Source organism: Lycium barbarum, chromosome 4 (genome assembly GCF_019175385.1).
Source record: "Lycium barbarum isolate Lr01 chromosome 4, ASM1917538v2, whole genome shotgun sequence".
NCBI lineage: Eukaryota > Viridiplantae > Streptophyta > Magnoliopsida > Solanales > Solanaceae > Lycium > Lycium barbarum.
In genome coordinates this window covers 120,065,453-120,137,541 of record NC_083340.1, presented here as the reverse complement: position 1 = coordinate 120,137,541, position 72,089 = coordinate 120,065,453, and the positions used below count along the sequence as shown (strand labels likewise).

The following is a 72,089-nucleotide window of genomic DNA, read 5'->3' as shown; positions in this document are numbered from 1 at the left end:
AGTGAGTTGAACACTTACGTGGATTTTTGAAACCAAAACCCCTTTTTATAAGGGGACTTTTTGCCAATTTTTTCTGAAAATTATGATATGAAAAAGAATGATATTTTGCGGAAATATGAACAACTCTTAAGCAAATAATTACAAATCACACATTGAAGCTCGTAGGTCAACCGTATTCTACGGATCCTTAATACTAGGGTGCTTAACACCTTTCCTAGGGGATCACCAGAATCTTACCTCGAACTCTGGTCCAAAAGACTTTTTCTCGTGCTTGAAAAAAATTTTAAACCCGGGTTTCCTAGTTTTCCTTAAATAAATTAGGTGGCGACTCTAAAATTAAATATTCAATTTAGAGCACCAACAACCTCGTAGTAACTTTTATGCCTTAACCCGCATAAAAGCGGACCATAACACTTATGCTTCGTTTTCTTTTACAACGGTCCTCGTGGATGTAGACCATATGCCCAGTCTCTTCAGTTGGGTGATAAACCTCCTGCGTTTCTCTATTGGCATTGAAAGGACCTGAAGGAGTATATCTACTGATCGGTGGAGGGGAAAAAGTCACGGTGAGTTTTTAACAAAGACTTTTCCTTCCCGTTATCATTTTCCGCTTATCCCAGTATTCGGGGACCGCTCCTCATGTGAATTTTACGCAGGCATTCCTACTCGAGGATTATCGTACCGAAGGGCCTTTCTCATGAAGAAAAGCACACACCAATCTCTCTCTAGTTGTTGCCAGCCAGAAACAAAAACTTCTGGGGGATGCAGGCCCGTCTACTTCTGCAGGGATTGGCTCCCGGGTGCTATCTCATCGCCAACTATTACAGCATTGGAATGAAGCAATGTCGGGAGTGGTGAATTTAGAAGAAGACGAGTAGGATAGGGCTGCTGACGGAGGAGATGAAGGGCCTTCCGAGCCTATTGCTGAAAACCTTGGAGGGACCACGGGGAATGCAGGCGTTGGTCCCTCCGCTCCGCCCCCTCAGGAGGAGAAAGAAAAGACAGATCTAGAGGCTCTTCTCTCTTACCTAGAGCGACTACTTATCTAGGTGCGTTTATTTAATCAAGGTTGTCACTTTGTTCCTTCTAAATTTCTCATCCTTCCGCCCGTCTTTCTTCGTAGGGCCATGCTTCCATTACTATTTTTCTCGAGACGGTTAGGAGATCGCCTTCTTCATCCGGAGAAGTGAGGAGGCTGCGATCTGAGAACTCCTGTCTGAGGGTTGATCTGTCCGAGTTGATGACCCATAGATCTTTTTTGGACTCCGAAATGAGAGAAGCTAATGAAGTTTTGTCTGCCCGAGAGAGAGCCCTTTGGGATCTGACAACTGCCCATCGAGAACTTCAGGAGGGGGCAGTCGGGTGGAGGCAGAGTGGTTGGCTGCCCAAGGGCGAGTGCAAGCGCTGGAGGCTTTCCAGACACAACTTAAAGCCTGTAATGTTCAACTGCAGCAGTGTCGAGCTGCCGATCAGCACTTCTTTAATATTTTAAGGGACTATGCCATGCTGAAGACCCGTCGCAATATTGTTCTGGACATAGAGAGGGCCGCATTCAAGATATTGATTCTACTCTGACGGATGCAGAGGTGGATGTGGGGGCTGCCAATATTGCTACGGACGACCTCCGTGACCGGACCCCTTCCTCCTCTGATTCTTTCTCTAGTTCTTTGGATGATGAAGAAGTTTCCCCTCCTGCTTAGCCCATGCTTACTGCTTTGTGGGCCTTTGTGTTTGGTAAAAACTGCTCCAGCCGTCGTGCTTTTTGATTATGTTTTTTTTTGTGTGTTTTATTGAAGTTTGGGTCTATGTACCCTTAATTTGCTTTTTTTCGAGCCTGCGTGCTCGTAATTATGTCCTTTTCTGAATTTTCCTCGTTAGATATCGGGCCTTATGTGCCCTTATAATGTTTGTCTGAGCCTGGGTGTTTGAAGGAAAAGATGTTTCCCGCAGTAATACATGTGATTGCGTTCATTTGATTTCTTTTGCGCTTTGACATGCGCTTTGTTGGCAACAGTAGCAATTGCAAATAATCTTGTTGGCTTTTATTTTTTAACACATAGTCGTCGGGGTGTGATCGCTATACCCGTCTGCCGGAACTATGCTTATATTCGAGTGTTGGTGTTTAAGCTTAAAAATTAATGACCGGTGCACGCATTTTTTCACTTTAGTGTTTTGTGTTTAAGGTCATCATTTTTAACTCAATCCGGGTATGTCACTTCTGGAAACACTTTTTTGCGGTCAGGAATTATTTATCTAATTAGCAACAAGATAGGGGGGCCCGAAATTTCGGTGCTGATAAGGAAGGCATCTCAACCTCTTTTAATGGCACAAAGGTTCGCGGAACCTGCACGCTCGGAGGCTCCAAAGGTTGTGTCGTGTGTTTGAAGCAGTTTCATGGGGTCGTATGGCTTTCGAGTTTGGTTTTGCCCCGAACGTTTTTTGTTTTTAAGAGATACCCCATTGGTGAATGCTCTGAAAAATAAGTGGGGATTCTTATTTCACTTTCCCTGGATTTTATACGTAGAGACTGTTTGATTAAAGTGCAAAAAATCTTAGTAAGATACATGAGGGTGAGGAAGGATAGGTAACAATTAACGTTCATTTTCTCCCGGCAATCCCAGTCCTTGTGCCTTTGTTCAATTTTGCTCGATTCCCCTTCCCTCCCCCCGGTACTCGTTTGTGAGGATCCGAGTATCAGGTTTGATAACATCTAGTAGAGCTCTCTCCAGGTTTTCTGATTTCTGATCGAATGTGACATATTTTTGTGTTATTGCCTCGTTAAAAACCTTGCCAGTAAAACCTCTTTGGGACAAAACCTAGGTCAAGGAAAAGAGTGCAACACGTGTCCTCGGTGCTCCTTCCAGCAGTCAGAAGGTGGAGAAGCAGGTAGTTCCTCCCAGGGTGATTCCTGTCGTGGAGAGGAATCAAGTTAGGATAAAATAAAAAATGCATTTGCTCAATCATACCTGTCATCCTTATCAAAGGTAGTACCTCTTGAGATGGCTGACGTTCCAGCTATTCTTTAATTATTTTCCGTTCTCATCCATGATCTGGTAAGATCCTTTGTCGGCAATCCCTGCGATTAGGTATGGGCCTTCCCAATTAGGCCTGAGTTTGCCTACATTGACGTCCCTTGTTGCGAGAGTGACCTTGCGGAGGACGTAGCCACCGATTTTGAAATACCTTAAGTTTGTTTTTCTGTTGAAATATCTTTCAACCTTCTGCTTCTACGATATCATACGCACAAAAGCCATTTCTCTCCATTGTTTGAGCAGTTCCAACCCTACGACCATCGCCTCGTTATTACAATCTTCTGTGGTTTAGGTGTACCGGATGCTTGGTTCCCCGATCTCCACAGGTATCAAGGCCTCGGCCTCGGCCTTGTATAAAAAGGAAAATGGGGTTTCGTCCGTGCTAGTTTTAGGAGTAGTTATGTATGCCCATAACACCCCGATAATTCTTCCGGCCATCTCCCCTTAGCGTCCTCCAGCTTCTTTTTGATATTCTGAATCAGGATCTTATTGGTTGATTCTGCCTGCCCATTTGCACACGGATATTATGGGGAAGAGGCTATTCATTTGATTTTCAACCCTTCTAGGAATTCGGTGTTATTTGCCCCCACAAACTGAGGACCGTTGTAGTAGGTTATTTCTTTTGGCACCCCCAATCTGCATATGATGTAATCCAGATGAAGTCAATCACTTCTCTCCCGAATTTTTGCGAAGGCTTTTGCCTCTACCCATTTCGTGAAATAATCCGTCAACACCAGCAAGAATCTCACATTTCCCACGGCCCCTGGCAGCGGGCCTACGATGTCCATCCCCCATTTTAAGAAGGGCTATGAGGCCACTACCGACTGAAGTAGTTCGGCGTGTTGATGAATCATTGGAGAATGACGCTGGCATCTGTTGCATTTTTTAGCAAAGGCTCTAGCATCCTTCTCCATCCGGGACCAGTAATATCCGGCCCTCGCTATTTTTTTGACCAGCGATTCATAACCGGTATGGTTTCCGCAGCTACCTTTGTGTATTTCTCTCATCATGTACTCTATCTTTGTGGGCCCTAGGCATTTGGCTAGGGGGGCCAGGTAAGACCTGCGGTATAAGTCTTCTTCATGCATGTTATATCGTGTTGCCTTGACTCTTAGAGCTCTTACGGCTTTAGTGTCTTCCGGGAGAGTCCCATTCTGCAGATAATTCATTATTTCGCTCCGCCAATCCCACGTTAGGCTTGATTCAGTATGGAGTATAAGAGGTGCACCATGGAGTCTGATTCCGCTTCTATTATGCTGGTCGAAGAGTCGAGGCATGCCAAGGCATCAACTTTGATGTTCATTTCTCGAGGGATTTGGGTGACTTTCCACCGTCGGAAGTGTGCCAGCAATGTTTTGACTTTTCCCAGGTACTCCCGCATTCGATCGTCCCTACCCTCGTCTTTTTTGAGGATTTGGTTTATGATTAGTTGAGAATCACTTTTCAGCTCGACTACTTCAGCTTTGAGTCCCGGGGCCAGTTCCAAACCTGCAATTGCGGCCTTATATTCCGCCTCATTATTAGTCAAAGGCAAGCATTTTATGGCCTGCCTGATCGCGACCCTTAACGGGGTCATCAGGACGATTCCCAATCCCGTACTTTTACATTGGATGCCCCGCCCGTATACAGGATCCACTCTCCTAAAGGGGCCTTGAATTCTCGGGCCTCTTCCTTTTGAGCACAGGGCATCGAACCCGGGTTGTAATCTGCCACAAACTCCTCTAGGGATTGTGACTTGATAGTAGTCTGGGGTCGATAGGTGACATCGTAACCACATATCTCAATTATCCAACTCTCAAGCCTGCCTAAAATCACGGGTTTGTGCAAGGTGTTTCTTAAATGAAACGTTGTTACCACGTAAATGGGATGGCATTGAAAGTAAGGTTTCAGTTTTCGAGTCGTGACTACGAGAGCCAGGGCCAGTTTTTCAAGATGCGGATAACGAACTTCAGCCTTGGTCAAGGCTTTGCTAATATAATAGATGGGTGATTGCGTACCTTTCATTTCACGGACCAGCACAACACTTACCACGGTATCAGAGACAGCTAGTTAGATCAGCAAGAGCTCACCTTCTTCGGGGCTCACGAGTAACGGTGGATGCAACAGGTACTTTTTCAAGTCTTTCAACACTTGCTAACATTCTGGGGTCCATTTGAAATCTTTCTTCTTTTTTAACATGCCAAAAAACTTCTAACAGCGCTCAGATGATCAGGATATAAACCTCTCTAATGTTGTTACTCTCCCAACCAGTTGTTGTACCTCTTGGGTACCACTAAGCGTGTTCGAGATCTGCTCTATTGCTCGGATATGCTTTGGGTTATCTTTTATTCCCCTGCTCGTCACAATAAACCCCAGGAATTTGCCAGAGTTTACTCCAAAAGCACATTTCTCCAGGTTCAGCTTCAAATTATGCTTGCATAGAATATCGAATACTTCCAGCACATGCTTTATATGTTCCTCTATTCCCAGGGATTTAAAAATTATGTCATCTAAATAAACCTCCATATTTTGACCCAGCTGGTGTTCAAACATTCGGCTGGCTAATTGATGGAAGGTGGTGCCTGCGTTTTTTAAGCCAAATGGCATGACGGTATAACAATAGGTACCGTGCTCCGTTATGAACGAAGTCTTTTCTTGATCCGCTGGGTCCAATCGGATCTGGTCGAACCCTGAGAAAACGTCCAAGAAGCTGAGCAGTTCGTACCCGGCCACCGACTCAACAATTTTGTCAAGACGGGGCAGGGCGTACGAGCTACTTATGCATGCCTTATTCAGATCTTTTAAATCTAGATACATTTGAAAGCCATTAGGAATTTTAGGGAGTACCACCACATTGGCCAGCCAGTTGGGTATTTTACCTCGCGGATTGTCATTAGCTAAATGAGTCGAGCCACTGCTTCCTTAACGAACTAGCTATGTTCCGCTGATACCAGCCGCCTCTTTTGCTTAACAGGCTGACTGTCCGGCTGCATGATTAATTTAGGAATGGCTAACTCCGCCGGGACACCTCCACCCCCGACCAAGTGAAGCTACATGAATTATCTACTAAGAAATTAAGTATCTTCCCCGGGACTCGGGAATTAAGCCCGAGCCCAGGTATACCTGCTCCTCAGGGGTATCTGGTAGGGAAGCAATCAACTCTAGCTCCTCCACTGTGAATCTGCCTGCATCCGTTTCCTCTGGTGCCACGAACCATCTTGGTATTCTGTCTATTGCGTCCTTAGATGGGTGGTTTTTAGCTGCGGCTCGTTGAGCTTGATCGGGGATTGGAATTCGGGGTCAGGGTTCTGTAATTGCTAACGACCGCTATCTCCAGGTTCACCTTCGATGGTCGTCAGTGTCATATCTTCTTGATTAGGTTCTGAATCTCCCGAGATCTTAGCAATTCCTCACGAAGTGGGAAACTTCAAGATATGATGGTAAGTTGAAGGGACTGTCCTCATGGCATGTAGCCAGGGTGTGCCTAGGACCAAATTGTAGGAAATCTCTCCTTCGAGGACGTCGAACAGAGCTTCCGAAGGATTCCTCCCACACGAGTGACCAGCCTGATCTGTCCTCGGGTGGTCTCGCTTGACATGTTAAATCTGGTTAGAATTTTTATTATTGAGATTACCTGTTCCGCCACCTGCATCTCTTTGAGCATTCGAAGGAGCACTATATTCACGGAGCTACCTAGGTCGATAAGCATACGTTTAATATTAAAATTTAAGATCTGTAAGGATATTACCAGTGGGTTAGCAGCTTTTTCCTCTGCTTCATCGAAGGTATTGACGTCTTCCGGATGATTGCTTCCCCTTTATTGGGTGGGAGATGGGTCCTATTGCTGCAACTACTGAGATACCGCCCCGACTATTTTTCCTTAGAAGATTAAGTTGATCTTTTCCTGGGGTGATGGCCTGTTACGGGAAGTCCTGGCCTCTTTTTCCCTATTACGCTTGTTTCGGTTGTCTAAGAACTCCTTCAGATGCCCCCTACGGAGCAGGTCCATGACCTCGTAACGGAGATGTTTGCAATCCTCAGTCGAATGCCCCGGAATAGCATGATACTCACACCACAAATCTACGTCCCGCCGGTTAGAGTTGGACCATACGACCGTTAGAAATCTGGCCTCTGCTATATCTTTCATTGCCATGACTAATTCTCCGACTTCCACGTTGAAGTTTTAGGATGCCACACTCGGCGGACCCGAGTCTTTTGGCGGCCCATAACGTGGTGCGTCCCTGTCCCTCCTGGGCTGACCCTAGTCATACTGTGACCTGTTACTTCGAGCCTCACTCCTTGGAGGGGACGAACCGCATACGGATCATACCAATCTTTCAGGCCCCGATGCTTAAATGAGAGGGTAGTTTTAAGCTTTTCCTGGGGCCTCCCTCTGATTTCGACTCGGGCTTATGTTCTGAGATCATCTTCAATCCTCATCTTAGCTGTGTATTGGTTGTTTACTTCATTCCTAGACTTGGCCGGGAATTCCCTCAGGCTTTCCTTTAGCTTTTTTAATTCATCTGAACTATCGGTGTTTAACCCATCAGCGAATGCCGAGGTGGCCCAGTCCTCCGGAATGGCAGGTAAAGTCATCCTTTCTTGTTGCAATCTTTCTACGTAACTGCGAAGCGATTCATATTTCCTTTGCTTAATAATGAAGATCTCCTTTTTGTGTGTTTCCACTTTTCGTGCCGCCGCGTGAGCTTGCACAAAGGCGTCTGCAAGAGCATTAAAAAAACCAATAGAGTTTTCGGGTAAAAGGGTATACCATGAGAGTGCTCCCTTTATGAGCGTTTGATTAAATTTTTTCAGCATGACTGATTCAATCTCGTGTTGTTTGAGATCATGCCCAGTGATTGCTGCTTCGAAGGTCATGATGTGCTCTTCGGGATTAGTGGTCCCATCATATTTGGGTATTTCTCACATTTTGAACTTTCTAGAGATGGGTGCGGGAGTCGCGCTTGATTTGTAAGGTATCCTTCCAAACTTTCTCGCCCTTGCTCCTTTCAAGACAGGGGGAGCCGCCCCCGGTATCTGACTCATCAGATCATAAAGCTTTTTCTCCAGCCTGGAAAGCCTCGCCAGGTCAGTCTTTTGCTCGGCTAATCCTGGCCCGCCTGCTCTATGCCTTCTGCGGAGTTCTCCGGTGCTTTGGTGTTCACTGGGTCATATGACAGGCTCTCTCCCGGGGTCGTGCCAAACAAAAAGTTTAAGATTTTTTCCATGCGCTCCATCCTTGCTCTATTGGGCGCTATGACCACGGCCAGGGTCGCGTCCGAGAAGGGTTCCCCTTCCCTATACATCCCTTCTACTACAGGATGAAGGCGTATTTTCTTTTTGCTGGAATAACGCCCTCTAAGGGGTGTCTCCCTGCTTTCTGCTGAGTGGTCGAGATGGTCCTCCCCGACAAGGGCTTTGCCGTGGTCTCTTGCTAAAGGTGGTGTTACCTCCTCTCTTTCTTCTCGGTCGCTCGGCGCTAGGTCATGTTCCCTCGGTCGCGAGCCCTGCGGACCTCTCCTTTCGTCTGGAATACTGCCTTTTGATGAACTACTTCCCGACTTAGGCATGACTGAGCGTAACATTTTTGTTAAAAATTTCGGAACGAGCGCGTGTCTTGTCTCTTCGAGAATTTCTGTTGTAAATCAGGACGACTCCACAGTAGGCTATCCCCACAGACGGCGCCAAAGTGTTTTTCGGTGCAAACGGATAATCAGTTAGAGATTTGTATTTAATGGGTTTAAAGACAAGTAGGTTGTATCCAATCCCGAAAACTCTCCTTTCTGAGTCAAGGTTAGTGATTGTAAGGGTTAGATTGAACGAACTGAGCTTAAAAAATGGTAAAAACAAGCAAGATAAAAATATGTTCAAAGGTAAATGATGAGTCCGGATATGTATTGCTTCAGAGAGAAAAATAGGAGATAGGTTACAAGAGATGGAGTGAAGATGTCTTTAGCTTACATGATAAGCTATCTATATAGAAACCAAAGCAAGACTTTTCAACCTTGACAGGCAACTGATGTGACCCGACTATACACCCACGTGTTGTTCTGCCACGGCACTCTGATCGAGATTCATTGATATGAACCGAATAGGTGGAAGTGGGTGCCAGCTGTGGAGGCCTTCCCGGCCTCTCCGAGCTCCCGGTTGCGGAAACTAGCCTGGACACGGATTTTACCCAACAAAGCGTTGGTCTTTAATTTTTCCCCTCAAATTGATGGTCTTTAATTTTTTTTCCCTTCGCATAAAAATATGGCTGAACATATCCCGAGGTTTTAGGTTCAAACTCTAGCTTAGTAACAAAAATATATATCGCAAGGCAAGGTTTCACGATATATAAGGCCTAACTTAGTTATGTTGTAGTTCCAAGTTAGGCCTTATAAGGCATAACTTTTGTAGTTCTAAGTTATGTCGGACAAGGGGTAAAGTTACGCCTTAAGGTATAACTTCTATTTTATTTTTATTTTTACTCTGATGTGGTTCTACAGATTGCCCGAATAGGCCTAATTTGCTATGAAATTTTGTCTTGCAAATTTTTTTTTATACTCTGCTGGGTTTCGAACCCAAAATCTCAAAGGTATTTTCAGCAACTTAATGTGCTGAAGGAAAAAAATTAAAGACCAGCAATTTGAGGGGCAAAAACTAAAGACCACCTCCGAATAAGGATATTTGTGTGAATGAGCCAAGATGTTACTCTAGCGTATCTGGCACTATATTAGAGTACTGGTTTGTATATTTTTCTTTTCTTTTATTAGGTAAATGAATTTTAAAATATGCATGAATTATCATCATTGAAGTTAAGTAGGTATAGACTTATAAAATTTACTAATTAATAAAGTAGAGATTATCATAACTGTAGGACTAGTCTTCCAACTGGTAATCTAATTTTACAACATCTATCTCAGGAATCAAGGGTAGGAGCACGAACATTTATTTATTTAAAGATTACATGTAGATTATATAAATTCTCAAGTTAATTTTAATAATTTGTAATCTTCCACCTCCTCTTCTAAATTTTGTTCCGAGTGTAAACTTCTGTCACTATTTTGCTACAGAGAAAATTAATACAACAACACCATATCTAGTGAAATTTCACAAAATGGGAAGAAAAATTAATGCATGCTCACATAAACAAATCACATGGTATATAAATAATAACTTATATATACGACCTACACATCTAGTTTGCAGCCGATGTAATCCACTGTATCATCGATATATAGATAACGTGTATGTTATGTATAGCTATACAGCCCAAGCATCTAGTTTGCAGCTCACATAGCCCACTATATCACTGGTGTATAAATAATGTATCTATTCTGTATAATTTTAAAAATATTGTTACTTATTTAGCTATTCTAACTAAGCACCTCACGCCCTCCCCCCTGTACATATGTATAAGCATTAATATTCAGTGTATAATCATGTATTATTGCCCATATATACATATTTACACATGAATATACAAAATACATATATGTCTATTCATGAATAGACACAGCAACATACCACCACATTTTCACACATCCTCCATCGCACCACCACCGCAAAATCACCATAACAGCCGCTTATTCCAGTATAATAATCCAAACACCGTATGAATAAAAACAAGAAGAGGTAATAAAAAGAAAAAAAGTCCCCCAACATAGTGATTAATATCGAATTTTCAAATTAACAACACTAAAATTCAATTTCTCAACAACATTAACCGCTGTTCTTGAAATCCATGTCGTGGATTTAGAATTTCAAATTCAAAGTTTACAATTCCATGTGTGTATCTCAATCAATTCTTTAAGTTCTAACCCGCCAAAGTAAAGACATAATATCAGAAAAACACTAATGTCACACTTTAGACTGGATTTTCTAGCTCAACCATTATTAGGAAGCTCGATTTTCAGATCCAAATTTTGTATGCACAAATGGGTCTTCCAAAAATATAGGAAAGGACAAGAAAAGGGCTAATTTCAGAGACCTTTCTTCAGGTTCTGCTATATCACACTAACCTCCCTTGTGGTTTACGATATTACGCCTACCTCCCTTATTTTGACTTTTTTTAGACCATTCTTTAAACCTATTAAAAATAAATATAAAGGAAATACGATTTGACAAATTTTCCCTTCTTAATATTAATCTCTTCCAATTAATGAACATCATCATATAACTTACTTAACAAATACTTTAAAAATAAATCTACACAAATAAATTATTATTAAAAGAAGCTTTCACTTAATACTATTTTATTAAAACAGCATACGCATTAATCTTGTACTCCAAATTGCTTTTCATTTTGGGACACAACACACAAGGATGATCATCTTTGACAACTGCTGTTGAAGTAATGAATTTATGGTTAGATAGATTCCAAAAGTTTTATAGAAACAGAATGATGGAACAAGTGACCATTGCAAAGTTATTGCTGATAGCTAATCACAATTCACAAGCTTAAGGTAGATATTGTTGTCGGCTGCTTCTTGAATACTTGGCTCCTAGTTTTTCAACTCTGTTGTTTTCTTTATTTTATTTGTGTAAATCGGTGCCTGGAAAAGTGAGAGGGAATGTCGTGTATCTATATTTTAATACTAATTTATTTGAGTAGGTTTATTTTTAAAGTATTTATTAAGTAAGTCATCGCGATAATGTTCACTCATTGGAAGAGATTAATATTAAGAAGGGCAAATCTGTCAAATCGTATTTAATTTATATTTATTTTTAATAGGTTTAAATAATGGTTTTAAAAAAATCAAATTAAGGGAGGTAGACGTGATATTATAAACCACAAGAGAGGTTAGTGTAATAGAGTGAAACCTGAAGGAAGGTCTCTGAAATTAGCCCAAAAGAAAAAGGAACGTGAACAAATGAGATGAGAAAGAATGAAGAAGGAAAAATGAAAATTAAGAAGTGAAAATGGTAATGAATTTGATATTAAGAGAAAGAGAAACAATGTGGGAAAGAAAAGAATCGGGTCAAGAAAAGAAAATGCATCGAGAAGGAAAACAGGTGGGAAGAAAAAAAGCTGTCAAATAGGCTAAAGTGTAAGAACAAGGTTAAATCGGGTAAGAAAATGAAAGTTAAGCCAAAATTAGTAAAAAACCACGGGTATGTGCAGGTAATTACCTCTTCAAATTCAAGCGAGTTAATGATATTTCGGTCTCAGATGGATTAGATCAAGTCCATGCAAGAATGAAGCATTATATTAGCCATCTGGAACATAAAATGATAAGAAGAGATGGCCTAAAACACATTGAACAACTCTCCAAGTCAGTTGTGGATGTAATTTACTAATTAGCTTATAGCAATAATTTTTACATGAAACATGGACATATATATGTAAAATATCATTTACACTCTGAATCCATAAGTTCAAAAATACATTATGATCAACGCTAAGAACTTTAAAGATTAATGAGATGATGGTAAAAACTCACTTTTTTCGTGAGTTTCTTACCTGAACTATCACCCACAATTTATAAAAACACACCTCAACTATCAATTGTTCCGTTTTCTCGCCTCAACTATTCAAGTACGAAAAGTGAACAACTAACGATTGAGGTGCGTCTTGATAAATAATTGGTGATATTTGGGATAGGAAACTTGCATACCTAATAGTTCATGTAGGAAACTCACGAAAAAGTGATCAAGGTGTATTTTTGACCAGTAACGCAAGATTAATCTATATTTTGGAGCTCATCTTTGTCAAAAGCTGACAAAGATTGAGCTCTACCAATCAAGACAAACAGATGATTTCCTAATTGGCTGAAGAGGAAGAGAAAAAGGAAGAGGAAGAGGAGGAATAAGAAGAGGCAGAGGAAGAAGAAGAGGAAGACGAAGAAGAGGAAGAAGAAGAGAGAAGCAGTAGAAGATGAAGAGGAAGAGGAGGAGGAGGAAGATGAAGATGCAGGGGAAGAAGAAGAGGAAGAGGCAGAAGAAGAAGATGAAGAGGAGGAAGAAGAAGAAGATTGAAACCATTCCCGGCAAGTGTTAAAACAAATTCATGAGCCATAAAACCACAGTAGAGAAAGAAAAAAAAGAACATAAATATCTATTTCAACTGCAACATAGTTGCTTACAAAATACAGCTTAAAACGTAGAGCTTATACAATCTGTAACCAGAATAGAAACAGAAAATTCAGTACTTATTTATGGTGGATCCTAGGTTTGTTTCACACTAGTAAATCAAAAAGGATGTTGAATACAATCTGAGAGAAAAACACATCCCAGACAAAAAAAACCACTAGAACAAACAATAGCAGCTTTGCCAGTCACTAAACCGGACAAAAAGTTTTAAGAAAAAACTCTACCTCTCGACATAGTCCAATACTCGCTTTGTTGTGGATGCACAACACATCAACTGCAATGGACAGTGTCAAGTATAATCGGATATACATCTTGATTAAATGCTGAGAAAGGAGCCTAAATTGCTTTCGAAAAATTGAAACCTCAAAGCATAACACAAAATCCCTTTAAAAACTGCTCTCTCCGAATATGTAATACTTTTTTAGATAGGCCCCTCGTTAGCTCTATATGATCAGCTATAGTTGAAATGCATATTATGTGGAATATGTATTAACATTCACAGCCCACTTAATTTTCTCAGGGCACTTCTAAGAGTCTTCAGATATTCAAATAAAGAAATCTCCTATGCCGCGATCCCTGGAAACAAAAAGATTGAACAGTCTCAGTATCTGGACAAGAGTAACATATAACATCGATTCAAGAAATCAGGTAATGTTGGAGAAATATAATGTACAAAAGGCTGTATCTGTACGTTTTGACGCAAGACATGGAAGCAAAATAACATCATTTATATATGACAAATTCTCTTCATTGTATACTAGAACACTGCATTTATGAGCAAAACAGGTTTGTCTACTCCCCCTCATTTGAATAAGGGCATCCTTTGGTATTAAACTGTTACCAGGAGCCTACAACTTAAATTTTCAGAGTTCATTCCCCTGGGTCCAAAAGGCATGATTGTTATTTTCTTAAGGCAAACACAGAGTAATGTTTTAGACAGATTTTAGACAATGTTTTCTAATCTGGTGTACACAGTCCTTTTACATGCACTACAGATTCATCATTGATCAATAAGGGCTGAAAAAACAGAGCTCAGACAAGCGATAATCCTTCTTCAGTCCCTCAATATAGACCTCCTGTAGCTCTCCAAGACCCTAGGGAAGGTAGGAAATAAAAAATTTGAACCATTTTTTCTGGGGAAGCAGGGGGCACTCTAGCTCGCCAGAGACTAATCTTTACTTGCCCTTCCCTTTTTAGCATGCAATTGATTTCAATTACAAAATAAACAAAATTTAGCTGAGAAAAGTCATGATCATAACGTCACAGGCATCAAGCAGCTATGGCAGTGAATGGGCACAGGGAGAAAGGACCTAATTCATCTCCCATCTAACCACCATTCCTATTCCCCTGGGTACTATCTCATGCTAAATGAAGGAACTTTTTGCTCATTGTTGCATATATAGTGATGTATATGCTTCTTGGCCATGTTAACTTGAAAACAAAATTGTGCTGCAAAGTCATAATTACAGATGTAATTTGAAAAATTTAACATTCAACACTGTATGAAATTATAACAAATAGGATAGCTCTTTTTGAAAGTTGTCAAACCTTATAAGGTACATGATTAAATCCTGCATTAGCTATCAGGAGGAAAAAAAATTACCACATTCCCCATTCAAAAACCCCAACTCCCACACCATTAGGGGCGGGCTTACACAGATCCCTAGTTCCTTCACCCTCATTCCCATAACAGCAAGGCTTTACTATCTTATGGAAACCGTTTCTGGTTTACTGAAGTGATTAAACTAATGCTTATGTAACTCGAAGAACTTTTTAGTAAAAATTATGGTTACAAGCTTCACCATTATAATCTTAACTTAAGAACAATTTCCAAGAACTTAACTGCTAATGACTATTTATTTTTGTATTTGGTTAAGACAAGAAAGGAAGTTTCACTTTTAGGCACACATTGCAGACTTCGAAAAAAAAAATACAAGATTGCCAAGGACCTTAGGGAAAGCTACATGCCCACAGTTCTACAATATTTCAACTACAATTGCCTGAACAGTGTGTCCTATTTTGCCTAGGAGAAAAAGGTCAGCAAAGGTATCCCCAAGTTTTTTTCTAATAAGGTATCTTCAAGTTTCAGATGAGGCATAATAAGGGTGTTTCAACCACTACTGCTATTCTGGAGAAAGAAGACTAGTTCACCCCTCTATAAATTAATTCAAATGAGCATACCACATCAATGTGATAAACAGAAAATTAGGGGTGTAAAACAATATCTTTTGAATCCTTTTAACGTATCTCACACCAAATATAGAATGTCAACTCAAATTGAAACTTAGAACAACTACTAACTAAAATGAGATCAAATCTTCATGCGCCATTTTGCAAATGTCTTTTAGTGATCTTTCAAGTTAAGAGTCTACTAATCACAAACTCCTTGCAAATGAAAAACCAAGCTCCTATAAGAAGAAGCATACTAAATCCAAGCCACTTATTATCTACTTGACCAATATGACAGATATGTGTCAAGAATCAAGAAAAATAGTTCAAAAGGAAAGGCAGAATATGAAGCCTAGTTTAGAAGAATATTATCAAAATTATACAATTGGAAGAGTATTCATACCTCTATTTGATTGTCTATTTGCAATACTATAATTTCCAATATAATTCTCGGCCGAAACATCTGCTGGATTTTCAAGTCCATATCCCAATGTACTAGAGCCATCCATATCAGAAGAGACAGCTTGCCAAGTCGGATCACCATACATTGAGCCACTGCGATATACATCTCCGTAAGACCCCTCATTTGATGCAGCAAATGAAGTTGGGACAGCATTGCTCCTTGCAACTCCTCCAGATCCCAGCCCATGACTCCGGAACCCAACAACATTCCGACCACCATATCCAGAAGCACTACCAACTGGAGCAGACGAGCCCCAATTGGGCCCATTATTCCCAAAGACCCCATAACTACCAGTTCCGGAGCCCATAAATGAACCGGAGCTACCAGGACCTGGAGAACTGTTAAGACCACCATTTGACCATACATTCCTGGTTGGTGAGCTAAGCAAAGAATCACCTCTACTGCTGCCTGTATTATATCCAATGGGTGTAGTGTATCTGCTTGAGTTGCCAGTGAAATATGGGTTCAGAACTCGCCCATAACCAAGATTGTTACTAAAATTGGAAGCTCCTGCAAAGGCAGGGCTCAATGTTGGGTCCAAATTGATACCCATTCCATAAGGAGGAGGAGAAAACTGAGTACGTCCGCTGGCAACTGGACTAAATCTACCATCCATCCTGACCCCATATCCTCCAACCGAACCTAAACTATACCCTTGAGCATAGTTGTTGAGAAAGTTATTTACTCTACCAAGTCCTCCATATGTCAAAGGGGGGCTCCGGTCTTTGGGAACGGCGCGCTTCACCTCAATCATTTTACCATTTAGGTCATGAAAGGTCTTATACAAGGCCCTATCCACTGCCTCCTCTGAATCATAAGTTATAAACCCAAAGCCTCTTGGCCTCTGAGTGTTGTGGTCATACATCACTACAACATCTGTAATTGTACCAAACTGATCAAAGTATGTCTTGAAGTCGCTTTCAGTAACAGTAGATGCTAAACCTCCTACAAATATCTTTTTTGTCCGTCCAGGACCTGGAGATCCTGGAATGCTTCTATTTATTATTATGTGTTGTTGGTCATCCCTAGGAACAGCCTTCTTTGCCTCAACCTGAAGAATTTGCAGAGACAGAGATGATTATTCATCTATCCTAATCAGCACAATCCAGCATGGACTGAAACTTTTTCGGAAACGTTTCAGGCAATTATTTCATCAGTTATGTGTAGTATATTGTGAACAGAAAACTTGCTGAATTTGTCCCTAAAGAATTACAATTTCACTGATTCACCTTAACGGAAAACAGTAAGTGAATTGTAGCAAAAAAATCACATAGGCGATACCAACTAGTTGAGTTTCATGATGATACACTGAGAACCTCCAGCGTTAGAGATTTCCAAATTATTCAATATTGGAAGAAGCAGGTCCGAATGGAGTGAATAAATAGTGAGAATTCATATAATCGACCCAACTAGCACGTAATTGTTGATGTGCTGAACTAAATGTTGTATTCTAATCAGAGGGAAAAAAAGAAGAACTGACTGACCGTTCTGCCATCGATGATGTGCTTGTCGTTAACGACTCTTTCAGCAATGGTAGGATTAGCAAAGACAACAAAACCAAAACCACGAGCACGACCAGTGTTGCGATCTCTCATGATCACAGCTTCTACCACTTCTCCATATGAACTGAAATATTCTTTAAGACGTTCCTCATCTGTGTCCCAAGATATCCCACCTATAAATAGCTTACCGAGATCTGTCTCCATCATTTCTGCATCAAAAAATTCACAGTTACATCCAGAGACAGATCTAGGATTTCCACAACATGGGTGCACAACTACAAAAGGAGAAAAAGAAAGTTTTTTAGTGGGAATTGATCCCTATTCGTCTAGGTAAATAACTTAGCATTCAACGAAGTGCACTATTTAGCCTTTTTTGAGCATGGGAGCCAGCACGTAATATTAGACCAATTCTAGGAAACATGTACATAAAATATCTAGTTTGGCGGAGAGAACATGAGCTCACGTGCACCATTAATTAGGCTATAAAATCCGCCCCTGGTTACATTCAAATTGATCACAAGATGCAAAATCGATAAGAACTATGCAGTACACAACTAGTGAGTTATTATCAACTCTAGGAAATAACTTAGTATTCAACCAAGTGCACCATTAAGCCTTTTTTGAGCACCAGTGCCAACATGTAATATTAGATCAATTCTAGAAAATATGTAAATAAAATATCTAGTTTGGCGGAGAGAACATGAGTTCACGTGCACCATTAATTAAGCTATAAATCCGCCCCTGGTTACATTTAAATTGATCACAAGAAATGCAAAATCAATAAGAACTATGCAGTACACAACTAATGAGATATTATCAACTGTAGGAAATAACTTAGTATTCAACCAAGTACACCATTAAGCCTTTTTTGAGCACGGGTGCCAAATAGATCAATTCTAGAAAATATGTAAATAAAATATCTAGTTTGGCGGAGAGGCCATGAGTTCACGTGCAACATAAATTAAGCTATAAATCCGCCCCTGGTTACGTCTAGATTGATAACAAGAAAAGCAAAATCGATAAGAACTATGCAGTACACAACTAATGAGATATTATCAACTCTAGGAAATAACTTAGCATTAAACCAAATGCACCATTTAGCCTTTTTTGAGCATGGTTGCCAGCAGGTACTATCGGATCAATTCTAGAAAATACTTATGTGCATAAAATATCTAGTTTGGCGGAGAGACCATGAGTTCACGTGCACCATTAAGTAGGCTATAAATCCACCCCCGGTTACGTCTAGATTGATCACAAGAATAGCAAAATCAATAAGAACTATACAGTAACACAACTAATGAGATACTATCACCTCCTGGAAATAACAAAGACCCATCATCAAGATTCAAAACTAAGCACATAGATCCAGATGTGGATAAGAAAAGTAATCATTTTTACCTTTATCAAGAAAATCAGGCAGACCCCAGTTTGCAAATACTGATTACACAGTAAAAAAGCAAGTCTTGGATTCAATCTGAAAATCCACAATTCAGATAGATCAGAAACTTATAACAAAAGGGTATGTATAAAACATAGATATTAAAAAGAAAATGCAACATTTCGGAATTTATGAGTACAAACCAGAGAGAGAGATCTATGAAAAAGCATATAATAAAATGAAAACAGAGGATGTTGTTGTGGTCATCATCCTCTTGTTTCTTCTTTTCTTTTCATTTGCTCTTTGGTTATTCCAAAGCTTTTTCTTTTATATAAAAATGGAAATGGCAATGCCAAACAAATAATTTAGGTATAAAAAAAAACTATATACAAGAAAGAAGGAAAAGAGGGATGTGTGTGTATGGGTGGTGAGGCAGCAAATCCCTTTGTGCAAAGAATATTTGGAGTGCACAACATGGCACAATAGGACGACTACCCTTTTGTTTAACCCAAAGGCCTATTACTACCATATCTTACATATTTCTTTTTCTTATTTTGTTTATTTTTGCCTTTTCATTTTCGTTATTTTACAACTACTAGCTATTACAATAATTTTCTTGTGTTGAGAGTCTATCGGAAGCAGCCTCTTTGTCTCCAAGGTAGGGGTAAGGGTCTGCACACTCTACTCTCTTCAGACTTTCACTTTGTGAGATTTCACTGAGTATGTTGTTGTTGTTGTTGTTATAGCTATTACAATAATGAAAATTGTTAAAATTAACTAAAATCTCTCTATAACACCATTGTTGGTTTCGAGATCTCTTGGCTGCTATAGTGATCGACTATTATACACCTATAAGAACATTTGACATTTAAATAACTTTGGTTGTTATAATCAGAAAAGATGTCAAATCCTAGGCTTAATCACACTTTGTATAAGAAAAAAAATCTTTTAATGATGAAAATATATATTCATATACTATTATTTGTCATAAATAGTATATTATAAGTATCAAAAATATTTGGTGAAAATCTCTAAACTTATTATTGGTAATCTTAGAGATTCTAGTCATTATAAAGGGTAATTTTACACAAAGCGTACTGTTATAAACAACGTTATGGGTAAAAAGTTGTTATAAAGAGAAAAAATATAGCATAAAAAAGTTAAAAAAGACTTGATTGTTATTGTTATGTGCTATTATTTTAGGATGTTAAAGGGAAGTATGAAAGTAGAAGTACCTAATATAATAATGGAAATGAACGGTTAAAATTATGTACTTATGCAAGTAACATTTTCATCAAGAAAGAGAAAAGACGAAGACTACAAGTAACAGGTATTTTTGCTATATAACTAATTATAAGAAATTCTGTCTCATTGAAACTCAAAAAAATGTTTTGTTCGTACACTGCTTTCCAATTAAGGCCCCCTTTTGTCCGTAGATACAAAAAAAAAAAAAAAAAAAAAATTGGAATTGGAGTTGTATTTGGCTATAGTTTTTGAAATTGTAGTTTTTTATGAAATGTAATTGTAAAAAAAGTGAAAAAAATTGAAAAATAAATTTTTTGAGTTTTTGATATTCCGGAATACAACTTCAAATTGTATTTGGAATTCTCATAACCAAACGATGATTCCGGAAAAAAATCGGAATAAAGTGAATAATTCTTATGGCCAAACGGGAGCTTAATATGATGAAAAATAAATACTTTTGTTTTACCAACTTTTGTCTCTACGAATGGCAGTCGTTACGTCAGATAATATTTACTTGATTAGTACTATGTGCTTTCTTTGGCAATTTCAAATGACAGTGTGTATACTAATAAATACATTCTGCGAGTAAATCAACCACTTAATAAGAGTAATTTAGTTGACAATCTAATTGGGGTGTCAATGGTTAAAAAATGTTTTGTTCGTACATTGCTTTCCTATTAATATGATGAGAAATAAATACTTTTGTTTTACCAATTTTTTTTGTCTCTTCGAATGGCAGTAGTAACGTCAAATAATATTACTTGATTAGTACTATGTGCTTTCTTGGCAATTTCAAATGACGGTGTGTCTACTAATAAATGCATTCTGCGGGTAAACCAACCACTTAATAAGAGTAATTTGGTTGACAATCTAAATAGGGGTGTCAATGGTTTTTAAAAAATTGATTTAACCGATCAAATCGTATTGTACCGTATCGAACTTATTTTTAGGTTTCTTTTAATAAAACCGACGATTTTTATATAAATGTATAACCTTACCAGATAATTAGGTTGGTTTTTTATTTTATAAAAATAAACGAAAAAAATACCAAACCGAACCGAATTAGTATATATATGTAAAATATATTTTATATATTTAATTTACATACAATATGTAGGGGGGCTGGGGCTTTTCCCCCACGACCCCTTTTAAAGGAGAACCAGAAGAACAACAATGAACTCAAAGCTAATGAAGGAGATCCGCAACAAACAAGGTAAAATATTAAAATTTTCGCCTTGGGTTTGGGATGATGAAAATGACTACAAGCCGATAACATAATTAACACCTAAAGTTTCAACTCTGAAACCTATTATATTACTCCTATTGAATTTAAATTAGTTCTAACATCTCGAGTAGTAACTAGTAAGCTACAAGGTATTCTAACGATCTTGGATAGAAAGCTACAAAGTATTAAATATCTTTCCTTCCGTATGATTTTAAATTCTTTTAGTGGATACTCAATCTTAGGGTCCGGAACCAAAATAACTCCAAAAAAAGGGTATGAACCAAAATACCCAAGGAAAAAAAGAGGTACAAAAATACCTTTAACGCATGATTTTCATGCGTTATTGGATTGTCTTATTTTTTTTTTATTTCTTTCTTTCTTTCTTTCTTCCTTTCTTTCACACTTTTTTACATACTTTAGCCATAAATTAATCATGCTTCGAGACTCTAAAACTTGAATATTTTATATAGAACCCTATTTATTTTTGTGCGATTAATAAGGTAGGCTCAACACATCGAGGATACACAAAACTTCGGATTGTCATTTTAGTGGTTAAAAAGTGCTTGAAGTCTATTTTTGTTTGAATACTTATCGTCATTAGCTTTAAGTTATTTATGTTTTAGGGTTTCGTGTTATTTTTATATTAATGCGTAATTTTATTTTGACAATTTCACAAATAAATAAATTAACAATAAATAAAAAATTAACAAATTAATAATCCATAATCAATTAACAAAATATTAATTCATAATCAATTATTTCTGTGTAATTCTTTTTTTTTTTGTTATACCCTTCAATGCCCAACTAATTGGAGTCCGCAACTTAAATAACTTCAAAAGTGGGTTTAGGTACCAAAATAATCCATTAACGAATAACGAACAATAAACTAAATCTCGAATAACGAATAATAAACTAAATCCTGAATAACGAACGATAAACTAAATCCTGAATAACAAGCGATAAGCTAAATCCTTAGTTTTGGATTGAACATCATTAACAAAATTTCCGAAAAGGATTAGTTAGTTAACATAATTTTTTGCCGAGAATTAGTTAGTTAATATAAAATTTTGTTCGTTATTACTTTAACTACATGAGTTAAGTAAATTATAATCAACAATACAATATCATGGATTATTCAAAATAACTAATTAAATCCTCCATAACTTATCCTAGTTAAGTAAGTTCTAATTAGAGAATTTTTTTTAGTTAATTTCAAGAATAATGAATAATTTAGTATTTACAAATACGACACCTCCAAGGATCCCCGTTAATTATTTGTTAATTATGGCATTGTTAATATATTTATTTCTGAAATTGTTTTCCCATGTTAATTACTTGTTTATCCCATGTTAATCGTTAAATAAATTACTTCGTTTTTTTACTAATAATATCTTCTCAACGCTCCCGCCGAGGTTTGATCCCTGGTGGATGAGATAAAAAAAAGTCAAAAGCCAAAGGCTTTACCACCGAGCCAAGTTGGTTAAAGTAACAATGTAGACACTGCTTATTATTTTGTATGTTCACTAATGCTATCTAACTTGTTTTCTTAAGTTGAATTTGGAACCTTGAAATTGACATTGAAAACATCATTATCACGGGATTATGGAATTGAAATATATTTTTCGCCATTAGATTTAAAAACGAATTAAATGAAAATTGCGCACGAATTTGGGGGAAAATTGAAATTGAATGGGATAACGGACGTTTTTGGAAAATTCGGGGCTGGCGAACAGCCTTGCGGCAGTTCAGACGCATAGATCTCAAAAAAATACCCAAAATCAAAAAACAAATCGCATCAAATGGACATCCGAGCGCAAAGTTATGATCATTTAAAATTTCACCAACTTACAAATAAATTAGTGCGCAAAAGGTTTTTTAATGGGTTATTTTGGTACCCAAATCCACTTTTTGGGTTATTTAAGTTGCGGACTCCAATTAGTTGGGGGTTGAAGGGTATAACGCAAAAAAAAAACACATAAATAATTGATCATGAATTGATATTTTGTTAATTGATTGTAAAAATAAAGTTATAATCACTAAAAATAAAGTTACACATTAATATAAAAATAACGTGAAACCCTAAAACATAAATAACTTAAAGCTAATGACAACAAGTCTTCAAACAAAAATGGATTTCGAGCACTTTTCAACCACTAAAACGACAATCCGAAGTTTTGTGTATCCTTGATGTGTTGAGCCTACCTTATTAATCGCACAAAAATAAATAGGGTTTTATATAAAATATTCAAATTTTGGAGTCTCGAAGCATGATTAATCTATGGCTAAAGTATGTAAAAAAGTGTGAAAGAAAGAAAGAAAAGAAAGAAAGAAAGAAAGAAAGAAAAAAAATAAGACAATCCAATAACGCATGATTTTCATGCGTTAAAGGTACTTTTGTACCTCTTTTTTTTTCTGGGGTATGTTGGTTCATACCCTTTTTTTTTTGTTATTTTGGTTCCGGACTCCTCAATCTTAGTGGTCTCAATTCTTGAGTCTCATCTTCATTGATTTTTCCCCCTCCTGTGATCTAAAATATAGTATTTGTGTTTGCTTAACATTATTCTACACTACCGTAAAATAGTGGGATTAATTTCTATTCTTGTCGTCTTTCATGTTTTCTTGATTCATCACCTTTTAATCAGTAAAAATATCTGGAGAGTTTTTGTCTTAGTCCTATAGAAGTATGTATGATATTGTGTCTTTAACTTTTACTAGTGATTATAACATGATGTTCTTTTTTTAAAAAAAAAAAAACGAAACTTAACCGAACCGTATCGATACCGAAGAGAAACCAACATGATGGGATGGTTTCGAAAAGTCTAATTTTGGTTCTACAAAATGAAATAACCGAAAAATTGATACGGTATAAATTTTATAAAATAATCCCCGAATCATACCATTGACACCCCTACTAATTATACGGTAGTTATAATGTATAGGTTTTTTGCACGGATTGGCCTTCAAAAGCGCTGGTTTTTTTTATTTTTGTACCTCAAATTGCTGGTCTTTAATTTTTGCCCTTCGTCTAAAAAATGGCCGAACATATCCCGAGATTCTGGGTTCGAACCTCAGCTCAGTCAAAACAAAAAAAAAATCGCAAAGTAATGTTTCGAGAAAGTTCTACCTTATAAGACAGAGTTTAGTTATTCTTTATGGCATAACTTTTTACGAAACCTTTGCCTTGCGATTTTTTTTTTAAATTTTTTTACCAAGCTGGGATTCGAACCCAGAATTTCGAAATATTTTCGGCTAGTTTCTTAGACGAAGGGAAAAAAAAAAAAAAAAAAAGACAAGCAATTTGAGAGGCAGAAATTAAAGACCACCCCAAAATAGGGGCAATCGTGCGAATTGCCCGGTAATAATCTATGTTGATTTACAACCCATAAATATACATTGCAATAGAATGACCCAGTTACAACTTTGCAAATTTATAGTCCAAAAATAATAGGCTTAGGTCCGAAATGAAGCATTTTTTCTGTTTTCTTTTAATTTGCAAATCCTCAAGCGCGAAAATCGGGTGATTATCCATTCTTCTTCCCCAAGTTCGTATACATTCTTATTCCGGCTACAAAAAACACAAATCTATGCGTAATCCAACTCGAAAATCTTAAATTTTCTTTTTCCCAAGTTCAAATAGTAGAAATCAAAAACAAAAATAGAAAAAAATTGCCGCAAGTTCGTGATTTGGCAGAGAAATCAACAAGAAAAGTCGATTTATAAGGTATATTGTTCGAGAAAAAGTAATAAAACACAAAAATAGTTTTTTTAACTTCACATTTGCAATACATGTATATTTATATATAGCTGTATAAACTTGTATATAAAATGTGTAATAATATATACCAGAAAAATAAGAAAAAGAAGACGAGAAGAGAAATCAATGATGTGTAACAGTGTTTACACATGCAGTATACAACATTATACACTTAATAGAATTTTGTATAATAATGTATAATATTGTATACAGAAACTGGATTTCACCTTCAACTTCCTTTTGCAACTGGTATGATTGTCAAGACCACCATTAATCAAACCCAATCAACTCAGCATTCTAGATTCAAGTTACTACAAGTTTTTCCAACGGGTTTTAATTTCACTCAATTGTTTTAGAGTAAAAATTTTTTAGATCTGAGTTAAACTTCGAGCTCCGAAGCTCTTTCAATGGAGTCTGAGTTAAACTTCGAGCTCCGAAGCTCTTTCAATGGAGTCTGAGTTAAACTTCGAGCTCCGAAACTCTTTCAATGGAGTCCGAGCTCCAAAGCTTCTTCGATGAATTCCGAGCTCCGAAGCTCCTTAAACGAATTCCAAGCTTCAAAGCTCCTTCAATAAATTCCGAGCTCCAAAGCTTCTTCAATGGAGGCAGAGGGGCAAAAGGGGTTTGGTTCAGAAAAGAGAAGTTGGAATAACAGCAGAAAGAAAGAAGTATAAAATTTGCAGAAGAAAACAAAGAATGAGCGTTTTTTAAGTTACATAGTGGGTCAAATAGTGTAAAGACCTTTCACTTGCCGACTGATGCAATTTTTTTCTTGCGACTAAAAGAAACTATTTGAATTTATTAATATTAAGAAAAGTACATGAAAAGATATGGTATTTGATATCTGGTATAAGATAAGAAAAGTATATGAAAATATACCTAAAAAGTATAAGGTATAAATATCTAGTATAAGATAAGAAAAGTACATAAAAATATACTAAAAAAGTATAAGGTATATAACAAATCATATTATATGGATAGTATATAAATGTGCAATATACGTAATATATAAGTACAATAATATATATTTGTTCAAAAAATTATAGCATAATATATATCATATGAATAATAATATACTTGTCTATTGATTAGAATGCTAGTTGATTGTGTTGGAGATATTTAGAAAAACTAGTTATGTGAGGCCCGGGATATAAAAGTAGATATTTTAACTAAAAAAATATAATCTGTGTTAGTACAAGTGTACAACAACAACAACCATATACCCATTGTAGTCCCACAATTGGGTAATTATATAAAAGCAAAATTTTCATTCCACTGCTTTAATATTTTAACTTCCATTTTGATAAAATTATTTACTTCAAATCAAATGCGGAGCCAGAATTTGACATTTATAACTTATGTATCCTAATTTTCTGAAGTTATTTAGTTCTAAATAAATAATCTATACATAGTTAATGAACTTTTAAGACAAATACATAATTTAACTTGTGCAGCGGATGGAGCTGCTCCTCTCTTAATTAGGTATTAGGGGTTCGAATATGGATATGGAAAAAATCTTTGGAGGAAGCGCTCCCTCCGAATAGGCGTGATACAATGCTAATTATCTAGATAAATTGGGCTTAAATGCGGATATCGAGCACGAACCAGAAAATCAAAGAACATGAAAAATGAGGTAGAAGGTTCGATAGCTTTTGAAAAGTAGACCTTAAAAATAAAAAATAAAAAAATTGACTTAAATAAATAAGATTAGGACCTAAAAGTAATTAATTAATTTTTTTTAAAAGAATTAGAAATTATTGTGAGGACTACAAAAGTCCCCAAGTTCGATAGCTTTTGAAAAGTAGACCTTAAAAATAAAAATCAAAAAATTTACTTAAATAAATAAAATTAGGACATAAAAGTAATTAATTAAAAAGTTTTTAAAAATTTGGGAAACTCTTGTGAGGACTACAAAAGTCCTCACATTCCCTCTTATATTATATAGTAATATTCAATGTGTTTTGATATACATTTAATTTCGTTATCACCATCTTGAAACTCCTTAAACTTAGCCTTTTATTAATAGCAACATTCTTCATTTATGGTATAATATTATATGGTTTGAGATAATGATAGGTAGGACAATTAAGGAAAAAAGTAACGTGTATAAATTTATTACCATATTTATACGAAATTGACCATATCTAAAAAAAAATTCCTTTTAAAATTTATGGGGTACATTTTGTAGATTCTGTAAATTTAAAAATAGTTATAAGTTCTGTAAATAGTTGTATATTTTCTGGTATTTGTGTAAGTTCTCCAATTTTTAATATGTTAACCGCTCCATCCAATTATTTTTGGCCCAATCTAATTTCATTCAAAAGCATGGTCCAAGATTACAAAAACATACTCCCTCTGTCCCATTTTAAGTGTCTTAATTTGATAGCGCACAAAGTTTAAAAAATAAAAAAGACTTTTTGAATATTGTGGTCTTAAATTAAAGATGTATATAATGTCTTTTAATATTGTGGTTATAAACTTGCCATTTAAGATGTTTGAATTGTCAACTTACTAAAAAAAAAAAAACTTTTTTTGGCACATACCAAAAAAAAAAAAAGTAATATACTTAAATTGAGACGGAGGGAATAATATACATTGTAACTTTACTTTTTTTTGCGCGGATTGTCCTTCATTCGGGGTGGTCTTTAATTTTTACCCTTCAAATTGGTGGTCTTTAAGTTTTGGCCTTCGCCTAATACCCCAAGGCTGTGTGTTCGAACTCCAGCTCAATTAAAAAAAAAAATCTGCCTCAGGCAGAATTTTGCAAATCTGGCCATGTAAATTCTGCCTGAAGGCAAAATTTAAAGACCACCATTTTGAGGGCTAAAAATTAAAGACCACCCCCAGCGAAGGACAATCCTGCAAATTGCCCGTAAATTTTTCATAAAAAATAAAATTACGCACACATTTTTTTTTTTAAAAAATATGTATATATGAAGTTGGTGTGGTTTGATTTTGTTGGACTTGAAATCAAATAAAATCGATTTTTAAAATTAAAAATCAAACGAAATAAAGTTATCCATATGGTTGTGTTTTTCGTGTTCACCCCTACTCGGGCCTTGTTCATCTAACCCCATCCATGCCCCACCCCTACCCCACACAAACTATATCCCCTATCTCTCTCTGCTTTTGACTGTGTCTTCTCCAACAAACTCTTTCTGAAATCCGTCAATGGAAGACTCTCAGTCACACTCAGAGTACCAAAATAGCAACTCATATTCCTCACAAGTCAAATTTGGAAGCTCAGGTGTTGGATCCAACAACAGCAACAGTGGTGCTAAGTATAAGCTGATGTCACCTGCTAAGCTCCCCATCTCTCGTTCCTCAACTGCCACGTGTATCACTATCCCACCTGGTCTCAGTCCTTCATCCTTTCTCGATTCTCCCGTTCTTCTTTCTAACCTCAAAGTTAGTCCTTAACACACCTTTTATTATGCTTTCCAACCATTTTTACCTTTCGCATTTTGGGCCAAAAATTAGATATCTTAACTACTGCTCCTTCCCTCTCAATTTATGTGTCTTACTTAGTTACTACATTTATTATGCTTTCTCACATTTTTACTTTTTGATTGGGGATCTGATACCCTATTTAGATGCGTTTCGCTTGTTAAGAAAATGAAAATTGGATATCTTACCTTACTACAGTACAATTTATGTAACACTCTTTTCATTTTTACTCTGTCCCGAAAAGAATGTCACTTTTATATATTTATAGACAATTTTACTTTAAAATTCCCATTTTATCCTTAATGAAATGATTTATAGCCATACAAATATCTATTAACTTGTTTTAGATCACAAGTTAATTTATGTGATGGTGTTTGACTGAGCATAGAGAATACAAGAAATTTATGCTTTCTGAGAATTTCACTTTCAGATTGGGGGATCCAATACCCTAATTACATGCCTTTTTGCTTCTTAAGAAAAATGAAAGTTGGATATCTTAACTATTACTCCCTCTGTCACACTTTATGTGGCACTTTTCGGATTTCGAGAGTTAAAATAAGTTTTTCTTTGACCGTGATTTTTCATATGCTTTTCAAATTGTTAATTAATGTGACTTATAGTACTAAATTTCCAAATATAAGAAGTTTAAAAATCTTAAAGATTTTATGTCCGAATTTGCGGTTAAAATTAAGACATTTGAGTTTTGAAATCTGAATTGTGATACATAAATTGGGATAAAGGGAGTACTTGGGGATCCGATACCCTAATTAGGTGCTTTTTGCTTGTTAAGAATATGAGATTGGATATCCTAACTACTCCGTACTATTTTGATTGCTAATCTGGATTAGTTTAAGTGTTGTTAAGAGGAAGGTAATATAGTTATGATGTCTTCAATTTGAGTGAAATGCTAATCTAAAATTTTTTATCCTTATTTAATTAAGATTAGATAGTGTGCTTTATTCACGTAATAATACTCTGAGTGGAGGACTCGGACGAATTTATTGATGCGATCGCTGCTTTCATAAAGTGCATTTTGAACTATTAATTAGATGTTTGGTTGCTTTCATTATATTGCAATTTGTTAGCTTGATTCTTTTTTCCCACCTTAATGCTATTTTGGGGAATACATATTAATATATGCTTACTTATGGATTCCTGTGCAATTTGCAACCGTTGGTTATGATGCTCTTACATTAGGAAAGCTGATATAATTATTCGTCTAGATTTTGGTGGAATTATATTCTCTCTTTCTCTGCATATTTAGCCGTCAGTGTGTTTCTTCACATGTTGAATCTTTCTTTTGACAAGGTGCTCAACTTACCACTAAGTTGTTCCCTAAAGAAAAAGATACTGGTGTTATGAATGTGACCATAATAATGGCATCAGAGAGTTGTATGCTTTTTTGTTATTCTAACCAGTATGATTATTATAAGCATATGTGCTGTATGTGTCATTTAAGTCTTATATTGAAAGGTTCCAACTTCAGTGGCCGGTGATGAATAACCTTTGAAACTACTATAAGTGGCATCTTCTTGAAGCATATTTGTCCACCACCGAGATGGAATGATAATTGATAAAGAAACATAGCCAAAAAAAAAAAAGGGGTTTCTTCCCCCATGAAAAAGCAGGAAGCAGAGAAAAAAGAGTAAATTTGTATCACCTTGGTTATCCTATGTTCAGATGCTATTTCTATTTGGAAAGAAAATTGTGATCAGTGAATAGTATTTCACTTATAACCTGCAGGCTGAGCCGTCTCCAACAACAGGTTCCTTCTCCAAGTTTCAACTAATGCAAGGCTCTAGTGGGAGTGCTTCTTTTTCGTTGATGAGAAGCTGTTCCAGTGGAAATTTATACGGTGAAACGACGGGCGAATTTGAGTTTAAATTTGCTGTTGGATCTAGTTCTACATCAGGATCACTGGCGAAGGAAGCTGCGGTAATGCCTTTGCTTGTTATCCTTGGCATTATTGGAAATACATTACCGAAGTTTTGTTCAAAACCCATATGCTTGAATTAGGTTAGAAACAAGGAAATACAACAAGAGCACTATTGAATATTAGTTATTTTCTCTTCCCCCTTTAAAACTTCTCAATGGGCTAATCCACTCCTTAAATTGAACAGTGCTTGATTCAGAAATTTGTTTGAAAATCTGACTTTGGTGTTCCTGAATTCTCTCTCTCTCACACTCTCACTCACTTGTAGCATCTCAGTGGTAAAAGGATTGAGACACAATTCTTACCAATTAAAAAAAAAAGGATCAAGACACAATTCTTTGCACTTGATGCCTGTTGTATGCTTGTAATTATAACATGATATGTCAGTCACAGAAATTCTGTTGATCTTCTTGCATATGAATTTAATCACATATGATTACAAACATACACAAGGCATTTAGTTCAAATAACTTTGTCTCAGTTCTTTCACCAGTGAGGCGCGGCAAGTGAGAGCATACAAATTCTTGCATATGAATTTTATCACATAATTTCTTTGTAACCAAGGTTGTGGGAACAGGTGGGTTTTTGGTTAATTCTCTCTTTAACATTAGCATAAAGCAGTACAATGATTGCATCTCTTTTGTTCTGTTTGTGTGTTTTTAGTTTTTGTAATACGGTGATTACATCTCTTTTGTCACTTGTTCAAGACCCTTAAATGAATTAATTTTAAAGATACTTTATGAAAAATGAAAAGAATGGAGTGTAGCTGTTAACAGTACAGTCAAAAGGTGTTAACTCATTGCCAGGAAAATGATGATTGGTTTGCACTGTGTATTTGGTTTCCATATATGTCGCCAATTTCTTCCTCTTGGTTTTATTTGTTTTCTTCTAGTTCTACTGTTGAGTGGATGTGTGGTTCTGATGAATTACTCATTTCACTTGACTGATACTTTGGGGTTTGGAAGCATTTCCTTTCTTTCTACATGGATTTAATGACAGAAGATCCAACAAGAATAGAAAGGCCCTGCAGACCTTTGGTTTCTTTTGCCCTTTCTAGTTAGTTTTTTTATTATCTTTAGTACCTAAAGAGTAACACGTGAACTTCATTATTATTTCAACCGACTTGAATCGAGTTAGTTCCTAATACACTGTTGTAATGAAGTTTTCAGCAGGTTTCAATCAACAGCAAAGTGAACCACTGAATCAAGTTCAAGATCGATGTCTTTCTCAATCATTAGCACCTTCAGCTCTTGTTAAAAGCGAGATGCCTAATTCAAAGGAGCTGAATCTACCTTCACCTGTTAGTTTAGATGCCTCGTCAATTAATACTGCTGCTGCAACTGAAAATGAGGAAATAAATCAGAGAGGTCAGTCAAATCCAAGCTCGCAAGGGTCACATTCTGATAATAAAGATGTATCATCGGTAACAGCTGACAGATCATCAGAAGATGGGTATAACTGGAGAAAGTATGGCCAGAAACTTGTTAAAGGAAGTGAATTCCCAAGGAGTTACTACAAATGTACATACCCAAACTGTGAAGTTAAAAAGATATTTGAGCGCTCTCCTGATGGACACATAACAGAGATTGTTTATAAAGGTTCCCATGATCATCCTAAACCCCAACCCAGCCGTAGGTTTACTCCTGGTGCTCTTACGTCCATCCAAGAAGACAGAGGTGAGAGAGAAGCATGCCTCACTGGTCAAGAAGGTAAACTGAATTGCTCTTTAAGGGTTGTTTCCCCCTCAAAAAATGCATGACATGGTAGTCTTTATTGAAGCTTCTTTGATCTTATATGGAGTTATTCCTCTCTCTGGTTTATCTTTGCTTGAAGACAAATTCAACACTAATGCCCAGACTAGTAACACTGAGCCCAGTGGTACTCCACTATCACCTCGACAAGCAGATGATGATGGTCTTGAAGGTACAGTATCTCAGTTGCACAGCGCTAATGATCAGATGGACGAGGATGATCCATTTGCAAAGAGAAGGTAAAAACTAAGGGCACTAAATTTATTCCTGTGACGTAGTTCGATTTAACAATGGAGTCTTTAAACAGGAAAATGGATGGTTGCATGGATATTACACCAGTTGTTAAGCCCATCCGCGAACCGCGCGTTGTTGTTCAAACTGTGAGTGAAGTTGATATATTGGATGATGGATACAGGTGGCGGAAATACGGTCAAAAGGTGGTCCGCGGTAATCCTAATCCCAGGTATGTAAAGCATTGTCAAATGTTACCTTATTCAAAAAAAAAAAAAAAAAAGGGTATGTAAAGCATTGTGTGGCATCTAATGCTAAGTGTCTGAAGTTCATGGTGGTTAAGAGGTTGTTTTATGGTCCAAATTAAATCAACATTTTTAGGGGGAGTTCCCCATAATGTTCTAAGCCATCTTTCTGGTTGACTCAATAGATTCCCCTCTCAATAACAATTTTACTTAACAAAGTGAAGACATAGATAGTCAACCTCTTGTTTTGGGTGAGATGAGATGTAGTGGTGATGTCTAATTAAGCTGTGAAACTTATTGACAATTCCATACAACCATAACTGGAAAAATTGGGAAGTCATGTGTTATAGCAGAAAGCCTTGGGTGTGTGGCATAGTCAGCTTAGAATGTAAGCACTTTCAAGTTATAACTAATTAGACTTTCTCTCAATGAGGTCGAATCTGTACAGGCTGTTGAGAAATGATTTGAAATCATTTATATGTCAATTCTATTTGCTTGGTAGCCATGTACATAAATCAAACAAAATTTATTATGTGAAATAAACATATTTAGCTCTCCAACCCTCCCTCTCCCCCATTTAGCAGTGACTCTTCTGACCCCCTTTTCCACCTAAATTCCTTGGTTCTGAATCCACTGCTATTTTTGTGTATCGTAGTATTAATAATATGTATAAACCAGTGTTAATAATGATTAATGGCAGCAGTGCCATTATTTAATTATTGATACTTCAAACCCTCAGGGGTTGGCCTGGTGGCAATTGACTTGAGCCTTGGGGTGCTCCCCTTCAAGGTCTCAAGTTCGAAACCCGCTGGGTGCAAACAATTTCTGGGGGCCATCGGACTGGGGAAACCCTGAATTAACCGTGGTGCACTTGCGGGAAACTCCTTGCCGAGGGCCTGTGCACCCCCGGGATTAGTCGGGGCTCAAAGAGACTCGGACACCCGGTGCTAGTCAAAAAAAAAAAATTATTGATACTTCAACAAATTCTTTGGGCTAAAATTTCATTGAGAGATTAATTACCACTTTTTTTTTTTTATGACATGGGAACCCGCAGCCGCTACTCTTCGGGTGCGCACAGGGTAAACCCAGCTCTTGTGCAATAGCTCGCAAACCACACGGGAGAGATAACCCGCACTAGGCAAGCCCTGTGCGACGAGCTCGACCCAGAAGGCAAATCCCCTGCTGTCGTAGGCAGGGGGTTTCGAACCTGAGACCTCCATTATGAAAGCCCCATGCTCAACCAACTGAGCCACCCTTGCGGGTAGATTAATTACCACTTTACTTTTACGTTATTAAAAAAAGGTTAATTACCACTTGACTGCCTGTAGATCAAGTTACAGCTACATCATTTGAAGCTTCTGTTAGAGAAAGTATCACTTCAGTGATCATTTATATCCAATATGTGCTTTTCTCTGCTCATTTAATTGTTGGTACTTTTGAGAGCTCCTTAATAGCATAATGGCCTAAAGTATTCGGAGGTCCTAGATTCAACTCTCCCATACCCTTGTAATGCTGAGGTAAAGCAAGGTTTAATGTGGACCTGCATGATTGCGTGTGAACCTTCTGGCTTTAAAATATAGAAAGTTGGACCACTCAGTATTTCATTTATTTGCCAAAGGCCTGATTGTAATGCCATTGTTTCAGCAGTAGACCATAGAGTTCTATATGCCAGCTTGTCAAACAAACATTTCAGAATGAGCTGAATCTACTTCTCGTGAGACCATCTAAGTAGAGGGTGAATGTTTTTCTGGCTTGATTGATTATCTTCAGGTACATGTTTAATTAGGAATCTAGGACAAGTGAATAAAAACCTTACACGTGTTAAAATATCAAGTTAGTAGGTGAATAGATTCATACACACCTAGATTCATTGTACTTGAATAAAGAAAATCATATAGAATATCTTTTATAGGATACCTCAGGATATTCTGTATTTAATTATAAATATTTAATTATTTTATTAGCATAGGGATTGATTACCTACCATATTATACATAGCCTAAGACTCCTATATAAGAAGCACCTCTTCCACATTGTTAAGTAAGTCAATGTGAAATTCTTCTATTTTCAGAGTATGATTATCTAGGGTGTGTTTGGTAAGTGTTTTTCAATTTTCTCATGTTTGGTTGGTTAAAATTTTTGGAAACATTTTCTCTAGGAAAACAAGTTCCTTAAAAATGAGGAAAATGACTTCCCTAGTAGAAGTAGGGAAAACAAGTTCCACAAGTGACATTGCACATTGGTTATGTCCTCCCCACCCTCCAACACAACTCATCTTCACCCCCACCGCCCACCCCCATCTCCCATAGTATTTGTCTAGATTATATACAAATGCTTTGAGGGTAATATTTTTGCTTACATACCGAACACAAGAAAATATTTTCCATGAAAAACATTTTCCTTCATACCAAACACACCCCTAATCTCCTAAAAAAAAATTGTGAAACTCAAATAGTTTGAAGTCTTAACTAGCTTTCATGGTTGGAAATTGCTAAACTAAAGACCGAGCAGGCAGAGAGACCATGCATCTAGCATTTCATCAAATCTCTGATAAATTTCTGAGTATCTTTGCATGGAAGACCTGGTGATGTTTTCATTAATGTGGCGTGCTTTATGTTGGAAGGCGAAAGAACCTGGATTTGTTGACCTCTCTCTTTCAATTTTGTATTGTCTTTGGAAGGAGGGTGATTATGTAGCTATCATTTTAGGTAAAGAAAATAGTTAGTTTACCTTTTAAACTGTAAAGTCTACATCCAAAACTCAATGAACCCATGGTTTGTTGTTTCTTCACTCTAGCGGTGAGTTTCTTATGTTTTTATGGTATTCATGTGAATGTGAATGTGATGTAGGAGTTATTACAAGTGCACCAATGCTGGTTGCCCTGTCAGGAAACATGTGGAGAGGGCATCCCATGATCCCAAAGCTGTAATTACTACATATGAGGGGAAACACAATCACGATGTACCAACCGCCAGGACTAATAGCCACGAAATGGCGGGATCGGCACCTGTAAATGGGGGTTCAAGGATCAGGGCGGAAGAGAATGGCTCAATTAGCTTGGATCTAGGTGTTGGTATAGGATATGGTATGGAGAATAGGCGCAATGGACAACTTCACACACTGCCTGCAGAAACTGTGCATAGCCAAGTTCAGGTTTCAAGTTCTAGTATGATGGTAGTACAGCCAGCTGCAGTTGCGGCATGCTACAGCATTGTAAATGGTGGCATGAGCCGATTTGGAACCATGGAAAATCGTGTTCAGGGCAACGGCTTTGAGACTCTGCCCTTGCAATCTTCTGCTCAATGTCCACAAAACTATGGAAGGATACTTTTGGGCCCATGATTGTTTCTGCCTTCAGGCAAAAACTTAAAAATAAGAAGCCTCCGTGCGTTTCCTTTTTCTGCTTCTTGGTGGATTACAGAGGGCTACATCTCATGTTGGAGTATACACTTCGCTTCAGATTTGAGAACCCAGAGTATGTTGTATGATACAGTCTCACCAACTGTTCATTGTGTAATTAGCTTAATATCACATTTGCTTTATACCGATAGTATGCTACAAATTGTGACAATTATGGATGTCTGAGTAGATGTGAACGTCAATATATTCCACCAACAGTGGCAAAATTTGCTCGGCCTAGCTGTGAAGAACTTGAAAATATGGGCTCTATTTAGGAAATTAGAAGATAATTGAATATGTTGATTTCTGTAATGTGGTAGTAGACACGTGAGAAATGTATTTTCCCAATATAGTAAGGTAAAGAAAAGATCTCGATCTGATGAAAATGCATTTTTGTTCTTTTCCATTTGATGCTCTTGTGCACCATTCTCATTAATTGCAGGACCCCTTTTTCTTTGTCTTTACTCCTGCATGACCTCTGTTGTAGGTAATTGCTCCACACAACACCAGGCAAGGTTTCTGCTAAATTCACATGGATTTAGTTTGTATATTGACAGTATAAGATTCTTCTTCACACTAGTATAATTATCATGTTGTATTAGGTTGCATGTTTATTTTCTAACTTATTAATTAGACTTATGGACAGCACCATCAAATCAATTATAGCAGGTTACCTTTATATTTCTGAATTACCATATTGGACTTTCTATGAAAATTTACTTATTTTTGTAAGTGAAGTTAACCTGATAGTATTAAAAAAGTGATCTGTATACTGACGGTGCATAGAAAACTCAATTTACAGTACAGGAGGAAACGGTATCAGACGAATCCTGAAATTGTTGTACTTTAACTTACTACAATGTCGGAAAAGTTTTTGGTGGATATATAAATTCATTCGCAGAACCAAACCAATCATACCTTAAAATTTTATTACTACTTGACATACAAATTATGCAACTTGGTTTCACTACTGAACTCAATCAAACCCATCCAAAGAACCAGATAGTGTATGAGGCGATTTAAGTTGGGTCATGGACCACCTCCCATCAAAATCAAGTGATTTGAAACAAAGTATATACCCCAGCAAAATCTGTAAATGTCCTCTAGCCGCCAGGAGCTCCCAGTAAATTCCTCATGTTGTTTGTTGGGAACTGGAAATTAAGGCACAGTACTTCCAATGGAGCTTTTAATACATAAGTACAAAATCCTTAAATTCACTCAGTGTCGCTTCTCCTTCAGACAAAATTGGTAACGTGGTCCATACAATTTCCACTAAACTGCTACCACGACACTTCATCCTTCACTAAGCTCATTGGATACTAGTCTCTACATATATTCACTATCTTTATTTACATTACATTCAACTTCTCCATACAATACTTGGTTTAAGTGTTGAGCTCTATGAAACAAAATACTATGACTGAGTTAACCATGCATAAAGAAATTTAATCAGTGGTGAAGTCAGAAATTTTGTTTAGGGGGTTCAAGATCAATAGAATAATATTTGACTTTATATAATTTTCTGCGCCACCCATCAGTGGTGCTCTTAACGTGGTACTTTTTTTTTTTTTCTTTCTAGTAACAGTAGTAGCATTTACTACTACTAGCTAGGATAATTGAGAGGAAAATAAAGAATGCATGTTATGTGGATGTCAGTGACGGAAACTATGAACTCATGTGGTGGTAAGCTGACAGATGTTTGCCCAAAAGTCAAGTGCAAATACAGAAGTTGTGGGAAGAAAAAAGATTATTATGAAGTCACTTCCAGAGAAAATCAAGCATTAAACTCCATATTTCAGCAAAAGTGGAGATGGTTTTATGGTAAAGTTTCTGTATTTCAATGTTCATGTATAATTCACTTCACTCCCTCTTTTTACTTCTTCTGTTTGCCGTTACATTTCTTGCGTTGTTTGTTAACTGGATTAAAGAGGCTGCACTTCTCCCCTCATTAAACACAGAGGTGCATCCTCTACTTGCACAAACTTTTTTTTTTTTTAAATGACAGTGGTGCCCGAATCAGCTTGTACACTACTAGAAAAAGAGATTTTTTCCACCGACATTCAGTGGAAAATTTGTGCTATAAAACATGATTTTTCCACCTAATTCCCACTGAACAATCTCACTGGGAAAATGCATAGTGGTAAACAGGTTCCCATTGAATCGCTGGAAAACTTCATAAATTTTTCGTGTGAAAACTCTACTATTTATGTTTTTCCCACCGGCATTCAGTGGGAAATAGCCTAAAAATTTTTCAGTGGGAAAATAATGATTTTTTAGTAGTGGTACGCACCTCGATTATTTTATTGGATATCTGTTATGTTCAGAGGTGGAGCCAGAATATGAACTTTATGGGTTTAATGTTAGGATAGCAACATCAGGTGTTAGTAACTAGGTTTTAAATTTAATTTTTGTATATATTTTTTAGATTTCTTAATTCAAATACACGGTTTGTACTAAAGCTTGCTATGTTCGGCCTAAGCCCTATGTAACCTTCTAGCTATGCCCCTAGTTAATTATTTCCCACCGATACATATATCAAATAACTCTGTCCATTAAGACTTAAATAAATGAGAAGAAATTATCTAGTATTTTTTGCCTCCGAAATTTAAACGTGAATCACGCTTCATTAATTTTGAAGCAGAACAGAATCTAGAGTATTGCCACTTTCTTTGTGTTCCAATATGTTCCAAACCATGTGTTTGCCCATCAGCCCATATATAAACAACATATATAGTAGGCTTGGAGATATGTGTTTTTTTTTTTCTTTTCCGAGCTTGCTACTACTTCTGAGGTAATATTATGGCTAAAACAGAACTGGAGATTGGAGATCCATCTAGGAATGTCATCGAGAAGATTTTTCGGGCAGCCTCAACAAATCCATCAACGCAACATCGGACAATAAAAAAAGTTCTAAGGGTGAACAACACAGTAGATATTTCAGAGAAATTCGAGAAATACAGAGGGGCTGTGAAGAGAAGGTCCTTTGGGCAGCACCCAAGAAGCACAGTTGATGGAAATGAATTATTGCAATTTTATGTCACAACAATGACTTGCTGCTATGGGAAGAGGAAAATCATTTCTGACCTCTGCAAAGACCCCAGTTGTTGTGTTTGCAAGCTAATTCAAACCGGCTTCAGAAATTCATGCAATTCAGAAAATGGAATTCAACTAAGCACAAGCAGTGATGCTCCGTGTGAACACGCGAGTCGCGTCTCCAACACAAAGAATGTCAAGAGAGCTGTCATAGTTTGCAGGACAATAGCCGGCAGAGTAGTAAACAAGGATGATATGAAACTTGATCAAGAGTATGATTCAGTTGCAAGTGGACTTCATTCCAGGTCACAGTACTTGATTGTAAAGGATTCAGATGCTGTACTCCCATGCTTCATCATAGTTTTAAACTGAATATATTCATGTTGTATACTAAGAAGCGGATTCAGGATTTAAACTGAATATATTCTTGTTGTATACTAAGAGCGTATTCAGGATTTAAACTGAATATATCCATGTTGTATACTAAGAAGCGGATTCAGGATTTAAACTGAATATATTCTTGTTGTATACTAAGAAGTGTATTCAGGATTTAAACTTGATTAGTTCAACTTTTAAGGTTTTTAGAATTGAAATTGTGAGTTCAAAATTTATATATATTAAAAAGTTACTTAGTGGTTTGTCACATAAATATCTATGTCAGTGTAAAACATATTGGGTTCAGTTGAACCCTTTGGATAAAGGTTCCATCCACCTCCGTGGTACTTTTACATTTTCCTCGAACCAGCTATCTAAGCTTCTCTTTATGTACTTCTTATTTCCCTCTCATATTATAAACATGCTACTGTTAAGGTTTCTGGTCTAGATTAATCAACCTTAGAACTGCTACTGCTAACGATAATGTAGTTATGTGTTCTTTTAATAAAGCTTCTCAATCAATTTAAGATAGGACAGACATAGCCTGGGTAATAGCTTGCCAAGGTTTTATATTTGCTAAGCAATTCAGTTCTCATATTTGGGTTCGAGCAGTTCATTACTAATGATGATCATTGTGTTTCTAATTTTTTTTTTTTGTTTTGTTTCAATTTTCTAAGATGCAGACAAATTACCCAATTGTAAGGAATTACTAATATTTTAATTGATTGGCTGAATAAGTGTTTAAAAAGCACAAAAAGCAAAGAAGTGAAACAAACAGGTCTACTCTTTTCATTGTAGATTCACAAAAACAAGTGCCATATTTATGTGAAAGTTATCATAGTGTACTAAGGCCAATTACATTCATTCCACAAGAAAACTATTAAAGATAGATAAGGATTGCTAATTTTCTTCTATTAGACTATCAGATGAATAACTATAATAAACTCCCACTTTTAGGAGAAATATTCTCTTGAAAACTATCATCATGAGGCATGTCATATGATCTCGTCACAAGAAGTTCGTCAAGTTCAGCAGCTACCTCCTTCATGCTCGGTCTGTTTCTTGCATTAGATCTCAAGCATCTTTTGGCAAGCTTAGCCAATATAGAGACCATCTCCTGACCTTCAACCTCTCTTGCAATCTCAGGATCTACCATTTCTAGTAGACGGCTTTGTTTGAACATTGATTTGAAATGCATTGCTAAGCTTTCAGTACTCGATGCATCGGAAGAGATAGCTCTTTGACTTGTAAGAAGCTCCAGAAGAACCACACCAAATGCATAAACATCACTTCTATCACTAAGTTGACCAGATCGAAAGTATTCGGGGTCTAAGTAACCAAACGTACCTCCAACTTGTGTTGTTAAGTGAGTCTTCTCAAGGGGAACTAATCTTGATAGTCCAAAATCAGAAACCACAGCTCTACAATTCTCATCTAATAATATGTTACTTGTTTTGATATCTCTGTGGAAAATAGCAGTGGAAGCATGAATGCAAGTAAGAAAGTGCCCCTGCTATTTCTCTGGCAATTCGCAAGCGATGCTCCAAAGATAGTGTGACTGTCGGTGTCCTTGATTCACTAGGACTAGGCCTAGAGCTTCCATGAAGATGATGTGATAGAGTGCCATTGCTGATGTATTCATAGACCAATAATGGAACTTGAGTCTCTAAACAACAACCGAGTACTTTGACAATGTGTCTGTGGTTGATTTGAGAGAGAACGGAAATCTCATTTACAAACTGACCAACTTGATCTTCATCAACTACATTTGATTTCTTGATAGCAATGATGCTTCCATCTGATAGCATTCCTTTATAGACAGTACCAAGCCCTCCCTTGCCAATAATTCGACTTTCGTTGAAGTTGTCTGTTGCTTTTTCCAACTCCTCTTTTTTGAAGCGTTTCATACGTAACAAAGTACTACCACTTCCTGCACTTATGGAAATTCGCTTTTGCAATAGCAATCCACCATTCCTTTTAAAAAACTTCTCTTTAGTTTTTCTTTCTTTCCTATTTCTTATTTGCCGATGTAGCAACACACAACCAGCTACCAGGACCATTAGAACAACAGCTGATGCAATTCCTGTTTGCACCAAAAAACAAAGTAAATGGAATAGTAACCAATTAAATTAGTTTTAGATCAAGATAGCGAAGTTTAGCGAAGTTGGTATTAAACAAGAGTGTGATATATCCATACTGCCAGCAGTTAGTGACTCCTCCTAGCTTGCCAAGTTTCTCTCAACTGCTTGCACACCCAAGACATCTGACTAGTACCCTTATGCAGTTTTTCGTACAATTAAACCTTTTCGTTGAAGGGTGTGTTCTTGATACGAAGATTTTTTTTTTTTTCATGGAAAATAAGTAATTTTTTTACTTATTTTGTGGTGTTTGGTAAATAAGCAAAAATATGAGTATTTAAAGAGCATTTATCATATAACATGAAACAGAGAAAATACTTGCAACTTCTTAAAAAGAAATATATTCAAGTAATAGTAGGAGGTGCGCGAAAAAGAAACAGTACCTAAGCATAGCTGCAAAACAAACACAGGTCTCCTCTTATTTGGCTCACAGTAGAAACTGCCTGGAGTGTTAACACAACTAGTATTACGTGGACAATTATGCCTCCCATTTGGACTTTCACCCTCGTTAATATCTGCAGGACAATAAATAAATAAAAAAGTTAGATTTGTTGATAGTATAGAGTATATTATGGCATCTAACCTCTTCAAAGTTTGTAAATAAAGATATCACCACTAAAAATACAATTACCGCAGATAAATATTTTAGCTAAACAACAAAATTCGTCGCTAATCCTATTCAGCGTCGGATTATCAAAGAATTCTATCAGCTACTAGCAATTTAGCTACAAATTAGCGACGGATTATCAACGAATTCTTTTAGCTACGAGTGATTTAGCGACAAAGTTTGTAGTTAATACCTTGACCTCCATTAGAGAGGATCGAGGCAAGGGTTGCCTTGATTGTTGAGAATATAATTAAGTAAATAAAGGTGTGCTATATAATTAAGTAAATAATAGTGTGTTCTCTCTAGTAGGTTAAGTTTTTTAGATGAGATGGTCACACACTTCAACATGGTATCACAGCAGGTAATTGATCCTGGGATCGAATCTCGCTGCCACTCCTTACAGAAAAAAAAGTGCTTGGCCCATAGAAAAAAAAATCAGGCTCGCATAACTTGACATCCATTAGAGAGGTAAGGTTGCCTTGATAACCACGAGTGCAACGGCACCTGTATCCATACATATCGTTGGAGGGGGAATTGACATTTACACACTCACTCTTCTTTCCACATGCATACTTTGGGCCTCCCATGCCTTGCTTGCAACTCATATTGCCCATCACCCAGTCCCAGTCCACTGCAATATCAGTTGGATAAACAAGTAATTCTTGTTCTTTGTAGTCACACTTTCTTGACTTGCTACTTAATAATTCACTTATGATGTGATTGGAATTATAACCACTATGAGCAATCGTTAAATAGCTACAATTGTTTTTTGCCCAGGAAGCATTCAAGGTGTTCATGGTTTATACTGAATATGTATTACTTTTTGGAATCCTTGAGATGGCACTTTGGCAAAACCCATTATTCCCGGTGCAAGAAGAAGAAGAAACAAACTTATTACTATTATTAGCAGCTGCATCGCAGAAGGAAGCGCATCCACTTACAATTTCTCCATTGTCTCTATCTTTGACATAAGCAAAGATATCACAACCAACGGCTATTAACTTATTCTCAGCTGCCGATACACTAAAATACCCACCTATCTTAATAGTTCCCCAGACAGGACCATCAATGTTTTTACCTGAAGATTTATCGTGGAGAACACGAATGAAAGGTATTTCGGTTCTGATTGAGTCCATTGAGATGTAGTAAATTGGTATATTTGAAAAGATGAAGGCCGATGAATGATTTGCATCATTGCAGGTGATTTCAAATTCTTTATCAAAGTAACATCCTGTCCCTATCCCGAATGGATATGGAATGGTTAAGTTCCCACATTTGTCTCTGCATCCAGGCTTTGACACCATCAGTCGTGTTGAAGCAGAAACAGCTTGAGTTTGCTGTAGAAGTACCACAAGAAGAAGAAAGACCAAAGTACTCTGGTTAAGCAGAGTCATCTCTGATCCACTTCAGTGGTTTTGAAAATGTATTGCCAAATTTTGTGGAGTATTTGTAAGAATACCTATTTTTAACCTATAAACAATCTTGTTTTATAGACCAACTCTAAGAGATTCAAAAAGAAAATAGAAGAAGAGATCTAGTGGCTTTACTACCTATTTGTAACCTATAAACAATCTTGTTTTATAGACCAACTCTAAGAGATTCAAAAAGAAAATAGAAGATCTAGTGGCTTTACTTCCCTTTTCAGTCGTCCTTCCGTGACTTCAGAGTTTACAATCCTCTATTACAATATTTCACTATAATAATCATGTGTTTTGTGGAATCATCTTTCGTGTTATGTTGTATATTATATGTTTTCAATAACAACACTTAGCTATATCAGTCAAAAACTACTGAAACAAACGATATTTTTATTAAGAGGGTTAGAGTAATTAATGTACTTCAAAGTGAAGGTATATCTTTTCTTTTAATACAAATTAAGCACATGCCGACTATAGGACGGGACTCGGAGTCGTGATCCACACCTAATCTAGATGTTGTATCCATGCTTCACACGGAGTATTATTATTTATGTTTGTTATGTTCTTACTCTTTACTTTTTTTTTTTTTTTTGGCTTGTTTGTTCTTTTTCTATTTTTAAACAAATAAGGAAGAATTAGCATGTAAAGTAAATTAATTTTGGCAATACGTGAAATAAAAGGCTTTCTTTCTAGTGTACAAACCAACACAAATTATCAACAAAAATCTTTAAATCCGAATTCCATCGACCCAAGCAATATAAGTGGCCGTTTGGCCATCTGACAAATGCAATTTCTAAATACCATTTTTAACTTTAAAAACAAAAACTATTCTTCTCAAAGTTCACAATTTTCATGGCCAAACGAACCCTTATGTGTTGCGGATTGCTCCATTTGAGCTGCGACTGACCCGGTTAATAAGATAGAGAAGTACCGCTATTGGTAATATTAAAAACATGGGTAGTTGGTCTTGAGGTAGTGACTTCTTCTCTCCCAAAAACCGTTTCCTCTTTTGTTCTTTAAAAGAAACCAGAACATTTTTTCTTTACTATGCAAATTGTAAGAAGCAAAAAAAAAAAAAAAAAAAAAAAAAAATACACACAGAGAGTAAAAATGGCATTTTGTCCGTGGGTATTGGTGTTCTATTTCATAGAAAAGTAGAATTGACTTGGAGCAACTTTTTGAAGCCAATTTCGATAACTTTCCGTTTTGTTAACGGGTACATAATCATTGTTTCTATTACTGTCTATTTCCTATATTGGTGTCAGAGCCTTGATGTGTGTTCTGTTGATCCTATGAAGACGCGGTTGAATTTTAATCAATAGTATTAATTTTGATTACACCGTTGAGAAAAAGTTCAAAAGGACTCGGTATTCGCAATCAGTGTTTTAAAAGGCAGTTTCAGGGCTCGTCTCGAGGCTCGCCCTGGGACGGGGCACTGGTAAAACGCCCCGAGGCTCACGCGCGGGGCTTAGTTCCTGTGAGGCTTACGCCTCAAAGCGCCGGACTGTACGCCCTAAACAAGTCTAACGCCCAACGCTCGGGGCTCGCCTAACAGTTCTTACACAAATTATATGTTAAATTCCTTAATTAGAATTGTTGACCCTTATAATTCTTTAACAAATGAATGATACTTAATAGTTTTTTCATCTATAGAAATAAGAACATTGGGTGTAACTCAAATAACAAATCGTAGTATTGCATACATTTGAGAACATCGTGAGGGTGAATATCACTTTATATTTCTTTTAAAAATACATAACCGAATTGTACATTTTTACTTGTCATTGGTCTTTTATCCTATGTATCAAAATTATCATATTTCATTATTTCGCTATTTGAAAATAAATTTATTTTTATTCACGAAGGAGTTACGTTTTAATTATAACACTGAGATAAAATGAATAAGATGATAGCAATATTGTTTTAAGAAATTGTGATTTTTTCATTGTTTGAAAGTTAAGATGTTATAGTTGATTTGCATTTCATAATTGTCACGACCCAGCCCCGTAGGCCGTGACTAGTGCCCGATCTGGACACCCAAACCCATCTATCAAATGCATTCAAGTATATAACAGAAGCCGACAAGACTATATTCTAAATTTAGATAATTTCCAGAAACATTCCGGCAGAGTTTCCTTTGTTTTACAGGCTATCTAAAATAACCCTGCGCACAGAAAATACCAACAAAGGCCACACCGGCCAACAAGGCAACATGTAAACATATGCGGACCGGCCGCCGCGGCGAATGGGATCGCCCAAACACATCATATACACACATCCGAACAGAAAGACCCAAACCCACAAACATGTCCACAGACCTCTAAACAGACCGACAGAATCATATGACGGGACAGGGCCCCGCCGTACCCAAATAGTCAGATATACAGAAATATATACATAACAAAAGATGTATGTACCAAAAGTAGACTCCGGATCAAAAGGAAGTACTCCGAAAATAGCAGGAAGTGGAGCCTACAGTGGTGGATCACCTGTGTCTGTACCTGCGGGCATGAAACGCAGCCCCCGAAGAAAGGGGGTCAGTACGGAAAATGTACCGAGTATGTAAGGCATAAAGTATAGAACGAAGAAACATAGTCAGAAATGGAAACTTTACAGAACCGGTAAAACTGTATAAAAGCATCATTACGTTTTCTCTTAGGTAACGGAGTAATATCTCTCAAGTCATGAATCATATACATATACATACCTGCATATATACGACGTGTTCCGGCCCCTTTAGTAAGGGACTCGGTGAATAAGATCAGACATATCAACATCACATACCATATATTCGTATAACGTGTCCCGACCCTTTTTGTGAGGGACTCGGTGCATAGGATCATGTATGGCAGAGTCATATATCACATGTATACATAACGTGTCCCGGCCCTTTTCTAAGGGACTCGGTAGATAGAATCATGCATGGTAGAGTCATATGTCATATATATGTACATAACGTGTCCCGGCCCTCTATTGCGGGTCTCGGTGGATAAAGTCATCACGTGCCATCCTGGCCACCACCCCTGTATCATCATATCATCACATGCATATACATATAACGTGTCCCGGCCCGCAAGTGAGAGGGACTCGGTGAATAATGCAAAGAAGTACGCACGATAACATGTCCTGGCCCGGGCTCAGTAAATAGACATATCAAGCTTGCACGAACAGAATAGTATGAAACCAAATACTCGTAAATCAAGACCCGAGATACAACATACTTATATACAACATGCTTATCGACATATGAGGGTTCAGAACAAGTTTCGGGTCAATCGGAATTAGTATACAACAGTTACGAGCGTTTGAAGTACATAACGCTCTACAATCGTTTCAAAAGCTCTTTCTGGAAAGCCAAAGCTGTAATCAGGTTAACTACCTTTTAGACATGGTTATGGATCAAACCAAATAGAACTCTTGGAATCATTCACACGTATCAAGGACTGTCAAGGACTCGGTAAAATAATCGACGTGCTAGCATTTAATAATCAAACTTTAGTCATATCAAGGTACCGACATCATATATCATATACATATGTAACAGATTCATACATGCATACTCATAGAATATCATACAGTGTGTTGCTGCGGAACGTACTGCCCGATCCACGGATATAACGTATTAGTGCCGAAGAACGTTCGGCCCGATCCGAGATTGTATACAAAAGTTAAAGACATTAGTACTTACAAGATTATCTTAAGGTTATGAATTATTATACTTAGCTTATTACTCCATTATGCCATAATCTTAACCGTACTACGTATGTTCGTATCTATAGACCAATGGGGATCGTAGACAAACTCGGAGCTTACTAAATAGAACCTTTGAAGTACGGGGCCTTCTAACAACATTTCGTAAGCCGTGTTTGGAAATTCAAGTAACAACATATTAAGTAGCTTTCCAATATCATTATGGGTCGAACCGAATGGAGACTCTAGAACCATATGTACATATCCAATTATTTATCCAAGACCTAAGTCATATCGGTTTGCTTTCGAACCACGTTCGGCAACATACCAACTAAATTCTTCGAACGTCATCATATATATATATATACATATCAAACCATATGGATTACTTATGGCAGTCAAAGACGATGGCCATCCTAGTGGCTCTAAGAATAGAATTTTTTCTTTAGAGACATACATATATGTTATTTGTTTATTTCAAAGATCATGCCGAAGGAAAGAAAGGTAAGCCTTACATACCTTGCCCGCTCTCTACGCAAATCCGAAATCAAGCTCTTGGCTCCACAAAATCTACAACAACTTTAATGCGCACCAAACATTGGGTACAACCACTTAAGAATTCAATTCCAACCAACACCTTTTCCCACAGAAATTTCGGCAGCATTTCCCCTGTAAATGCGCCATCCCCGAGAATTCAACTCGGCCAAAAATACAATAACAAATCCGAGAATTTAACTCGGCCACAATATCCACAACAATACCAATAGTTATTCTAACAATATTCACCATCGATTCAAAACACATACTAATATTGGCAACTTCGTTTTACAACTTCAACGGCATCTCAATTATATTCAATTCAAGTTTGCTCATACATTCAAATACTAATTCAAGATCATTCAACACAATTCAAGAACATTTCAAACAATCTACAAAATATTCAAACAATCTCACCAACCCTATATTCCACCCAAAATCTCCATAAATGCAACAAAACCACGACGACGCATTTTCTTCTTTCTAATTCATAAACTACAACAACAATTCATACGTTAGCAATGTTATTCCCACAAATTCAAGAACTACATTAATGACCATGGTGGCTTCCAAATCAGCCCACAATCATCACAACCTCAACTTAAATCATCAAATTCTCATTTTCACCATAGAATACATATTAACAACAACCAAATTACTACATAAAAATTGTTTCTCTTCTTCCCCACACTACACACATACACGGCCACATACACACATCACACCACACGGCTTGCACACAACACACAACATTTCTACGATTTTTATTACATTCTACTCACTATAACATATGTAAATCTTTCATAAAAGATAGAATCTTACCTTTTCTTCAAATTCTTCACTTGCCACCAAAGTGTCTTTCTTGCCAAAATAATTATACCAAGTTGTAGAGAGTCTTGCACTTAGCAAGAATTCAAGATGAAAGAAATTTTTTAAACCAAAGATTAAGGCTCCAAGATTTTTTTTTTCTTTCTCTCTTGCTCTAGCCGTCCCCTCTTGCTCTCTCTTTCTCTCTTTGATTTCTTGAAACTTCTAGTGTATTGGATGATGGATACATAGCCCCCTTTATTTATTAAATTACCCACTTTGGCCCTCTATGGGCCAAGGCCCAACCGGCCACCCCTTGGCCAATTTCCAAGCCCAAAATTTTATTTTCCTTCCTTTTTATTCCCAAGCCCACTTGTGGTAATTCATAAAATAGATTTTCAAAATTCCAATTTTGCCCTTAGCCTTCCTCGATATTTCCGCACCAATATTTTTCATGAGCAACGTATATACCAACTAAAATCAAAATATTGCTTTACCTCTTACAAGTCGCAATTATTTCAAATTTTCCGAATATGCGAAATTACGGGATGTAACAATAATAACTTTTATTTCATTGTATTGTTTATACTTGTAAAATTATGTTATATATAATTACAAGTTGTAAGTGGCGTATAATAGATTGCTTTGATTAGTTATATATATATATATATATATCATTTATTTACATTTTCTTTTATTTTTTATGTAATTTTACCTATTTAAAAGTATTTATTGTAATTATATTATTTTATGAAATACTAAAAATTAAATACTGATGGGGCTTACGCCCTGTGCCTCGGGGCTTACGCCTCGCTGAGACATATGTAAAACGCCTCGCCTTACGCCCCCGCCTTTTAAAACACTGTTCGCAATTTGTGATACTATTTTTAGCAGCTTGCTTAGTTTTTTCCTATAAATTCGCCATAGTTAGACCTGTCAACTCGTTTATGATGCTCAACTAGTAAGGGGCAGTGTAAGAAATTTCTAAGGAGTGACTGATAGGGAATTAGTACTGTTTTTGGAGATGGAATCTTTTTGACTTTGCAAATTAATAAAGTGGAGTGGAGGCTGTACGGTCCCTTTTTACTTTTATTTTCCTCGTTTTTCACAAACAAACTTGTACACGGAAAGTTACAGACAGAGGTCTGCTTGAGTTTTATGAACTCTCTTCGTTCCCTTAATTAAAAGATACTGTAATAATCTTACTGCCTCGTTTGCTATTTCGTTTTAAGACTCGATCGTTACTTCGGAAAACAAGTTAATGGTATAAAAACATCAAAGTGGTACTTTCTCTGTTTCAATTTTTGTTTTTGCAATGTATTTTTAAAAAATATCATATTTCTATGTTAATGGGTGATGATCTTTAATAAAAAATTCAGTGACGGGACTAATGTCTCGTACTGAACCCGAACCCCAATATTGTAATTATGAAATTTTACTCCTAAATATCGTATTGAATACCTAACACCGAACACTGAATTACTAAATTTTCCGGTTCGATTCAATGCTTCAATGTTTGATAATTTATGCCCAGCCTGATTTGGAAGCAACTTTTCATAAAGTTCCACTTCTTACTTTAAAAAAAAAAAAAAAAAGGAAAGAGAATGCAAGTTTTTCCTTTGACGATAAAGTCTTTTGTAGGATTGATTAGTGGACATCATGCCTCTACTATGATTTACTATCTTTCCTTGATATAATGATATATTGGAAGACTTGGGTTTCTTTTAATAAAGGAAGAGTCTTAATCTTCTGCACAGACTCAATAAAAGCGGAATTTTGTGGTCCATATTAATGGCTCTTTTTTGTGCAATATACATTCTTGTAATCTGAATCCAAAGACTGACTTTTCAAGTCTTTGACATGCTTGCTGTAATTTACAAAATCAATTCGTATCAACTAATTAAGTTTTTTGAATAATTAGTCTCCCTCCGTTTATTTTTACTTGTTCACAATGAATTTTGCATTTTTTTTTCAGAAAATAACAAATCAAAAATCTTGGGAAATGATTTGGAGAATTAGTAGTTAATGTTAAGGGTAAACAGGAAGATCGTCTTCTCTTGATATGCTAAAGTGAACCAATAAAAGTAAATTTTTATTTTAATATAGTGGACAAATAAAAGTAAACGGATAGAGTATTAATTATCTAGATTCTAATAATGACAAATTGATTTTAATTAGAGTCCGTGACTTAAGTGAGTCAAAAAAAAAAAAAATTGAAACCAATAACACACACAAAAAAAAAACATTACAAAAGTAGGTTTCACGCACAGAAAGAGACTACTTTTTTTTTTTTTTTTAAAGTTATCAAAATCACGTTTTTTCCATACTTTGGGCAAAGATTAGTCATGTTTCAAAACCCCGAAATATCAATATTTTATATAGGAATTAATTTTTTTTTTTGCGTACAATAATGTCGGCTCATTACATCAAGTATAACTAAACGTTTGGATCGTCGTTTTAGGGGTTGTAAAGTGCCCCAAAGTAAGTTTTGTTTGTTTGGAAACTTATCTTCTTGAAGTTTAAGTATCATATTTTATAGGGTTTTGATATAAGTGTTTTATTATTTAGTCAAATCAAATGTACAAATAAATATATTTTGATCTACCTTTAATTTTTTATATTATGTTGTTATTTTTCTTTTTTGTCTTTTTTGTTTTTGCTATGTCTTTTTTGTAATACGCATTTTTTTTTAATGTAATGTGTATTTTGTATTGTTTGGAAACTTGTTATCTTTATGTTTAAATATTATATTTGAATGTATAAATATAAATATTTTGTTTAATAATAATTCATCCAATACGAGAGGTTTATACAACAACAACAACAACCCAGTGAAATCCCACATCTTGGGGTCTGGGGAGGGTAGAATGTACGCAGACCTTACTCCTACCAAGGTAGGATGGCTGTTTCCGAGAGACCCTCGGCTCAATAGAAACATAAAAAAGGGAGTCAGATAAGGTTAAAAGATTCAAAACGATATTGTAATGAAATAATGCAAGCGACACAGTAAAACAGGATAATCAAGGAATTCAAAGCGATATGGAAATGCAAATAACGAAAGCGGCACAGATAAAATAGAGTAATCAAAGTACAGAAAGTAGCAAATAATAACATAAATCAGAGCACAAGAAATTATAATGCGCTAATGCGCCTACTAATAAGGAAAGATAACGAGACTTATATACTAGCCTTCTACCCTAATGTGGGTCCTCCACACCTTCCTATCTAAGGTCATGTCCTCGGTAATACTTATTCAAAAATAATTCATTCCATTAACTTACAATACTAATTCAAAGCAATACAATACTAAATTACAGTAATAATACAATCTTCAAGTTCTAGAGGCTCTATTACTTCGAGACGTGCTTGTACCACCACGGCCTTGTTGCCCACACGAACGCTTGTCATGGTCATATTGCTTACATGTAGAGCATGCGAGAGTAAGTTCTTTCACTAACATCCATTTGATTGGGTCTACGACTCCGTGAGTTAATGTCCAATGTCCTGATGTAATCCTTGTTAGCAACCATCGAAAACGACTCGTTTGGCCAATAAGCTTCATTACCAAGTGGGTGGAATTGGCCGGAATATGCTTTAAGGTAACTGTGGACCTTGTTTTCCCCCACCACATAACTTGTTACCGTTTTTTTCATTCTCTCGAAGCACTTTACAGCATGAGAACACGGCATGTGGTACATTTTCCACATACCACAAGTGCATGTTCGTGTTGCCTCATAAACGGTATGCACGTTTCCACCCTTACCGTTTTAATAACCAGTCCTAACTTCATACACACGTTGAATGGGGTCATACTCTGTCATTTGGTGAAGCTCACATTTTTTTCTATAATGCTCCATCTTATTGGAGGGCTTTGGCATCCATGTCCCGCCTTCGGCTAATATCGCTCCGGCCTGCCTTGTTCTAACCACAAATTTCTCCACAACCTGCTTGAAAGTCATTCTCACTATTGCGGTGACATGTAGTCCCCGAGCAGATTTCAGCAAGCCATTGAAAGACTCTGAGCTGTTTGTTGTGAGCATGCCCCATCTTTTGCCTCTATCAGCATGAAGCGTTCATTTTTCAATTTCAAGCTTCATCAACCAAACGTATGCGGGTTCACTAACTGCCCTGATCAGATCCATTTTTACAGCCCATTTTCTTTGTTGATGCTCCATCGCAGCCCCCCACATCAATTTGTTTAGAGTGCCATCGTGAAACTTTGATTGCAAATTTGCCTTCAAGTGCTTTAAGCAATAGTGATGGTAAACAAGGGGAGGCTGCCACCTCGGCAAATTATTCATATTTTGCAATATGCCTTTATGACGATCAGACAGCACGCATATACCCGTACGATCCTTAATAACATGAGTCTTCAAATGGGTCAAAAAGACCCCATGTGTCGTTGCTCTCGTTAGCGGCAATTGCGAAAGCAAGAGGGAATATTGACCCATTGGCATCCATTCCTACTGCAATGAGGACCTTGATGTCGTATGCACCATATACATGCGTACCATCTATGGATATCACTGGCCGGCAGTGAGCAAACCCATCAATACATGGTTTGAATTTTCAAACTACGAAGTTGAAAATTTTACCCTCTATAAGCCGCCACTCTACAATAGTACCAGCATTAAAATGTTGTAGAGTCGCCATACACCTTGGCAGCGATTGAAAAGAGGTATGCCAATTTCCAAAGATCATCTCAAAAGCGCGTCTACGCTCGAGAAATCCCTTTCTGTTGCTTATAGTTTTACCATATACGGTTTGAACGTTTCTAACGCAATCTTTGATGGGGATCCTGCACAAGTTTAAACAAACAACATTTAGTAATGATCTTTTAATTTATATAAGACATATAATGTACTAGGTAGGATAAGTTACCTTGGGGTTTCGGAAACGTCTTTAAGTAATACTTGAGCAATCATGTTTGTATCTAAATTATAATAATCTGCTCAATTGTCTTCCATATAAGAAGTGTGTTTTTGGCGGAATTTTGTGATAGCCTATTTACCATCAGGCTTAACAATTCCCCGAAGCAACCACTCACAGCCTTGATACCGTCGTCTACAAATTAGCCTCCATATCTTTGTGTTTGACTGATCAACCTTAAACTCTCTCATGTCCTTAAAACAATAAATTTTGACAGCCCGTTGCAACACCTTTTTGGATGCGAACAACATTCCTTTTGCAAGGTAGCATTGATCTCTGTTGAGATCCTTTGGTTCAATCCAGGTTTTTAGGCGACTATGATCATCTTCTCTTGTAAAGACAAATGCATCATCACGACCTTGCAGGCTGTCAAGCTAAGAAATATTGTTAGAATGCCACTGAATTGGGCTTTCAGAAGTTGGGTTTTCCACCATCGGTGGTGGTACATGGTGGTGCATTGGTTCTTGTTGGTTTTGGCTTTGAGGAATATTGTTGGTCATACCAATTTGAACATCATCATCATCTTCATCATCGGTTACCTCTACATTATTAGCTATTGCATCGTCATCACTTGATGATGACTCATAATAATTTGAAAAATCTTCATTATCAAGTGCATTCCTCCTCCTACACGAAAAGTAACATATTTTAAATACCAACATTATATATATATATATATATATATATATATATATATATATATATATATATATATATATAGTCGGATTATTTAATATAAAGGTGATGAACTTACTGTTGTTCATAAGCATTGTCATGGTGTGGAGAATGATCAACCCCACCGAACTGAGAAGATTGACCAACATCCATATTTGGTACCACTGGCGAGTTTTGAGAATAGTTCCTATAAAGATTTGAAAAATGGTTATTTACCAATTCATATAACAAACACGTGCCACTACACACAATAATTATATAAAAATGCATATTTACCAATTTTCATTGTAAGCTTGATTAAATTGCTGGCTTAGATTTTCCAGCCACACTTGACCACTCAAAATGTCTCCATAAGAATATTATTCCAGTGATCCCAAATAATCACTCAAAGATTCATCATCGTTGATATTGTGCATTCCATAACGCACTACACCGTTTGATATTGTTTGTGGATATCTGCCTGTTATTGAGATTCCAAACTCAGTGGGTGTAGTTTTCTTTCTTTGGTGCATGTAACTGACTAGTGTTTCATAATTTAAAGTTGTTGGAGATTTAACATGGGCTTTGGGTTTGATACTATAACGAACGGAGTAATTGTCCTCAACGATATCTCCATCCCAAAATTGTCAAATAAAACGGTCAAATAATGCAGCATTGTATTGTCAAATCAAGTCTTTATGTGTCATAGATTGCTAAAATTGTCATGTGTGGTGTGTTTTCAAATCAACACTTACATTGCGCATTAAAATAGTGCGCAATAGAAGTGAGAGTCATATTAAAACGGTCAAATAATGCAGCATTGTATTGTCAAATCAAGTCTTTATGTGTCATAGATTGCTGAAATTGTCATGCGTGGTGTGTTGTCAAATCAACACTTACATTGCGCATTAAAATGGTGCGCAATAGAAGTGAGAGTCATATTAAAACGGTCAAACAATGTAGCATTGTATTGTCAAATCAAGTCTTTATGTGTCATAGATTGCTGAAATTGTCATGCGTGGTATGTTATCAAATCAACACTTACATTGTGCATTAAAATGGTGCGTAATAGAAGTGAGAGTCATATTAAAACTGTCAAATAATGCAGCATTATATTGTCAAATAAAGTCTTTATGTGTCATAGATTGCTGAAATTGTCATGCGTGGTGTGTAGTCAAATCAACACTTACATTGCGCATTAAAATGGTGCGCAATACAAGTGAGAGTCATATTAAAACGATCAAACAATGAAGTACTATATATAACATGATTGACAATTTCTAGAAGCATTCACGTTAAAACAAGTTATCATGTCATTCTACATCCAATTTGATAATCTTGATTCTATTACATGTTTTACCCCCGGAAACATATTCGAAGCAATGGGTAGAACATGGGAACTAGATGATGATTTTCAATACTTAAATAACCCTAACAACAGATTCAATCGAGAATACAATAATAAAATGAGAGTGGAGTGGGATTGGCGTGTTAGGAAGGTTGCGGCACTGGAGAAAAAGTTAGCATCAGTAGTGTCACGACCCAACCCCGTGGGCCGTGACTAGGGCCCGAATTGGGCACCCGAACACAATCACAAATCCGAGTGGCAAACAGATGACTTATACCGACACAAATATCAAACGGTGCCTCAGATTATATCAAACACATCCAGGTATATAACAGAAGCCGACAAGGCGGTGTTTTAAATTTATAAGATTTTCAGAAAAAAAAAATTCGGCAGAGTTTCCTTTGTTTTTCGGACTATCCAAAATAACCCTGTACACAGCAAATACCACAAAGGCCACACAGGGCCAACAGAACAACATATACATGTGCGAGCCGACAAGGCTGCCATAACGAACAGGGTCATACAAACACATTTGTACAGAAGTAGGCACACACACCCACAAATACGTCTACAGACCTCTAAACAGACCAAACGGATCATATGGCGGGACAGGGCCCCGCCGTACCCCGAATAAACACATACATATACGACAAAAGAGAGTTATACCACAAGCTAGGCTCCGAAACAAAGGAGCAGTCCAAAATAGCTGAATAGGTATCCTAAGCTGGCGGATCTCCAAAACGAGCGTCTGTACCTGCGGGCCTGAACGCAGCCCCCCCGAAGAGAAGGGGGTCAGTACGGAATATGTACTGAGCATGTAAAGCATGAAATGTAGTAATAGACTCATACTGAGATAAGATGTACAGAACTCAATGCAACCTGCAGAATTTCATGAAAACTTGCCTTTGAACATATTTCATCTGTATCGTTCTCATATCAATATTAACATAGTGTTTTGTAATCAATGTTGCATAATCATTCCGTATATAACATGTATAACGTGTCCCGGCCCTTTAGTAAGGGACTCGGTAATTAAAATCATAGCATCATAAACATAAACATATACGTGTCCCGGCCCTTTAGTAAGGGACTCGGTAATAAGGAATATATGCCCTCCTGGCCACCATCTCCATATCATCACATCATCATGTCATCATATATATATATATATATATATATATATATATATATATATATATATATATATATATATATAACGTGTCCCGGCCCTCTAGTGAGGGACTCAGTGAATAATATAGTAAACATGTGCACGAAAACGTGTCCTGGCCCGGGACTCAGTGAAGGATATAGCGGTAAGCACGAGCAGAATAATGAGCAACCACATATATGCAATTCATCTTTTTAGACTCAATGGATAAGCAACTAACCAGCTCTAAAGTGTCAAAATAATATTCATATTCGGTTCATTTTAAGTCTCATAACAAACTATTACAAGAAACGTTTCAGATTTCATGTACATGTATCACTTTAACATGATGTAGCTTTTGAAAGTCAAGTATGTCTCTAGTTGTGCAATTCTTTAAGAATAGGAACTTTCATGCATTATTCATTAGTCACTCATATTGTAGGCACATGACAACAACCTTAATGAAATATAGAATCATAAGTCATACATGGAACTAGAGAATAGAATTTACCCCAAGGTTCATATCGTTTCATACTTACGTCTAGGACATGCCAAAAGAAAGAAGGAATAGGCTTTACATACCTTTAGCGTTTAGTCGTATTATACTTGTACTTGCTGCCCAATAACACTTATCCTATACCATGATATCAAGAGCTACGATTAGTCTACGAGGGAATTCAATACGTACTTTAACGTTAACAATCCCTTTCAAACATTTAGACCACGTTTCGTTCGCATTCAAACCCACTAGCGTTACAAGCTAACATTGCTAATCGTTATTTTATATATTAATCAAAACTTGTTTAAACATGACTTAGGGAACTTGGGCAGTCCATACACCATTCAAAACTTTTTCATACACATGGCTAAACAACACACATAGCATTTCCATTCTCACTTAGCAATTTTCCAGTTTTAACTTGCAACAACAACAACACGTTTAATGACATTACTTTCATGATTTTTGGAACTGTTTTAGCATCATTTCCATTCTTACAACAGCCCACAATTCATCTTAATTTCAACTTGAATCATTATGCTTCACTTCCACTAAACGTTCATAACAAGAATCAACACTCAACACATACAATTTCACCTCTAGCACTAAAACAGTCCACTGTTTTGGACTGCTTGTATGCTTCAACATAATTCATTTCTTTAGCATCTTAATTCACATATTCAACATACATACAATACACCACAATGTCCATAACAACAACAATCAAAATGTGGCACAAAACAGTCCATAATCTCCCCTAAAACAGTCCCTTTACACGGCTTCAACACTAGTCCAACAACTTCATGATTTTCATCATTTTATCCAAACTACAACACATTCAATCCATTTCCAATACATGTACAAGAAGATTAGACATGATTTCATTAGAGTCTTCAACACATGGCTCACTTTAATTTTTAGAAAAACAGTCCAATATCCAACATGCCACATCACAAACAAACTTCTACAATCTTTGTTCATTTACCTATGTTGATACATATTCAATTCATCAACAATACAAGCAAAATGAAATCAACCATGACTTCACCAATACTCATGGCTAACTCTCTACTTCAACTACAACAACATGCATGAACTATACATTCAAATCGTCATGAAACACAAGAACAATAAGCATTCTTACCTTACAATCTTGTTCTTCACTTTGGACGAATTTTCAACACTATTGAGGTGCTACACTTCTTGGTTTCGTTTCAACAACTACTACATATTCTTGTACACTAAATGAGGAGTTGATTTGAGGAAGAAAACTGATTTTTTTGGAGTTGAAATTCACTCACTACTCTTGGCTAGCTCTTAGCCGTGAGCTCCTTCTCTCTACACTCTACTTCTTCTAACTTTGAATGTTGAAATGACTTTGTGAAAATGTGGAGTGAGCAGATTTGTTTGTCTATATGTCCCCCTCCATGCCTTGGACATGTGCCTTACTTTATTTTGGGTCAATAACCATTGACCACTCCACACACTCTACACGGCTAGCTTTGTCCCTTTAATGGACTGATTTTTTTTTGTTTGGTCCCCCAATCCCACTTAATAATATAATAGTGGTTAATTTAATACCCATTTTCATTTGTCCTTCCATGCCAAACGAAATTGTAGTTAAATTATGACTTGAAACGAAACCGGAAGTTAAAATCTCTACTTCGTATCTTAAAATAGTCTTGTCTTTAACTTGTCACGTTTAGTTTAAAACGTTCCAATGTATGAAAATATAGGATGTAGCAAGTAGGGCTTAAACGCCCAAAAAAAGTGCTATGTCAATGCCTCGTGGAACTCCACAAGAGTTTAATTTTGCTCTTAACCGTTTTCACGAAGAGAACAATCGGATGCAAATACGTTACCTTAGGGTAGAATATGGTGTACATGGCAGCACAAGATTTAGAAACAAGTGGGATTCGGACTGTGAGATGTCCGATGAAGATTGATATTTTTTTATATAAAGTAAGTAGATATGGTCATAAAGACCACCCCCCTCCCAACTAGGGGTACATGGGGGGTTTGCAACTATATAAGTAGTCCTTTCTTTTGTTATTAGACTATAATGTATTCAATGTCGAGTAGTAAAAACGCAGCTTGGTCTTTACTCCTTCCAAAAGAACCAAATAGTAGTGATGATGAGAGTTCAAATCATAGCAGTTTTTCGAGTGATAACAGTGATTTCAAACTAGACGAGCCAAATCCCCACCTTCTTATAGAGTGTAATGATGATTTCTGCAGTGTGAAATATTCAAATCCGCAAGAATATTATTGTCGTTTACGCCGAGAATGGTCACATCGGCTTGCCGAATCAGAACATCTTGTTCGTGACTTGAAAAATCCCAACGCTCCAATCCCAACAAGGTAATCAATAACCATGCCTCGAGTAGGTCCAGAAACTTGCGAGCTTGTAGGACAAAGGATTAGAAAAGAAAACAACAGAATGCTGGCAAGACGCTGTAGATTTTACATGCTAAAGTTGGCCGAAGAACAAGCATCATCAACCGGTAGAGAACTAACATCTACTGAAAAAAAATGTGTCTTAAGAAACCGCCAATATTTTTCTGAGGACGATGTTGAGGACTTCTATTCTGATGAAGATTAGGGGTTATTTAAGTTCTTTTAAATTTCTGACTCATGCTGTTAATTTGTATTGTTAGTTTATGATGAAGTCATCAATAAGAAAAAAATTAGTAAGTTTTTAATTTGCTTTGATTGTTTAAGTCTATTATTAATTTCTAGAGCTAATAATTCATAAAAAATTCAACAATAATAACCGCATTCACAAACATCAGATTCTATAGCAAAGTTTGAGGTTTGGGAGCTTTGAGACATGTTTTTGGGGGTGCAAAATTGTGTTGAGGGGTGAAAATGGAGGAAATGAAGGAGAAGGGTTTGCTGAAAAATGGCTAAGTGGGGAAGAGAAGGCACTCCATTTTTCTCCATGGAAGTTGGTTTGAACTCTTCAGCCTCTAGGTTAAGTGTTTTTTAGCTGAAATTGTTGTTGTCATTGCTAAAATAAGAACAACAAGAGAAAAAGAAAGAGAATATAATGAACTTTTACAAGATAGATGAAAGGGTGTTGTATGGTATCAAAGGTTTAATTAATATTAATGGCTTTGTTAACTTGTGCTCGAATTTTCTATGTGACACGGATGAATATCTTCCGGTTGTTTTCTCTCCTTCGAGGAGTGGTGCATCTAGCTTGACAAAGCCAATACCTATTAGCAAACTGGCTCTAGGTCCTCAGTTTCTTCGTCTCCTCCTTCGTCCAATGATGATTAATTAGAATCTTTGTTGCTATATAAGTTGAACCAAAATAACACTAACAAGTTTCCAAACAAACAAAACTTACTTCGGGACACTTTAGAACCCCTAAAACGACGATCAAAACGTTTAGGTGTACTTAATATAATGAGCCGACATTATTGTACGCAAAAAAAGATATTAAGTTCTATATAAAATATTGATATTCCGGCGTTTTGACACATGACTAATCTTCAGTTAAAGTACGGAAAAAACGTCAATTTTTAAAAAAAATTGGCCTAAGAACAAAGGGGGCAGTTTGTTACCTCTTTCACGCACGAACTCTATGCGTGAAACCTACTTATGTAATTTTTTTTTTGTGTCAGTTTTTTTTTCCATACTAAAAAAATCGCGAACTCATTTTAATTAGCATATTTGCAACATAAGGTATGATATTGTTTGCAAAACATAAGAGATCAAAGTATTTCGACATCTCTTATCTCTTATAAACCAATCCAGAAGTGGTTGATTAAAAAATTATGATAACTCATTAACGCATCTAGTTTCTAAATAAATAATTTGTTTCTCAATTTACCAGATTGAAAATTTATAACATTCTAAAATGTATAAATCCAATATCACATTTAGTAAAAATTTATGATGAGTGTATAGGATGGACTCAATGTGTGTGAGCCTGCCTCGCTGTTGTATTAGAAATGATGCCTTGGGAAACAAATTGCTTCTGCTCCATGAACAAAGGATTGTGTTGGTTGTAAAAGATGTATATCCGCAACAGATTAGTCCAACAGATTTCTTGAGTGTCCGAGTATAACAAAATTCTTGAGTGTCTGAGTTTATTTATAAGATGAAACAACTCGCAGTACGCGTCTAGCTTATTGATACGTTCGAGGAATTTTTACTTGAATTCATCTAATTTCTTTTATCGACAAAGATGTGCTCAAAAATCAAATAAGTTGAGCGTGGGCTTTAATGGTCCAACTATATATCTTGTCCTTACTGCGAATTATTTTCCTTGGTCAATAATAATTTTGGTTTTTTCAATATTTACGGATTTCTTAATTCTCTCTTCCCCATAAAGGAAATAGGTAATTAGGTCGCTCTTTCCGGACATAACCAAAGAAGGGAAATGATTCTTCAAATGTCTCAAGTCCCAAAAGTCCATGATAAATGTCGTCAAAGCCTAATATTGCAGAAGAAATTAGATGAGGTACTCCGAATACAAATATGGAAAGGTGTCTATAACTTTTCCCTCAGGGTCTTCCCCTGGCCAAGAGTAGCTAGGTGGGGAAGTAAAATTAATCTTTGTTCATACATAGACTACTCTAATATGAAATGGGTCATTTCAAATAGGGTAATTGCTCTGGCCCACAATACGATTAGTTCAAATGGGCTACCTGAGCCTCTAGTAGTTTACCCGATAAATTGATAAGTAGAGTATTCCAGGCCCACCAAGAAAAATCAATGACTTTATGGCCACCACCAACAAAGGCTAAAATCATTTTTTTTGGCCACGACCAACGAGGCTAAAATTCCATTAAAGAGCGTTTCCACGTGGTAAGACCTTCTCAGGGAATATAAGATTTTCATGAAGCTGATCTTGAGCCGCCATCCAAGTGTGCATACCTTTATTTAAGAGAATATTAGTTGTCTGGAAAGTCTCAAATTTAGGATTTCTACTATGTGAATTTCCTGAGAAACGAAGTAGTAGGCACGTAGGTTCAGGGCTAGATCGACTACTTTAAAAACACTCATCAATAGATCATATATTGGTACAAATAACATAAAAAAAATGTAACCAACCTTTATTGAAAAAAGTAACCCCATAAATTTGGGACCAATAAAACAGCTAGCGGTGACCATGGAATAAGTTTCTATAATTTGGCTTGAGTTGAGTTAAAGCACAGAAAGTATTTGCACCATTTCCGTTTTTAAATTAATAAAGTATTTTCTATGACAGCACCATGAATAACGCATAACAAAGCTGTTGTACAAGTTTTACCGTACAATACTGGCTTTCAGTAGAGCAATAGCACTACATCTCAATATGCATCTGCTGCAACCATCAAATGTTCTTGGTCTAGGACCGTAAATAATGTCCTGATCTTATAAACGTACCACTCGTAGTTGTTCATTGCATGAAAGTGTACACTTAGCATGAGTTAATTATTAGGCCAATCCATGCGTTATATTTTCATTTCAGACAAATGATATGGACATGTTGTGACCTTCCAACTATAAGACCGACTAAGTACGTATTTATTAACATGATTAGCAAATAATGTATGCAAAAGACATTAACTGATTAGCAAATAATGTATGCAAAAGACATTAACTAATCTGCATTGCCCATAGAACTTTGTCGGGCTGCCTGACTTGTCGATTGTCTTTACATCTTTTCCTCAACTTTTGTCCAGAAATTGTTTTGTTTTAACCATTTGAAGACGTAGTATTAGATGCCAAAATGAAGCTTAAAGCTGGATAGTTGCAATAAAACTTGGAAGACTATTTGGACAACACACTCTGAAAACAATTTTCAGGATGAAAGAGTTAGAGAGGTTTTGCAACTCAGTGACGGACACACGTTACTTTAAGCTGGATAGTACATGCTAGCTTGAATGGAGCCACATGAATCATGTGACATGATCAATGAAAATTCATATATCTGACCCCAACTTGCTTGCGACTGAGGCATAATAGTTGTTTAGTAGTCGTATGTACATAATATTTTTTCCCAAAAAACTACTGTGTATATAGTATATATAACACACTACTGAGGAGTAATATAAAGTATAAACAATATAGCGGAATGAAAGTAACGACTTACTTAAACCCTACAACCTCAAATCGAAACCCGTGTCTTCGTTCTTTTTCTTTTAATCAAAGAAGAACTGTTAGTGTTGTTCCAGCTTCTAGTTTTCAGGCAACTTTATATTTGGCTATGTAATAAAATACAAATAATAGACTAGAAAATTTCCAAGGTCAAAAGCTGCTTGATGTATCGAAAAACAAATTTACAAGTAGTATACATATGTATAATGTATAATGGGGTGAATCATCAAACTTGGCATGAAGCTTCCACAAACTATTAACCCATGAAGAATCTTCTCCAAGACAGCCACGGCAGAAATCCGCCTGTTTAGTATCAAAAGAAATTAAATGAATACAGGAATTACATGCTATTGAAGTTAATAAAAAGGAAGAAAATTTAAATGCGGACAAGTAGAGTAGGATAGTACCACAACTAGGACATCGCTTATAAAATTTGTTGTTCTTGAGAACAAGTCCTGAACCCCCACAAACTTCACATTTCCTCTGTTTCACCTGCCAAAGGAACAAGCTTTTTGTGCCAATCAGATTTTTTGACTATGGGGTCCAAGATATCAAATGGAAGGCGGAAACATCGACAATCCCTTAAATTTGTCAATAACTTTTATCTAGACACAAATTATAGTATGTTTCGATTGTACACCTGAAAACATGATAAAGTGTTCCTATTAGACATTTTCGGCTCAAATTTTGAAAGAACTTGTGTGTATTCTAAGTGCACATTACGTAAGATAAGTTAACCGTTTAAAATGCGTCACATCCCTTAATTATACAAATTAGTCTTAATAAGTCATAAAACTTCATGCTTGTTTCAATTGAGGCTGATGTGTATAATTAAAAGGAGGAGACATGTTTTATGTGGTTCACTTATGTAGGTGCTTGAGAATACGCGCAAAACAATTTCCAAATTTTGCGTCGAAAGTGTCTAATAGAAATATAATATATGTGTTCAATTGAAACATGCCTGTAATTTGGATGTGTAGATGAAATTTTACTGGCAAGTTTAAGTAGCCGTCGGCATATTGATGTAGCATGGAATTTAAACATAGGATGGTACTTAACAATTCTTTTGCTGAACTCGACTCCAGCAACCACAAAAGGTGCCACACCGGCTGTAAACACAGTTCTCACCAATTCATTAATCCAAGAAAACAAAAAAAAAAAGCAAAAAAGGAAAGAAATAACAGAAAGCAATGAATATGAATAGTACCTAAAGAGCCAACGACAATTTGCCAAGTGATATCGGGATCTGAAGTGAGTGTTGTAATATCGGTGTCAGCTGCGTTAATTGACTTGCTTAATTGCTTATTTTGTTTAACAAGAAGATGATGATGGGGTTGATTGTTTAAGGGAATAAAGGCCTGATGATTGAATATTGATCTGGCATCTGAAGAATGTTGTGAGATGAATCTTCTATGGCTAGACGTGCTTCTATGGAAGGCATGAAGAGACCCAAATAGAGTAGCCATTGTTGCAGGCAGGAGTGGAAGGAACACTCAATGGTATAGGCTATGTGTGGTAAATGTTTAACAACCACAAATGTATATTCTTTCTCTAATGTCTCCACGTTGCCTCTCCCTTGCTCTCTCCTTGTTTGTTTGTTTCCTTCTTTTTTTGCTTTTTGGGTTCACGAAGGCTGTTTCTACTCTCTACCTTTTGCTTAGCTTCACGCTAAAAGGAATTAAAACTTCTGTTTTTTATGCGTACATCCTATCTTCCTCATACCTCGTTTGTGAAATTATATTGGTCATGTTGTTGTTTAGGAGTTACATACGTCAATGATCCGATTTGTCATAAAACTCTTGAGTTGCATCTTATACTGTCCTAGATGATATTTGATTGAGTACAAAGTTTTAAAAACTTTTAAGACTTGTAATTTAAAACAAAAAATCATCTATTAAGGATAAAAATATTAAAAAGTTTTTTTTGACGTATTAAAGATAAAGTTTTACATAAAATAAGACAAAAAGAACAACATGTAGTGTTTTATGGTTCCTGTCAAAATAAATAAATAAATAAATACATAATGTGCGGTAATCTTGAATTCATTCGTGCCTTTTACACAACAACCCTTAGAGGAAGAGCTAAACAAGGGAGACAACAGGCAGGGGAAAGGCAGGTTTGGGCTCTAGAAGGTTTTGGGTTGCTCATTATTTCGTCTCTCTTGTATGTTGGGTCACTGATGGGGTACAGTTTGCATCTAAAGACTAAAGAGGGTGCATCTACACTAGGTAAGGTTATCAAATACTATAACACACCCAATGGTGTGGCTTAACTGTTGATAAAGTTATATTAATAAGTTAAGAAATTATGATAATTTTCTTCGCTCATTAATTAGTATATTTGCTTCACTTTTCAATTCTAATTTTATCCTTTTTTTTATAGAAATTAAGTTAGGGAAAATTTTAATAATATACAATCCAGCATATAAAATTATATTCGCGTAGCCATATTTTTAAATTACATCCATATACCCACTTTTTCACGGTATACAACAATATACAATTTTATATGCATGTAGTAGACAATGTACCAACCTTGTATAAAGGTGTATAGTAATGTATAAGACTATTATACAATATTGTACAAATTTATACAAGAGGTATGTATACATAATGTATAAGAGGTGTTTATACACACTTCTACACCGGATAATAGTGTATAAAACGTGTTTATAAACACTTATGTTTTGCAGTATTGACAATTATGAGAAGACCAGCCAAAACTTGCAGACAAGTTTGACTTTTTAAAAAGACATAATTTTGACGATACCCTGGCATTCTTTGGTATGGGTTTCTCATGGGTGTTTCTACCATGGATGAACAGGTAAAATTTTGGTGAAGCGGAAGAATTTAACACTCCAGTGTATTCCTCTTTCCTATTGTCCGTTGGTATGAGCTAGGTAGTGGGAAGGAAATAACAGAAGAGTGAAAAAGTTGCTATAGCGGGTAATAAAATAAAGATGGGCTAAACTGGGTAATTACTTTGCCATAATTGTCATACAGTGTTACACAACATTATGAATTTCTTTTACATCTTCCCTGAAACTGCACGACTACAAAAGCATAAATGCTCCAGTTTTATTTTGGTGCAATTCAACATATTATATTAGGTTATTTACAACTTATTTTAGATATTCACCAATGAGTGCTACTTAATAGAATGAACTACAATTGTCGTTTAAATTGATCAGAGGTGTAAATATTTTTCACATTTTCAATGCCCAAAACTTAAACTATTATGTTATATACATTCATTTCTTTTTCTTGTATGTGATGGTAGCCAAATTAGAAAATTTTCACTTTGAATTTCGCTTCTCAACATTCGATAATCCACCACTTTATTTTTGTGCGCTTCTTCCTTTTTTTTTTTTTTTTTTTTTTTTTTTTTAAATTTGCTATTTTTGTCATAAATGATTAATTTGATGTTTAGAAAGTAACTTTATTTTTTGTTACTAGTGTACAAATTCTATATAAAATTAATTTAAGGGCCTCTCAATATGTATCGTCTTAGGCCACAAGATTCGTTTAGCCGCCCATGACACTAACCAGAAGATTGCCATACTATTTTCGTACTTCAACTTCTAAGACCCGTTATTTCAACTTCAACCAACTATTATCCCAACAACAACAACAACAACAACAACAACAACATGCCCAGTAGAATCCCACAATGTGGGGTCTGGGGAGGGTAGAGTGTACGCAGACCTTACCCCCACCTTGAAAGATAGGAAAGCTGTTTCCAAAAGACCCTCGGCTCAAGAGAGAAAACAACACAAAAGGTCAGATAGGGACAAGCATATCAAAAACAATATGAAAACGAGGAATAACAAAAGCGAGAAAGTCATGATAGAATGGTCTGGAAAGAAAAGAGCATTAGCTACCATAGATAAATAAGATAATCAAAGTACAAGCCCAACAAATATAAGCAGAAATCAAATGGCAATAAACGAATGAGCAAAATTACAACTACTAGGATGAAAGGATAAGCAACCTAGCTTTCTAGTTCTCCACAACCTCCTATCTAAGGTCATGTCCTCGGTAAGCTGAATCTGCGTCATGTCCTGTCTAATCACCTCTCCCCTTACTTCTTCGACCTCCCTTTACCTCTCCTGAAACCGTCCATAGCCAACCTCTCACACCTCCGCACTGGAGCATCTGTGTCTCTCCTCTTCACATGCCCAAACCATCTCAGCCTCGCTTCCCGCATCTTGTTCTCCACCGATGCCACTCCCACCTTGTCCCAGATATCTTCATTCCTAATTCTATCCCTTCTATGTGCCCACACATCCATCGCAGCATTCACATTTCCGCGACTTTCATCTTCTGAACGTGAGAGTTCTTGACATGCCAACACTCCACCCCGTACAATAAAGTCGGTCTAACCACCACTTTGTAGAATTTGCCTTTAAGTTTTGGTGGCACTTTCTTGTCACACAGCACTCCGGAAGCGAGCCTCCATTTCATCCGACCTGCACCAATACAATGTGAAACATCATCGTCGATTCCCCATCTCCCTGTATAATAGACCTAAGATACTTGAAACTTCCTTTCTTTTGGATGGCCTGGGTACCAAGCGTCACTTCCTCGTCAGCCTCATGCGGTACTCCACTGAACCTGCACTCCAAGTATTCTGTCTTGGTCCTACTCAATTTAAATCCTTTAGACTCCAACGTATGTCTCCAGCCCTCCGGCTTCGCGTTGACTCCGCTGCGAGTCTCGTCAATCAAGACTATGTCATCTGCGAACAACATACACCAAGGCACCTCACTTTGTATTTGTCGGGTCAATTCATCCATTACCAAGGCGAATAGAAACGGGCTAAGAGCTGATCCCTGATACAACCCCATCATAACAGAGAAGTGCTCCGAGTCTCCTCCTACCGTCCTTACCCTGGTCTTAGCTCCATCATACATGTCCTTTAACGCAAAATGTACACCACAGGTACACCTTTAGCCTCCAAGCATCTCCATAGGACCTCTCTTGGCACTTTGTCGTAAGTCTTTTCTAGGTCAATGAATACCATGTGCAAGTCCCTCTTCCGCTCTCTATACTGCTCCACCAATCTCCTTACAATATGAATGGCTTCTGTAGTCGAGCGCCCCGGCATGAATCCAAACTGGTTCTCTGAAATAGACACACCTCTCCTCACCCTTATCTCCACCACCCTTTCCCACACTTTCATAGAGTGACTTAACAGCTTGATACCTCTATAGTTGTTGCAGCTTTGAATGTCGCCCTTGTTCTTGTACAAGGGAATCATTGTACTCCACCTCCATTCTTCGGGCATCTTCGTTGTCTTGAAAATGACATTAAACAATCCAGTCAGCCACTCCAAGCCTACCCTGCCCGCACTCTTCCAAAATTCCCCAGGAATCTCGTCAGGTCCGATCGCTCTTCCCCTGCGCATCCTATGAACAGCTCTCTTAACCTCCTCAACCTTTATACTCCTACAATATCCAAAGCCACGACGCCTATCAAAGTACTCCAAATCTCCCAACACAATGTCTTTATCCCCTTCTTCGTTCAAGAGTTTATGAAAGTATGACTGTCATCTCTATCTAATGTGAGCTTCTTGTACCAACACTTTGCCATCCTCGTCTTTGATGTACTTCACTTGATCCAGGTCGCGTGCCTTCCTATCTCTCGCCTTGGCAAGCCTAAACAACTTCTTATCCCCACCTCTGTCCTCTAGTTCTGCATAAAGGCGTTCAAAGGCTGCCGTTTTTGCCGCTGAAACTGCCAGCTTCGCCTCCTTTCTCGCCATCTTATACTTTTCCCTGTTCGTCCGCTTCTCTTTATCATCCTTGCTATCTACTAACTTCACATACGCCTAATTCTTTGCTTCCACCTTCCCTTGGACTCCTCCATTCCACCACCAATCCCCTCGGTACCCACCACGACGGCCTCTTGAGACCCTCAATACCTCTCTAGCTGCTTCTCTAATGCAACTGGCCGTCCTATCCCACATACTGCTCGCATCCCCCCTACTATCTCGTGCTCCCATAGCCATCAACTTCTCCCCTATCTCTAGGGCACTAGACAAAGTCAAACTCCCCCACCTAATCCTCGATCGGTCATCCACGACCCTTTTCTTCTTCTTTCTCTTTATCTCCAAATCCATCACTAATAGCTTATGCTAAGTCGTAAGATTCTCACTCGGAATGACCTTGCAATCCTTACAGAGGCCTTTATCATCTTTTCTAAGGAGAAAAAAGTCTATCTGCGTCGCAGCCACCGAGCTACAGAAGGTTACCAAGTGTTCCTCCTTCTTCGGAAAACTCAAGTTGGCTACCACCAATCCAAAAGCCTTTGCGAAATCCAGGAGTGAGACTCCTCCACCGTTCCTGTCCCCGAAGCAAAATCCTCCATGCACATCGTCATCATCCTGTCATTGATCCTCCTAACCTCTACCACCTGATCTCTAAGCTCACTATCTACTAAGATCCCTACCCCATTCCTATATCTCGACCTACCCGAGAACCAAAGCTTGTATCGGTCCACATCCTTAGCTTTAGGTCCTACCCATTTAGTCTTTTGGACGCAAGCAATATTAATCCTCCTCTTCTTAAGAATCTTAACTAACTCTATGGACTTTCCCGATAAAGTCCTAATATTCCAAGACCCTACTCTCAAGCTAGAAGCTCCCTCAACCCCCTTAGCCCTCCCAACCCTAGCCCTCGTCCCCAACCGAGAACATGACCCTAGTCTACCATCCCTCACCAAAGCCACTAAAGCAAATATACGCTAGTGAAAGGTTAATCTAAGACAAACAAAGGATCAATACTAAAGCACACGTTAGCAAGAGTCTATAGGTAGTGAAATAGATATTCAATTAGGCGGAGCAGGCAAAATTTATAAGGCTAAAAGACAGGGAATGGGCTACTGGAGATACCGACTCCAAGTAAATAAAACCTGTTCACCACCGAAAAAATCCTTGTTTACCGCTGAGAAGTACTGTTCTCCGCCGGAATCACTGTTCACCGCCAGGAACTGCCGAAAACTTGAGTACTTGTGCAGAAACTGATCGGAAACCTGCTGGTGAAGGGTTTCCGATCGCAGGGTAGAAGAGGAAGGAAAAAACAAAGAAAGGAGAAGAGGCCGAGAGAGAGAGAGAGAGAGAGAGAGAGAGAGATCTAGCCGAACGTACTACCAGTGGTGGTGGTTGTTGACACCCAATTTTGTCCCGCCTCTCCTCCGAAATACCTATTTATACTTCTGGTATTTTGAGAAATTTAAAAAAAAAATGCATTTAAGTTTTACTATAATTATTAGTCTCTTATTAACGCCCACGACGTATTATTCTACTGCAGTTATTATTATCATTATCATTATTATTATTATTATTATTCTTAAAATTATCATTTATTACTAATTGTCATTAATTATTATTATTCTTGTTATTTCCATTATTATTATTATTATTATTATTGATTACTAATCATTGTTATCAGCGTTATCTTTGTTATTAATTATTAATCATCATTATCATCGTTATGATTAATTATTATCATTATTTTATCAATAATTGTTATTTATTATTATTATTATCATCATTATTATTTCTTATTCTTATTATCATTATTGTTTTATTATTACCACTATTATTGTTATTATTAATTATTATCATCTTTATTATTATTATTAATTATTATCATTATTCTTATTGTTATTTTTTGTTATTAATTATCAATATTTGTTATCTACTATTATTATTATATCTATTATTATTTTTTATCAGCATTATCATTATTACCATTATCATTATTGTTATCATTATTAGCAGTATTACTACCGCTATTTGTTTGCTGCCATTATTTAGTATTATTGAAACTTGCATTTCTCAACGTTCTACCAACTTCCGCATACACATCGCATTTATTTCACACATTTAAATGATAGCGTTTGTTATTAAATATTATTGCACGGTCATTGCAACATCATATAATTTTATTATCCGGATCTTTTATAATTACATATTTCCGTATTAGGTGATATTCTGGCACCCTTAATACATCGTTAATTAAAATGGGTCTCTTATTTCAAATTTAGAAGCCAAACTATTTCTTGCACTCGGTCCGTATTTTGATTTATCGGACCCCGAATCAAAGTCCAATTAGCTCCTAAATATTTTGGGCTAGCCCATATTTTTATCTCAATTTTTAGACCAGTCCATGTTTTTAATTCCCTAGCCCATTCTCTTAATACCCGATCCAAAAATCAACCCAGTCCATAAATGAAGCGGGTCCAACCCGCATCAGCTTCAACATAAGGCTAGGGTTTCCCTTCATTCTTTTTTCACTCCCTCCGCCGCTTCCTCCTTCTCCCTTTCCCGCCTCCCTCGCCGCCGCTCCCACTTCCCCCCTTGTTCCCTCCTTCTTCTCCGCTCCCCACTCACCCTTGTCCCCCACTTTTCTCTCTCTCCCGCTCCTCCTTCCCCTTTTTCAGTACAAAACGACGAAAATAAAAACCTATAAAGACAGTAAACAACAACAACAAGGGAAAAAGGGGGACGACAGGAGGAGAAGACGCACAGCAACGAACCAAAACCCTCAAAAAAGGAACAAATTTCCAGTGGTCAAAATCCTCAAAAAATCAAAAATCGGAAAAACCCCCAAAAAGAAATCATTAAGCCCTCCTCTCTATCACCAGAAATTCCCCAGAAAGCATTAAGATCGTAGTCGTCACAACGTTCCACATCGATTTAAAATAGGCAATTGATCTTCTGTTTTTTTTTTCTTTCTTTCTTTTTTGTATTGCATCGAATTCGAGAACACACAAGTCTGATTCGAGTTTGGGTCGAAGGAGATTCGGAGTGTTCGCGGATAGATCGACTCCCCCGTACCCATTTCGCTGCACCCGAAACAGGTGATTCTCCCTTTCCGCTTCGCATTTTCTTTTTTTTATTTTTTTGATCTTATTTGTTCTTTGCTGTTTGCTCTGGTTTTTGTCAAGGGTAATGAATAACTGTACCAGTGTTTACTTGGATAT

At 36.8% G+C, this 72,089-nt stretch overlaps 4 protein-coding genes and 1 pseudogene across 7 annotated transcripts; 2 read left to right on the top strand and 3 right to left on the bottom strand.

Annotated features, from left to right (window-relative positions):
* Nucleotides 1-13,025: 13,025 nt before the first annotated feature.
* LOC132636308 (heterogeneous nuclear ribonucleoprotein 1) lies at nt 13,026-19,075 on the bottom strand. 2 transcript variants are annotated; one of them, XM_060353119.1, is made up of 5 exons: nt 18,801-19,075; nt 18,618-18,693; nt 17,202-17,494; nt 15,658-16,768; nt 13,026-13,661 (listed from the first exon to the last, which is right to left on the bottom strand). In XM_060353119.1, the coding sequence occupies exons 3-5, from the start codon at nt 17,424-17,426 to the stop codon at nt 13,648-13,650; spliced, it is 1,350 nt and encodes a 449-aa protein (XP_060209102.1). In that variant the 5' UTR covers nt 17,427-17,494; nt 18,618-18,693; nt 18,801-19,075; the 3' UTR covers nt 13,026-13,647. The 2 variants fall into 2 exon arrangements, with proteins under 2 accessions (XP_060209102.1, XP_060209101.1); XM_060353118.1 differs by having other exon boundaries at nt 17,202-17,428; nt 18,801-19,074.
* Nucleotides 19,076-27,882: 8,807 nt separating this feature from the next.
* LOC132636306 (probable WRKY transcription factor 20) lies at nt 27,883-36,233 on the top strand. 2 transcript variants are annotated; one of them, XM_060353115.1, is made up of 6 exons: nt 27,883-28,229; nt 30,012-30,203; nt 31,364-31,910; nt 32,035-32,191; nt 32,260-32,415; nt 35,278-36,233. In XM_060353115.1, exons 1-6 carry the CDS (start codon nt 27,993-27,995, stop codon nt 35,768-35,770), a joined length of 1,782 nt encoding a protein of 593 aa, XP_060209098.1. In that variant the 5' UTR covers nt 27,883-27,992; the 3' UTR covers nt 35,771-36,233. The 2 variants fall into 2 exon arrangements, with proteins under 2 accessions (XP_060209098.1, XP_060209099.1); XM_060353116.1 differs by lacking the exon at nt 27,883-28,229 and adding an exon at nt 28,282-29,913.
* A 147-nt stretch (nt 36,234-36,380) lies between these two features.
* Nucleotides 36,381-39,549, top strand: LOC132636307 (uncharacterized). Its single transcript, XM_060353117.1, has 2 exons — nt 36,381-37,648; nt 38,640-39,549. Exons 1-2 carry the CDS (start codon nt 37,462-37,464, stop codon nt 39,230-39,232), a joined length of 780 nt encoding a protein of 259 aa, XP_060209100.1. The 5' UTR covers nt 36,381-37,461; the 3' UTR covers nt 39,233-39,549.
* Nucleotides 39,550-40,010: 461 nt separating this feature from the next.
* On the bottom strand, nt 40,011-48,762 carry LOC132636305 (wall-associated receptor kinase 2-like; annotated as a pseudogene).
* A 14,350-nt stretch (nt 48,763-63,112) lies between these two features.
* LOC132638540 (uncharacterized) lies at nt 63,113-64,834 on the bottom strand. Of its 2 annotated transcripts, none has more exons than XM_060355383.1 (4): nt 64,310-64,787; nt 64,162-64,211; nt 63,510-63,594; nt 63,113-63,405 (listed from the first exon to the last, which is right to left on the bottom strand). In XM_060355383.1, exons 1-4 carry the CDS (start codon nt 64,566-64,568, stop codon nt 63,359-63,361), a joined length of 441 nt encoding a protein of 146 aa, XP_060211366.1. In that variant the 5' UTR covers nt 64,569-64,787; the 3' UTR covers nt 63,113-63,358. The 2 variants fall into 2 exon arrangements, 1 of the variants encoding a protein (XP_060211366.1); XR_009581787.1 differs by having other exon boundaries at nt 63,361-63,405; nt 64,064-64,211; nt 64,310-64,834.
* Nucleotides 64,835-72,089: the final 7,255 nt, after the last annotated feature.

Excerpts from the sequence above, each read along its gene's own strand:
- LOC132636308 (XM_060353119.1), bottom strand. The coding sequence starts at position 17,426 with ATGATGGAGACAGATCTCGGTAAGCTATTTATAGGTGGGATATCTTGG. Across the intron at positions 16,769-17,201 it reads ACATCATCGATGGCAGAACG|GTTGAGGCAAAGAAGGCTGT; the intron begins GTCAGTCAGTTC and ends CAAATTCTTCAG.
- LOC132636306 (XM_060353115.1), top strand. The coding sequence starts at position 27,993 with ATGGAAGACTCTCAGTCACACTCAGAGTACCAAAATAGCAACTCATAT. Across the intron at positions 30,204-31,363 it reads CACTGGCGAAGGAAGCTGCG|TTTTCAGCAGGTTTCAATCA; the intron begins GTAATGCCTTTG and ends GTTGTAATGAAG. Across the intron at positions 32,192-32,259 it reads GATCCATTTGCAAAGAGAAG|GAAAATGGATGGTTGCATGG; the intron begins GTAAAAACTAAG and ends GTCTTTAAACAG.
- LOC132636307 (XM_060353117.1), top strand. The coding sequence starts at position 37,462 with ATGCATGTTATGTGGATGTCAGTGACGGAAACTATGAACTCATGTGGT. Across the intron at positions 37,649-38,639 it reads AAAGTGGAGATGGTTTTATG|AACTGGAGATTGGAGATCCA; the intron begins GTAAAGTTTCTG and ends TGGCTAAAACAG.
- LOC132638540 (XM_060355383.1), bottom strand. The coding sequence starts at position 64,568 with ATGGCTACTCTATTTGGGTCTCTTCATGCCTTCCATAGAAGCACGTCT. Across the intron at positions 63,595-64,161 it reads TCGAGTTCAGCAAAAGAATT|GTGAAACAGAGGAAATGTGA; the intron begins GTTAAGTACCAT and ends TTCCTTTGGCAG. Across the intron at positions 63,406-63,509 it reads TAAGCGATGTCCTAGTTGTG|GCGGATTTCTGCCGTGGCTG; the intron begins GTACTATCCTAC and ends GATACTAAACAG.